This window comes from Cervus canadensis, chromosome 21, assembly GCF_019320065.1.
Source record: "Cervus canadensis isolate Bull #8, Minnesota chromosome 21, ASM1932006v1, whole genome shotgun sequence".
In the NCBI taxonomy this organism is placed as follows: Eukaryota; Metazoa; Chordata; class Mammalia; order Artiodactyla; family Cervidae; genus Cervus; species Cervus canadensis.
Window position 1 is genome coordinate 42825069 of NC_057406.1, and position 72089 is coordinate 42897157.

A 72089-nucleotide genomic window follows, 5' to 3' on the forward strand; every position below is an offset into this window, starting at 1 on the left:
TAGGAAAAGGAGTATGTCAAGGCTGTATATTGTCACCCTGCTTATTTAACTTCTATGCAGAGTACATCATGAGAAACACTGGGCTGGAGGAAGCACAAGCTGGAATCAAGATTGCCAGGAGAAATATCAATAACCTGAGATATGCAGATAACACCACCCTTATGGCAGAAAGTGAAGAAGAACTGAAGGGCCTCTTGATGAAGGTGAAAGAGGATACTGAAAAAGTTGGCTTAAAGCTCAACATTCAGAAAACTAAGATCATGGCATCTGGTCCCATCACTTCATGGCAAATAGATGGGGAAACAGTGGAAACAGTGGCTGATTTTATTTTTCTGGGCTCCAAAATCACTGCAGATGGTGACTGCAACCGAGAAATTAAAAGACGCTTACTCCTTGGAAGGAAAGTTATGACCAACCTAGACAGCATGTTAAAAAACAGACATTGTCAACAAAGGTCTGTCTTGTGAAGGCTATGGTTTTTCCAGTGGCCATGTATGGACGTGAGAGTTGGACTATAAAGAAAACTGAGCGCCAAATGATTGATGCTTTTGAACTGTGGTGTTGGAGAAGACTCTTGAGAGTCCCTTGGACTGCAAGGAGATCCAACCAGTCCATCCTAAAGGAGATCAGTTCTGGGTGTTCATTGGAAGAACTGATGTTGAAGCTGAAACTCCAGTACTTTGGCCACCTGATGTGAAGAGCTGACTCATTTGAAAAGACCCTGATGTTGGGAATGATTGAGAGGGCAGGAGGAGAAGGGGACGACAGAGGATAAGATGGTTGGATGGCATCACTGACTCAATGGACATGGGTTTGGGTGGACTCTGGAAGTTGGTGATGGACAGGGAGGCCTGGCATGCTGTGGTTCATGGGGTCACAAAGAATCGGACGCAACTGAGCGACTGAACTGAACTGAATGCAGCAACTCTCTGTGGTCTGTAATATTGTAATTCACACTTTGAAGATGAGGAGTAAATATTGTTTAGTTGCTAAGTTGTATCCGACTCTTTGTGACCTCATGAACTGTAGTCTGCCAGGCTCCTCTGTCCATGGAATTTCCCAGGCAACAATATTGGAGTGGGTTACCATTTCTTTCTCCAAGGGATCTTCCCATCCCAGGGATTGAACCTGTGTTTCTTGCATTGGCAGGTGGACTCTTTACCGGTGAACCTTGAACAAAGCCCCTCATAAGTATTAGGGAACCTAAAATATCCATCTAGATTACCATCCAACAAGGTTATGGTAAAGTGGTAATATGAAGACAAATAATTTGATGCCAGAGATTTAGTTCTTAAACATTTAAGAATACTGCCGTTGAAACTTCCTTCCACTTTACCTGTGTATAGATTTTCATTATTGGGCAGATGGGAGGACATGGGAAACTGACTTCTCCATGCTCTCATTTCCCATGTTTTTTTGAGTAGAGAATCAATCTTTTACATGAGCCACCTCTGCCTATTTGACCAAAGTAAATGTCAGTTAACTAATTGTATCTGAATTAGGACCAGTAGTAGGCAGACAATTCCGCTTTAAAAACTATGATTAATCAAACTGTAGCTATCCAAATGTTTCCTATCTGTATTCTGTCTCCAGGGCTCCTGATTTTTCCCTTTATTTATATAGAACAGGATCCTCCCAGTAAACACCAGCTAGTTTTGTGCAAGAATGGTTTTCACTTAGTTGTTGGAAAATATTTCCCACAAAGAGCCTTGAGGTGGGTTTCCCCTGAGTCTAATGAAACATGGCTTTGCCCTCCACAGTGAGGGAATGGGCTGTGTCCAGTTGCACAGTTTTCAGATGCACCTGATTTTCAGATAGCATTATGGGGAAGTGGGATGGCGTTTGTTATCTGCTAGCTGTTGCCATTCTAGGTTATACAGTCACTCAGGGACTGATCATAGGAGACTTCATGTGCAAGGTCAAATCTCCTACCTCCGACTGTCTTTCCATCTTATCTACCTGATTCTATCTCTTAATTTTGATTCTGGCTTCAGGTGCCCTCATATGATACCTTGCCCTGGACTATTCTCTGGTCCCTGAAAATTTCCTTATTTTTTCTCTGTCAGTAGCAACTTTTTCCATATCTCAATTTCATCTGGGAAATAAATTAATAAACTCCTGTGCAATAGCATAGAAATGTCCTAACAATGTATTCATTGACCAATAGCTTAATATGTTTACATACATGGGGCAAATGTGTTATAAAATATAAAGCCAATTAAAGAAGGCTGTATTCTCAGCTTGGGGATATAGATTGTGTAGTGGAGAGCAGTGAGGGAGACATTGTCATCAGATTGAGAGAAACGGGCTTTCTTGGAACTTCTCCTATTGATGGTATCCTCTATAAATCATCTGTTTCTGTTCTTAACCCTTCTCCCTTTCATGAACATTATTCAAAGATCTTGTGCAAGATCATGTCACATGTCATAGGACAAGGCAAAACTCAGACCTATCTGTTGATTCTTCTTTTGGAATATTGTCAACATTATTTAGTACCTAAATTTGAATCTATTTGTTTCAAGTGGTGAATATCTGTCAAAATCAACAAACTTACAGAACAAATTTTATTATACTTCACAGTTGTAAAGTTTAATTATTCAAAAACAAATATGTCAACAGAGGAGAGCAATGATACAGAATGAAGGAAACAGGATGTTGTGAAATAAGGTGAAGGAAACTTCATTTAAAATGGAGTCAGAAGGCCAGAAGTAAGAACCTTCACACAATACAACTTGACATCAATCACAGACCCTGACAGGAAGAATTCTCTTTGCCCAGCAACAAGCCCAGCCAATGGGAACTACTGCACTTCACTCATTTATTTATTACTTATTTACTTATTGAACTCCTTTCCTTACCAAGAACAGACTTGTGGTTGCTGAAGGGCAGTGGGTAAGGGAAGAAAGGAATGGGAGTTTGGGATTAGCAGAGGCAAACTATTACATATAGGGTAGATAAACAATGGACCTATGGATAAACAGATAAACAAATGGACCAACTCTACAGCACAGAGAACTATATTCAAAATCATTTGACAAATCATAATGGAAAAGAATATGTAAATAAATATATACATGTGTAATGGAATCACTTTGCTGTACAGAAGAAATTAACACAACATTGTAAATCAACTATACTTCAATAAAACTAAAAAAAAAATAAACTCTCACTTTCCTTCCAAGGAATTTCATTTGAAACAACCCCTCTCAACTTCCACTGTTTTCTCTACAAAGTAATGTTTCTCTTATTTGCTTGTTAAACTTACCTATAATTTTTGCTATAGCAGCTTGTCCCAAACTGCAGTCTTCTGCTATTCTCAAATAAACTCATTGTGCTGATGAAAATATCAGGTTGATTATACTCACCTCTTTGATGGTCCTTCATGGCTCTGAGTGCACTTTAATCACAAAAGTCCTTCGTGTGACCCAAAGCTAGACAAGAATGGATGACTGAAGGCACATAAGTGTAGGCTTCACCAGATTATTTGTGTGCACCTCACATTAGTATTTCACAAAAATTCTGTGAGAATGTTCACCTCAGTAACAAATGCCTATTAATTTCCAGTCACCTCTCCTTTTCAGAAATTTTAAAGAAACACATTTCAGTTCTATGGTTCCACTCTATCAGTAAGAAAAAAAAAAAAAAATGTTCATGTATTCTGAAAAGGCCCTGATGCTGGGAAAGGTTGAAGGCAGGAGGAGAAGGGGACGTCAGAGGATGGGATGGTTGGATGGCATCACTGACTCAATGGACATGAGTTTGTGTGAACTCTGGGAGTTGGTGATGGACAGGGAGGCCTGGAGTGCTGCAGTCCATGGGGTTTCAAAGAGTTGGACACGACCGAGTGACTGAACTGAACCAAAGTGAATTCTGGTTAATTGAGAAGATGGAAAGACTGTGGAAACCGATTGCAATTTTCTCCAGTTTGAGAAATTGAGATTTTGGCCTTTTCAAACAGGTAGACAAGTTTCCTTCTAAAATTTACATTTATAAGAACAGAATTAGTTATATCTGTTGAGTCTACCACAGATGTGGGGGGAACAACAGACTAAACAAACTCAAGGTTCCGTTGGGAGCCGAGGTTCAAAAGTCACTAATCTATAGTGTATTGAACTTGAAGAAATTATTTGAAATAGAAGATTTCATCATACATCAGTGGGAGGTGTGTCTTTGGAGAAAGGAAGATGCAACAACAGGTCATCTGCAAAACAAAAAGAATCAGATGAAAAGTCAAAAGACTTGATTTTCTCCACATGGCCTAGAGATAGTTCAGATGAATTTAGGAGAGAAGCTGCTCAGAATTCCCCAAGGGAAGTCAGACTGATTTATTTATGGCTTCCCTGGTGGCTCAGATGGTAAAGAATCCACCTGTCAATGCAGGAGACACAGGAGACTCTGTGTTCAGTCCCTGAGTTGAGAAGATCTCTTGGAGAAAGAAATGCAACCCACTCTAGTATTCTTGCCCATGAATGGAGGAGCCTGGTGGGCTGTAGTCCCTGGGGTTGCAAAGAGTCAGATATGACTGAGCGACTAACACTTTCATAGTTGATTTACAATGTTGTGTTAGTTTCTGTTGCTGTTAGTACAACAAAGTGGTTCAGTTATATACATACATACATCCACTCTTTTTTAGATTATTTTCCCATATAGGCTATCATAGAATTTTGAGTAGAGCTCCGTGTGTTACACAGCAGGTCCGTATTAGTATCTGTTTTATATGTGGTAAGGTGTACATGTCAATCTCAATCTCCCAATTTAGCCCTCCTCCCTTTTCACCCTGGTAGCCATAAGTTTGTTTTCTACTTCTGCGATATAGAATATAAACTAGTGGCTACCAGTAAAGGGAGGGAAAGGGAAAAAAATGTTATTATTGGATTATATGAAAGCATATGTGTGGAATTTTTGAAAATTGTAAAGCACTATAGAATTTAAATAATCTTTCATTCAATAAAAAAGAAAAAAGGATGAATTTTATGGTGTGTGAATTATATATCAGTAAAGCAACTATTTTTTATTTATTAAAATTCTTTTCATTGAGGTATAGTTGATTTACAATTTTATGTTAGAAGCAATTATTTTTCAAAAAATGGATAGATCTTCTAGACTGAGGAAGTTGCATTGCAGAAACTCTGTTGCCTGATCTCATGTGACTGAACAGAAGGCCTGAAATATTAGAAGAGGACAGTGAGAAAGAATTTTTACACCAGATGACTAAAGTCCTAGAGTGCTATCTTAAGAAGATTTGACTAAAATCTGTCCTCAAGGAGGCACTGAGGAATTTTTTTGAGGAATGTGAAAAGCTCAAATTCATTTCTGGAAGATTATTCTGGAAAAAGTATGAATGTGGATTTAATAAGTAGGAATCTTGAAAGAAGGCAGGAAGACCAATTTTGAGAAATACTCAAAAAGCACAATGCTGATTCTCCATGTTAATTACCTTTTGTGTCAAGAGCAGTATAATTCCAGTCATCCAGACTGAAACTATATAGGAAAGTTATACTTTGTTTTCATCTAGCATTAATGCCAGAAAATATCATTAATTATTTCTAATTTTTATATTTGCCTGAAACATTTTGCCCAGGTGGAAAGATTAACCCAAAGAGTTTTAAAAGACAGACTCATATATTTGTTGATCCAGTTTTCTTAAAGAAATGCTCTCTGCTTACTTTTTCAATTTTCTAGTCTTTTCTGAGTCTAAGGTGAGTTCTATCCCCTAATTGGTCCTGCCAGAATAGAAAGTAGTATTGAGTTTCCATCATATATACAGACTGTAGATCCAGACATGCATGCTCAATTGCTCAGTCGTGTCTGACTCTTGCAACCCCATGGACTGTAGCCTTCCAGGCTCCTCTGTCTATGGGATTTCCCAGGCAAGAATACTGGAGTGGGTTGCCATTTCCTGCTCCAGGGGAGCTTCCCATCCCAGGGATCAAAGCCGAATCTCTTGCGTCACCTGCATTGGCAAGTGTGTTCTTTACCATTGCGCCATCATTAACTTTTTAGAGGTTTTTAAACATCCAAAGTAACATACTTTTTCTCTCTTTAGAACAGCCACATTGGGATCAATTGTGCTGAGAAACAATACATTCCTTGGGGATCCTGGTTCTGAGGGACTAATAAAGATCTTTTGTTGCCATCTCCAAGAACAAAGTTAAGTAGATGTTTAAGAGAAGTCATCCCAGAGAGATTGGTAAGAAAGTTGCAATGAGAGCATCAAGCATAGGTCATCAGGAGACTAAAGAGAAGAATGAGAGACAGAACAATGAAGTTGGGAGGCATCCTTGCATTGAGTGGCCGGCAAAACACATCTTTATGTCTTCTTTTTAATCCATCACTTAAGTAACCATGGATTTTTCTCAGCATGGAGAAATGGTTGCTGTTTAACTTGGGGATTTATATTTATTTTTCAATAGATTTTATTTTTTTAAGAACTTTTTTTTAAATAACATTTTAGATTTACAGAAAAATAGAGAAGGTAGTGGGCTTCCCAGGTGGTTCTAGTGGTATAGAACCTGTCTGCCAATGCAGGAGATGTAAGAAACACGGATTCAGTCCCTGGGTTGGGAAGATCCCCTGGAGAAGGATGTGGCAACCAACTCCAGTATTCTTTCCTGGAGAATCCAATGGAGAGAGGAGTTTGGAAGGCTACAGTCTGTAGGGTTGAAAAGAGTCAGACATGACTGAGCTCCCACAGAGTAGATAGTAAGGGTGATTCCTGTGTACCATATACACAATTTATCCTTTTAAAATCTTACATTAGGATGATGCATTTGTTACCATTAATTAACTGTTGAAAAAGTGAAAGTGAAAATCTCTCAGTCCTGTCCAACTCTTTGTGATCCCCCATACTGTCCATGGAATTCTCCAGGCCAGAATACTGAAGTGGGCAGCCTTTCTTTTTTTCATGTGATCTTCCCAAGCCAGGGATTGAACCCAGGTCTCCTGCATTGCAGGCAGATTCTTTATCAGCTGAGCTACAAGGGAAGCCCAAGAATACTCGAGTGGGTAGCCTATCTCTTCTCCAGGGGATCTTCCCAACTCAAGGATCAAACTCAGGTTTCCTGCATTGCAGGTGGATTTTTTACCAGCTGAACCACAAGGGAAGCAGTTTAGTACTATAATGAATAAAGTTACTATAATAAAACTGATAGTCACTCAGTTGTGTCCAGCTCTTTGCGACCCCATGAACTGCAGCCTGTCAGGCTCCTCTGTTCTTGGAATTCTTCAGGCAAGAATGCTGGAGTGGGTAACCATTCCCTTCTCCAGGGGATCTTCCCAACCGAGGGATCAAATCCGGGTCTCCTACTTTGCAGGCAGATTCTTTACCACCTGAACTATCAGGGAAGCCCAGTGAACTAGTACTGATACATTATTATCAAATAAAGTCCACAGTTTATTCAGATTTCCTTAGCTTACACCTGGCATCTTTTTCTTTTTTTTTTCTATTCCACGACCTCACCTAGGGCACTACGTTACATTTAGTCATCAGATCTCCTTAGGCTCCTCTCGCCTGTGACAGTTTCTCAGACTTTCTTATATTTGAAGACTTTGGCAGCTTTGAGGATTACTGATTAGATATTTTATTAATATAAGATGCCCCACTATTGGAAGTCGTCTGACAATATTGGGAAGAAGACCACAGAGGTAAAGTGGAATTTTTTTTTTTCTCTCATGCTGTCAAGGATACATAATATCAACATGATGTATGATGTTGATCTGGATCATCTGACTGATGTAGTGTTTGTCAGTTTCTCCTCTATAAGAGGAGTATCTATATAAATTATTTGGCATCCTTCTGCACAATATTTCTCCCTCCTTTGTTAATTTGTTCCATCATTTATTTGTATCAGTATGGACTCTTGGTGTTTTAGAAATTTTCAGCGGAAAAAAAAAGAAAGGTCTTGGAGAATAGAGTCTGATTTTCCCTGAATATTGTTGAAGTATAGAAGGAGCTTGCACTCATGCTATGGCCATTATCATGTAAAGAACAATTAAAAATATGATCAAAATAAAAAGTACATTTGAGCAATGAGGTGATGGTTAATAAACATAGATAATATTGTGAATGCACAAAATTTTATTTTCACAAGTGCAGAACTACAAAGACTGTTGTTACCATTTAATAGAAAGAATTTTAATCATTTGATCCAAGGTCCTTGTGTAACTATTACCTGTTTTACCACTTCTATCTTCTCTATCATTTTTTTCACACTATGCCTGGATTTTATCTTCAGTAGTTTAGGCTAAGCAACAAAACACTACTTAGAGTATCTTTTCCAAATCACGAACTTTTTGATGTTTTGATCAACCGTCCTAATTTCTAACTTTCTCCTTAAGTCAAGGGATAATAAAAGTTTGGATACTGGAGAACTTAATTAACTAAGACTTATCTTATTCCTAAATTCGGGGCTTGTTCTTCTTGGGTCTGAGTCTAAGCACCATTGATGGTAATGTCAGTAGAAGTCTCCAACATTTAGAAGTTTTTTTCTTTCTCTTCTGTAATCATATATTTCAGGATAGAGTACAGCCAAATTATTTTCAGAAAGGCCAGCAGAAATATTTTTGTATATAAATTGATTTAAAAGAAAAAATATAATTATCTTCATTGATTTTGAATTTGCTCTATTAATACCACCTACTCATTCCTGAAAAATAAACATTTTAAAATGAGAAAGAGAGCTCTACTCTTTTAAAGATCATTTTTAAAGCTTTGGTAAAAAATCTTTAATGACTAATGACTTGTACTATTGAACACTAGACACTGAAGTCTTCCCAATGAGTGAGAAATGCTCTCTGGGCATTTATATTCTGTATCATGAGATGGCCATATGATCAGAAATATAATTTTATTTATTTAAACTTCTCTTTTATGACATGGGTTATCTTGGGGAATCTGGTCTCTGGAACATGCATTAATTGAAGAAACTATACTAAATGAAATAAACTTGAAAGAAAGAAGAAAAAGCTTTATTTTGGCTTTTGTATTATAAGAGAAAAATCTTCCTGGGATTGGATTGTCTTGATGAATCTACAGAATATAAAGAAACCATTTATTTGACAAATTCACAATTGTTACTTCTGGGTTATTAAGATTTAAATTTAATTTACCTTGGTCTCAAAAACACTAATAGTCTCTTACTTCCTTGTGAGAAATGCAACTCGTTTTACTGTGTCTTTAAAGGCCTCTTCACGTGTTTGTTCTTAAGTGTGTAGATGAATGGATTCAGCAAGGGGGCGACGGAAGTTGTGAGCACAGACACCACTTTGTCAATGGCCACTCCTTCCTTTGCTGAAGGCTTGATGTAGATGAAGAAGCAGCTGCCATAGGTGATGGAAACCATAATCATGTGGGAAGAACAGGTGGACAAAGCCTTTTTCCTTTGTTGGGCAGAAGGGAATCTTAGAATGGTCTTGACAATGTATGTATAGGAGAGGACCACACATAGTAAGGTAAAAAGGAGTGTCAGCACAGCAAAACGCAAAGCAATTCTCTCTATTAACACTGTGTCTGAGCAAGTTATCTGTAAAATAGATGTATCACAGCCAAAATGATCATTCACATTTGAGTCACAGATTTCCAGCTGGAGGCCCATGCCAAGAGGCGGGAGGATGATCAACAGGCCAGCCAACCAACAGCAGAGAACGAGAGCAGTGCAGACTCTGTTGTTCATGAGAGTGGTGTGGTGCAGGGGTTTACAGATGGCCATGTAGCAGTTATAAGACATGGCTGCAAGGGGAAAAAATTCAGTTGCTGCAAAGAGTACAATAAAAAATAATTGGGTGGCCCAAGCATTGTAGGAAACAATATTATTTCCAGTTGCCATAGAATACAGGAATCTGGGAATACACATCATGGTGAATGAGACTTCTAAGAAAGAGAAATTTCAGAGGAAATAATACATGGACATTTTAAGATGGGAATCCAAAAGTGTGAGGGTGATAATGATGAGGTTCCCAGCCACACTCAACATGTAAGTGAGAAACAAAAAAGCAAAAAGCAGAACTTGTAGTTTTGGGTCATTTGTCAGTCCCAGTGCCGGGGTCCAGCCTCGGCAGGATCCAGGGGTACCCTCAGGATGAATGGCGTCAGTGAGAGAGAGAGAGAGAGAGAGAGAGAGAGAGAGAGAGAGAGACCAGACTGGGGATGTGCAGCAGAGTCTGGCCAATCTTTATTTATTTATTTTTTTTACCGTAGCTTTTATATTCTAAGTTAGTACATTTTTAAGGGGAAGATTGTTTAATATTACAGCGGCTCATCCTTCGCAAAACCAGGGTGTTTTCTGCATACTTCTTTGTGAGAGTCTTGTACATTATCTTCTGGCCTTGGGGCCTATTAACATTTTATGACCTAGGTGGATGCAAAGCTGTTTTCCGTAATCTATTCTTTAATGAACACAAAGGTCAGTCCTTTTGCAGAAGTTATCAGTTGAATTTATCTGAAAGGTTTACCACACAAAGACTGCAGCTCCAGGGAGGCAGCCCCTGTTTAGCATTCCTGGTTAAAATTAACAATTCTAAACTCTTATTTTTCTGAATCTTTAACTATAACCACTTTTAGAATAATATTTTATGTTCTCTAATAGGGCTTCCTCACCCCCAAAGGGCTCTGTGCCTATTAGGGCCTTTATGTGATCAGGTTCTTTATGCTGTTTACGATTAAGGTGTTGTGAGCAGTCACGTGCATTAGTACACATTTGCTAAGCAGGCTAGAATGCTGGCAAAGGGGTCTAAATTGAAACACTCCTTTCATCCTGGATAATCTTATAGGATACCACCATCCGGGGGACATATTAATTAAGTTCTAAGTTGATTCTGTTTGGAAAGAGAGATCGGGGAAGGCCTTCTAGCCGTGTCACAGAAATTAGGGAGTAGTCTAATATAGCAAGCATCAGAAAGACAGAGATCATCTTTAAGGTGAGCGCCGGGGCAGCTTTTCGAAATCCCTGAAGTGCTGATCGGCCTTGCTTGTCAGGTCTTCTCCTCACGACCTTGTCATGGGTGGGGGATCTCGTGTGCTGGCTCCTGGCATCTCCCCCTTTTTTATTTTTTAAGACAGCCAGATGGATCTCAGTCGCGCGCTTCTGAGTGTTCTGCCGGAGAGTTCTGACAATACAAAGAAGGATTATAATGAGAAGTAGGACTAGGGCTGCCACAGTAGCATAACTGAGGATAGTTGATAGGATATTTTTTCCAGTAATAAAGTTAGAAAAGGTATGAAAAAAATCATTAGCAGCCCCTGCAGCAATAAAGTCCAGACAGGAATGTTCTAAGGTCTATCTGACCGTGAAGCTTTCCAAGATCTAAACTAATGCTGGAGCTATTCCATACACATGAAATATGATTTTTAATCTTTTCCCAATTATAATCTGTATCATTTACTTTTAGAGGTGTTACACAAATCCACCGATAGTCGGCGTGACAGGATAATGCTAACTTTACTTTTAAGGCCTGTAATTCATTTCCAATATGCATGACCGCTTCTTCTAGGGTGTCTACTTTTAATTCTAATTTCCTATCTATAATCTCTTGCATAGCTAGAGCTAAAGAAACATTTTTTGACATATCATTGACATATTGAGCAGTATGTACCTGTTGGGTCAATGAAATCGCTGCCACAGTGACGGAGGTAATTGCGGTTATTAAAACTGAAATCCCTAAGATAAGTAGTCCTAGAAACCGTCGGGATTGCATTAAATCTTGCAGTTGTTGCAGAACAGCTAGACCGTAATTGTCATACCAATAGGTACTCACTGTGATGGGCACCATAAGGTAAGGTGGGCGTCGCAGCACCACAAAGGAACAAATATTATATTGAGAGGTTAGGCAGGACGAGAGCATGCATTGTTCACAGTAGACTAGATTTGGTACACCTGAATAGTTCTTCTGTATGTGAAGCTTTTTAGAGTTATTAGTGAACAAACAAACGTAAGGGGAGGGGAGGGTAGACAAGCCAGCACAGAGTAGGTGGAGTCATTCTCTGGCCGAGATAGAGTAACAAGGGAGGTGGCAGCAAGGGCTCTCCAAATTTCTGGTTGTCAAAAGGTTTTGCCCTTGGTTGTATAAGGCAACATGGGGGGAACAAATTGATCATGATGCCATCTGCTAGCTGCCAACGGCCAAGGGATGGAATCATTTTTCCAAATGCTAAACCTATTGACATAGTCAGGAACAGATCCTGGATCCTGACTTGGATTTGGATTGCTCCAGTCTTGTACCGAATAGTTTCCGCCTTTACCGGGTATCCAAGGCGGTTGTCTATAGTTTTCCATATGATGTCTGAAGGAGCAACATCAATACAATTTGGTGGAGTGTTGAGGAACAAGGATTTATAGGGGTCAAGGACCCCGGGCATATGGGCCTGTAATAGCCAAACCAGCCAATCTCCTGTTTTATCTGAAAATAATGACGTTGGAGAATCTGTCAAAATTGCTTCCTTGGAGGCTCCGACACACCCCTCCTTAAAGGGAGTGATAAGATTTCTTGGGAAGTTAAAGCAAAGGGGAAGGTCATCTGTTAATCCCCTAAAAGTACAGTTAAAATTAATGGGATAGTGATCTTTATTATAAGAAGTATAGGATCCTCCCAAGAGATGAGGCTGGTTTGTGTTGACCTGTATAGGGTCATTGTTCCAAGTAACTACTTGGAAAGTTGTGGGATCAGGGAAATATGCCCAATTTTTTTTTTTTTTTTTGATGCCCAATGTTTTTTCTGATGTAGAAGAGGTAGCATTTATCTGGCAAGAAAGTAAAACAAGCATAGCTATACAAACCCTTTCAGGAGAGACTGAAGATCCCTCAGAGAAGCTATTCCCTGTGCTTGACGGCACAGTGACTGAATTTGCCCCCATGTGGGTATGGAGGCTTGTTGAGTTGCCTGCGCAGGATGTCTTGGTTGCAGCTCATGAGGCATCTGATCTTCATCCAAAGATAGATTACTGAGATAAACTTTAGAAACAAACTTAGAGTTTTTTTTTTTTTTAAATAGCTTAATTAAATCTGTTAGCAATATAACATAACAAGGAACTATCTCAGAAGTGAGTCTTAGTAAACACTAAACCTTAATTAACAAAACTAAAAACTTAGTTTAACAATTTACAAAACTTAACATTCAGTGATTTTTTTTTTTTGTTTTTTTGTTGTTTTTTTTTTTTTTTTTTTTTTTTTATGGATACATTAGCCTTGTAGCCAGGGAAGGCTTTAACCCATCAAATAAAAATGAGGTTTGTCAGGGAGCTGGGAAAAGTCAAGTGGACGTCTTGGAATTTCCATAGCCCTGACTCTTTGATTTTCAGCTATTGTTCACCCATTTTTAATTTTTTGATTTAGGAGTAGACTGTTGCCATGTTTTAAAGACATTAGGATAGCACAAGTCTAACAGTGAGGGGTTATTTTTTGTAAGCAGAATGAGCTTTCACATGTATCATAATCTTAAATAACATTTATTTACTTTGCTAAAGTAACAAAAGATTTTAAAAACAAATATAAATCACTTAAAGGCAAAGAAATTCATAATCTGTTATAGAAAGATTCATTCTAAGAAAACTTTGTTCTCTTAACATAGAGAGTAGACTAAATTTCAGTCTGTTACCAATTTACCAGATAGCAGACAAACAGAATTTTTCAGTTAATCTTAGAAAAGTCTTTTTTATAAATCTTGAAGAACTAGCAGTATTTTTGTAAAGGCATGAGTGAAACCATACAAGGCATGCTTAAAATATAATTAAATTGTAATTGACAAAGTAGCCTGGTCATTGCTGTGACTTGTAACACTTTAACATGATAACTAAAATGATAACTGACAACATTTTACCAGGACATATCAGATTTTCATGAATTTTACGTAATTTCTAGGATATCTATATAAGTAACATCAACCGTACAATATAACCTGAGAAGATTTATCACTCCTCCAACAATAATTCCCATGCAATTTAACAAGTCAAATGAACTCAGGTAGTTTAATAGCTCTTTGGGATGTCTCAGGGGCCCTCTGAAGCATCCCAAAGTCAGCTAGAAGTCAAGCTATTTAGGCAGTTTTTTCAATAAATATCAAAAGGGTTTATAGTACTCTGTCAGGTAGAATCATATAGATCACTGTGAAATAATATATTTACTTAGCCAAAGTAAAAAAGAAGATTTTAAAGATAAATGTAGAACAGATCACTTCAGAGGTAAAGAAACTTAAAATCCATTATCAAAGGCAGTTCAATGTCTCAAGAAAACTTGTATTTATGCACAAAACTCTTCCCTTGGAGTGCACTTACCATCCAACCTTCTTAACACTTTTCTGTACCCATTACTTTGTTTTCCCATCCTGAAATAGCCACCTGTACGTCAGACTTACTTCCTTTTTTTTTTAAATAAAATGTAACTTCATTTTTCATACCTTCTTTACTGAACACACACATCCTACTTTCTTTAAGCAACCAAGAATTTACTTTTATATTAGCATTCTATAGATTGGTGAACATAAATACCAGTGATAATTTCTAAAAAAATTATTGAACATCTCAGGATGGCATCAAACATTATTTATTTGTAGTCCCAAATCTCTTTAATTTTTCTGTAAAGGGAAATCAGTGTTTAGTAGTAAATGTTTCAAAATCTTATTTTATTTGGAAATGACCTAATTATTCAATAGACTTCCAATACTTAAAGGTAGTTTAGCACAACCCTTAGAAATTTAGGTTACCAAAATGTAGAGAAACTGTTTTAGACAGACATTTTTAATCTTAATAAAGTTCAAAAGCTCATATCTCATTTACTTTTTTTTTTTTGTAGTTTCTTTACTTGAGGTACTTTCCTTGTTGACAAACTTGTAACAGATATTACAATATAACAATATTTAACTTATAATAAACCTAGGCATAATGAAAATATTTTACTTGATGTTAATTACTCTAAGACATGTCTGTATTAGATAGGTCAACAAACAAACATTAATATCAGGTATTTAATACTGAATATTTTCCAGTTTACCTGAACCCGAAATTTATTGTTTAATTTAGAATTATTTGATTTGTAAGCGCTTACCTTTTTTTTAAGCCAATTAAATAGAGCTCATTTACGAATTAACCTAAAAAATATCACCCAGAGACAAAGACATACCAAGACATATTTAGATAGACACAGTGCAAGATCTAGCTTCATTTTTTAAGTTTGGTCATGAATTAGATATTACAATATAAAATTTACTAGTTTATAAAAAAGTTGAATAAATAAAAATTTTAAAGGCTTTTCCCCTTTTCCCCTCAGTCTGAGGATTTAGAGATGGTCTAGATAAGTGTTCCTGAGAGACCTGGTCTCAAGGCACAGGGAAAGAAAATCAAGTTCTAACAAAAAGCAAAATGGCCATCAAAAATCACAACACAACACACACACACACAAAATCACAACACAGAACAGAGTTAAAACACACACATTTAAACCTGGCAGTCCTCATCAGACACTCCCTTAAATACAAGAATACAGTCTCTCGGAAAACCTTCTATAGAGACACAGAACTTCAAATGTCTTCAAAGATTTCAAAAGGAGGAAAGGAAGCCAGGTTGAAAGAAGACGGAGGAGGAGGCGGGAAAAGGGGGCAAAAGGGGTGGCCTTACAGACATCTCCTGCCACCTGCAGACACCCAGGCGTTACGGGACTTATCCCTGGGCTTCCAGAGAAGGGAGGACTGGAACTCGGCCTTACCGGAACAGAACAAGAATTCGAGTTCTCTGCCAGGAGGAGGTGATCAGTCTCCAATCCTCAGCTCAAGCTGAGGCCCTTCAACCAAATTCCTGCGTCCAGGACCAGGGGATTAGAAAAATGGGAAGGATAGGAAGGGCTAAGGAGAGGAAAGAGAGAGGGAAGGGGAGAGAGGTCAATAAAGTCTCTTGTTCCTTACTGGTCAGGGCACTCTGGCCAGTTGTCTGCATCAGAAGGAGACCAGGGACAAAAGGGTCCCAGTTGTGGCCGCTGGGTCTGGTCCATTGGCAGGCAAGCTGGCGTCTGAGTACCCCGAGTGGTCAGGATGTCAGTCTCAGCGAAGAAGAGTTCCCACCAGTTGCAGGAAGGGGGACCCCTTCCAGGGCCAGTAACTGGGCTCTTATAAATGAATTGTTGGAGGAGACACATGTGCTGACAAAGCAAGAGATCTCATTGGAAAGAGCACCGGGGTGGAGGGCAGGAGGGGAAGGGAACCCAGGAGAACTGCTCTCTTCTGGAAAACAAGGACATTGCTCTTGGACAAACATAAAAAAGGACTGAACACTGGTCTTTTTAACTTTAATTCCTCTGCGGTTAAGGAGTTGCATTATGATTCCAATAAAAAACTGTCTTTCTTTTGACTCACTGTTACCCATTTTTGTTACTAATTAGAAGAAGAAAAAAAGGAAGAGGCTTAATTTTAGAGAGGAAAGAATCTGAAACGTACCCACATTTCTTACCCTACCTTTCTTATGTAGGGGGGCCTGTAGTGCCCTAGTGGGGTTCTAAAACCTGAAGCCTACCCACTTTCCTTACCCTACCTATCTTATGCAGGGGGGCCCATGGTGCCCTAGTGGGGTCCTAGCGTCCTGAAGACTGAACAGTGGAGGGGGGGAATTTCCTTCGGGTTCCCTGTTCCTGGCGCCACTTGCCGGGGTCCAGCCTCGGCAGGATCCAGGGGTACCCTCAGGATGAACAGCGTCGGCGGGAGAAAGAGAGAGAGAGGGAGAGAGACCAGACTGGGGGTGTGCAGCAGAGTCTGGCAAATCTTTATTTTTTTACCGTAGATTTTATATTCTAAGTTAGTACATTTTTAAGGGGAAGATAGTTTGATATTACATCTGCTCATCCTTCACGAAACCAGGGTGTTTCCTGCATACTTCTTTGTGAGAGTCTTGTACATTATCTTCTGGCCTTGGGGCCTATTGACATTTTATGACCTAGGTGAATGCAAAGCTGTTTTCCATAATCTATTCTTTGTTGTTGAACACAAAGGTCAGTCCTTTTGAGGAAGTTATCAGTTGAATTTATCTAAAAGGTTTACCACACAAAGACTCTGCAGCTCCAGTGAGGCAGCCCCTGTTTAGCATTCCTGGTTAAAATTAACAATTCTAAACTCTTATTTTTCTAAATCTTTAGCTATAACCACTTTTAGAATAATATTTTTATGTTCTCTAATAGGGCTTCCTCACCCCCAAAGGGCTCTGTGCCCATTAGGGCCTTTATGTGATCAGGTTCTTTATGCTGTTTATGATTAAGGTGTCGTGAGCAGTCATGTGCATCAGTACGCATTTGCCAAGCAGGCTAGAATGCCAGCAAAGGGGTCTAAATTGAAACACTCCTCTCATCCTGGATAATCTTATAGGATACCACCGTCCGGGGGACATATTGATTAAAGTTCTAAGTTGATTCTGTTTGGAAAGAGATCAGGGAAGGCCTGCTACCCGTGTCACAGAAATTAGGGAGTAGTCTAATACAGCAAGCATCAGAAAGATAGAGATCATCTTTAAGGTGAGCGCCGGGGCAGCTTTTCGAAATCCCTGAAGTTCTGATTGGCCCTGCTTGTCAGGTCTCCTCCTCAGGACCTTGTCATGGGTGGGGTCTCATGTGCCGGCTCCGGGAGGATGAACGTTGTTACTGCTGTATGATTTCTCACCACTGCCTCCTGTCAAGTCAAGAGTGAATCCACCTGAAGAAACAAATGTCGTAAGAACCTAGTGTTAGGATCTGAACGAAATATCCCAGCAAGCCAGTCACATGCACCTTTTTTCTTTTACTTAATAATCAGTTTGTTAGCAGTGACTTTGATAGCCTACTGAGACATTTATAAGAAATACCTATTATGAATCTTACACCTCTAATTCTGCAAATAGAAGGTATATTTGGGACATCCCTGGTGGTCCAGTGGTTAAGACTCTGTGCATGCAGGGGCCCTGGGTTTGATCCTTGGTTAGGGATGCCAGCATCCCACATGCCACAATGAAGAGCCCACATGCTGCCACTAAGACCAGGGCGGCCAGATAAATTAATAAACAAACAAATAAACTTAGAAAAAGAAAGTATATTTAAAAAGATATCAAGTTAAAAAGCCATAAATGTGACATGCAACTTCTTAACAATATTGCCTTGTGGCCTAGATTTTATTTGCCCTCATGCTGGAGGAAGTGATGTCATTTTTTAAGTTTTTTGCCCATCGTCTTCTTTCTTTGCTTCTCCAACCTATATCAAAATGCTCCATTTTCAAAACCAAGAAAAACCTATTAGTACTTTTTTGGTGTGTGTTTTAAATCAAAACATGTCTATAGGGCAATTTTGTGTTCACAGCAAAATTGAGGGGAAGCTACAGAGATGTCCCATATACCTCTTGCCTCCACATATTCACAGATGCCCCCCCCCTCCATTATCAACAACCCCCACCAGATCTGTACATTTGTTATAACTGATGAGCTTGACACGTCACAATCACTCAGAGTCTGTTAGCTTACTTTATGGTTCATTCTTGGTGTTCAATGTCCATGGGCTTGGACAAATATTTAATTGGTATTTTATGTGGATATCTTATTTGTTATGCCAAATTTTAACAGCAGCATATTCATTTAAAAGTGCTAGTTCTTATTGTATCATTCTTTTGAAAGAACAACTCAAAGAACATAGATCTGAGTTGGTGGGTAAGTAGTCTTAACTATATGAGAAATGCTCCATAAGATTTGTTGGCATTTAGGATTTGGGATTGTTAATTCAATTTTTTTTTTTTTTTCAGTTTTATTAAGGTATACTTGGAGAAGGAAATGGCAACGCACTCCAGTATTCTTACTTGGAAAATCCCAAGGACAGAGCAGCCTGGCAGGCTACAGTCCGTAGGGTCACAAGAGTTGGACACGACTTAGTGCTTTCTTTCTTTCTTTCTTTTATGTATAATAAACTGCAATCATTAAAAGATTCGCAGTTCAGTGAGTTTGGAAAAAATGTATATATGTGAAACCACCACCACAACCAAGATACCTCAAGATGCAATGCAAGATACATTGCATTTCCATCATCAAAAATCTCCCTCATTTCCCTTTGCAGTTCAATCCATTCCTTTCCTCTGGGCCCCCCAGATAATCATTAATTTGCTTTTTGTCAGTATAAATTAGTTTTCAAGAATTTTGTATGAATGGAACCATATTTTAAATCTGGTTTTCACTCAGGATGTTTTTGAGAATCATCTATATGGTTGGCATATATGTTCCCTTTCAATCTGCTCAGTCATGGCAGACTTTTGGGTTATTTGCAGTTTGGAACTATAATGAACAAAGTTATGATAATAAAAGTGATAGTCACTCAGTCGTGTCCAGCTCTTTGTGACCCCATGAACTGCAACCCACCAGGCTCCTCTGTCCATGGAATTCTTCAGGCAAGAATGCTAGAGAGGGTAACCATTCCCTTCTCCAGGTTATCTTCCCAACCCAGGGATCAAACCCGGGTCTCCTATTTTGCAGGCAGATTCTTTACCAACCAAGCTATCAGGAAAGCCCAATAAATTAGCACTGATACATTATTATTAAATAAAGTCCACAGTATTATTAAATAAAGTCCACATTTTATTCAGATAATCTACACTTACTCATACAATGAAATACTTAATAAGCATCTATTGCTTAAAGAGCATAATTTCAGAGACTAGCAATCCAATCATTAACTGGAGGAGTTTTCAGGCTACCAGTGGTGTTATGGCCATGCTTTCCGGGAAATAAACTCACTCAGAAGGACAATACAGATAGTGGAGTGCAGTTTATTACACCGGCGGGCCCAAGGCAGAGTCTCCTCTTAGCCAAGGACCCCGACCAGCATTTGTGAAAATCTTTTATACCCAATGTGTACGTGTCCAAACCGACCACCCCAAATCCCTTGAAGCTAACAAAGGAAGGGTAAATACAATCACAATAACCCAATCATTCACGTGTTATGTGTTCAAATAGTTAATAATCAGTAAGCCCGAGGTTACATTCCAACCAGTTAATAACCGATCAGCCTGTGGTTACACTCCGATAGATAGTGTCTGGAGGCAGGGGTGATTACAGTATGTTTTCTCTTAGGCGATGAGTAACCTGGATATGATCTTCAAGGTTCCCCTGTCTGGAGGGGGTCTTATCCTTCCATTGTCGTTCCCACAGGCACGAAGCAGAGAGTTCAGAGTCCATTGGAGAGGCGGCCGAGCACGATCAGCACGGACAGGCCTGAGATGGAGTCCAGGCCCTATGAATTCCTTCTTCAGTGGGAGGTAACCTTTCACTGTAATGCATACTCAGTGACGTGGTAACACAGACAAAAGTGAAAACGCACTTTAGATTTGGGATGATAATTGCTCCAAGTTTGTTTGTTAGCACTCAGTTATACTATGTAACTATTCATATTTTTCTATGCTCATTCAGTTTCTTTAGGTTATTTTCTTTCTACTAAAATTGTCAGCATTATCACTTACCTAAGGTGAGTTATTGAGGTGCACTGCTCCGGGTTCACAGACATGCTTTTGAAACAGAAATTCCTCCCTTAGCTCATGGGGAAAATGGTCTACTGGAGAGATAATATGTTGTTAATCTGAAGGAACATGAAGTTAGAATTTTCCTGCCGTCATCTACAACATACTAGAAATGAGTGTTGATTACCTTTTGCATAATTATAGCGAACTAAAATCCCACATTTAAAAACTGACTGAACTCACATTTGCTTATAGTTAAGGAATATAGGAAAAAAGACTCGACAAATTAAACACTGACAATTTTCTGACAATCTTTATCAGCAGCAGGCTTTGAGGAAACCACAATCTGAGGAGCATTGAGTTGGTGAGGAGCTTTTGTTCACTTCTCTTCCTAATCTCACATTTCACTTGCCTCAACTCCCAGTCTCACTCTCCATCCAGACCTGCATGGATGGGTGAACGCATGCAAGCGCACGCGTACACACACACACACACACACACACACATCCTCTCACAGGCAAGTCTGACAATCAGCAGAACTCTCCCAGATTGTCACAGCTCCTGATGCAAAGGTCCCTGCCTCAGTCTCCTTTTCCCTTGCCAACTCTAAAATGACATCTGTTCCTAAACTTCCCAGTTCTATTAGGTCAAAGGGAAAACAGATAGTGCAGAGAAAAGGAAGACTTCTCTTGAGTCTTGTTAGAGCATATAAGATCTTCCTGGGCAGGAAGGCAATCTTCTCCACAAATTCTGTAATAGGAACATTTCTTTTATATGTTCAGTATGCTACCAGTGCACAGGGAACATTTGCGTGAACAAAAAATAGTCCTTGGTGACCTAGTTTCCAAAGTACTAATGAATTGGTGGAAGCTTAATCCACAGTGCAAAAACACACATGACAACAGAGACAGTGTCCTCAGAGACACTGAGGGTGGTCTGATGTCATCTGAATTCTGTTTTGATTTTTTTGCTGAATCTTAAGATTATTCCTAGAATTTGAAAATCAATTTGACATTATATATATATATATATATATATAAATCTTTGGCATAGATCTTAGATAAAGTAAAATGAAAAAAATACTCTTACCCTCTTTCTACTGATGAGGAAATTAAGGAGAAGAGAAATGAATAATCAGAATGCCCTATAGTGGTGGTGCAAGTTTAGAACAAAAGTTTATCTGAGTACAAAGATCCTGCTTCTTCCTCCATGCTACACTAGTTGCTTGTTCTGATATTGAAGACTCACTAGCTTTTAAATGTCAAACTTGATATTCTAGGGCTACTTGACCTATGTTTTCATTTTTTCCTTCTACTTATGATTTTTCCAGTAGGCAATGAAATGATGTTTGGTATTTGAAGCAATGGAAAGTTTTTCATTCCAACTATTGGACAAAAAAATTGCCTCTTTCCAGGATATGTTTTTTGTTTTGCTTTGGCTTATTACTGTCCAGATACTGGGAAATATTGAGGGAAGTAGGAGAATGGGGCAACAGAGAATGAGATGGTTGGGTGGTATCACTGACCCAATGGGTATGAGTTTGAGCAAACTCCCAGGAGATAGTGAAGGACAGGAAAGCCTGGTGTGCTACAGTCCGTACAGTTGCAAAGAGTTGGACATGACTGAACAATGAACAACACATTGCTGTCCAGTGACCTTGAACAAAGCTTTCTGTTTGACTATCTCTGCTGCCATTTCTGGATGTCTTCATTCTTGATGCTCATGTCAGATGATGCAGCAGAGGAGGGCACTGGTGCCTTTCCTGGGGCAGGTATTTCCTCTCCTTAGGCCACTCATTACTGCCCTATGGAGTTTTCTCACACTGAATAGACATGACACTTCATACTTCTCCCATTATTGGGAGAGAGTGATTGAAAATGTTCCTTGGCAGAGGAATGATCTGGGGAGAAAGAAGATCTCTCTCTCTCTGTATTTTATAGCACACTTTTGAAAAACATCCTGAGGGACTATGGCAGAGATGGTCTTCCTGATGAATTGTCCCAGCGATCGTTAGACACTGCCCATTTTTGTCTCTTGTTACTCTTTTGGCTTACAGTCTCTTTTTGTCTGATATGAGTATGGCTGACAGCTTTCTTTCGGCTGTCATTTGCCTGAACTATTTATTCTCCATCCCTTCACTCTGAGCCTTGTGTTTGTTTTTAAAGCTGAACTGTGTCTCTTGGAGTCAGCATGTAGTTGGGTCTTGTTTTTTAATCCATCCAGTCACTCCATGTCTTTTGATTGAATTCAATCCATTTACATTTAGGATGATCATTGATAGATGAGTACTTAGTGCAGTCATTTTGTCTTTTATTTTCTGGTTGCTCTATGTCTGTATTTATTTCTTTTCCCTTGTGTTTCTGTCTGCCATTTTGGCTTGGTAATTTTTCTATGATGTTTTCCTCTTTTTTATGTTTTGCATCTCTGCTCTAGATTTATGTTTTATTGTTACTATGGGGTTTGTATAAAGTGTCTCAGAGATAAAATAGCTCATTTCTCTATTGATAGCATCTTATCATTATTTACCTGTATGGCTTCCATCCTTTCTTCTTCCCTTTTTGTGTTCTGATGTCTTAAATTATCCCTTTTTACATAGTGAGTTTGTTACCAAATTGAAGTAGCTATAGCTATTTTTTTTTCTAATTTCCCTTATGCTATAACGAAGTGGTTAAAACTCTATTTTGATAAAGAGTTTCAATTTTCTGATTCTGTCTTTCTATTTATCACCTTACTAAAAGTTTTGTATGCTTTTGCCTTTTTGTTTCTGGTAGAAGAGCTCTTTTTATCATTTCTAATAAGGCAGGTCTGGCCTTCCCAGGTGGCACTGGAGGTACGGAACCCGTCTGCCAGTGCAGGAGACGTGAGAGTCATGGGTTCCAGCCCTGGGTCTGGAAGGCCTCCTGGAGAAGGGCATGGCGAACCACTCCAGTATTCTTTCCTGGAGAATCCCGTGGACGGGGGGCCTGGTGAGCTACAGTCCTTAGTGTTGCAGAGTCAGGCATGACTAAAATGACCTAGCAGGCATGCATAAGGCAGGTCTAGTGTTGATGAACCTCCTCAGCTTTTATTTGTCTAGGAAAGTCTTTATTTTTCCTTCGTATCTGAATGATAGTTTTGCTGGATAGAATATTCTTGGGTTGCATTGTGGATGTTTTACTGGTTGTAGATTGAAGGGGAGAGACAAAGTTATTTTTCACTCCACTATGTTGCTGACTTCACCTGCTCATTTCTTCAAAAACTTTTTCAGTCCTTTCTATTTTTAAAAGGAGACTCTAACTATACAACACATCAGGCCTCTTGAATTTATCTCACAGTTTCCTGATGCTCTGTTAATTTTGTTTAAGGATCTATTTATTTGCATGTTTTATGTAGAAAACTTTTATTGCTGCTTCTTCCACTTAACAAAACTTTTCTTCTGTAATATTTAATTCATATTAAAACTATTCAATGCTTATTTTTACTTATATTAAGTAATTTTAATATTTTTACTTAAAATATTCTCTTTCTCTAGTCGTCAACTTACTGGATATAGTTATATTGCTATTTTAGCTATATTCTATTTTAATTATATTATCTGTGCCATTTTGGGTGTCTATTTTTATTCATTGTTCTCATTATATGCTGTATTTCTATGCATGTCTGGGAATTTTTATTATGTCAGACATTATGGATTTTACCTTCTGGAAGGCTGGATGTATCTGTATCTTTATGAAGATTCTTTGAGTTTATTCTGGTAATATTTAAATCATTTAGAAACAGTTTTATCCTTTCAAGTTATGGCCTTTCGAATGTTTGGACAGGACTCTATTTGGCCCAAGTGTGCAAATTAAATTTGCATTAATTTTTTTAAACATCATCATTGTAGAAAAGGGGGACAAAAAGAAGCAAATGTAGAAAAATATGGGAAACCTATTGAAAATGTGTTCATTTTCCCAGTAGCCCTCAACTCCCTACACTGGATGAAGTTGAAATTCTAGAACTTCTTTATGTTGTTGAGGATGCATCCAAAGACTTAGGGGAATTGGAATACAGAAGTAGATTTATTATGTAAGACTTGCTTGCCTACTGTCTAAGAATAGTCCTGGAAGTTATAGGGTACATTCCATTCAGCAGTCTTTGTGAAATACATTGTTGATGAGGAGACTTGGCTTCCTGAAGTGCTCTGTAGTGAATATTATTTGAAGGCAAGGGATGACAATGGGAAATATTGCTCCCTGAATTAGATGGAATGATGGGAACCTGTAGTGTAGGCATCAGGTGGCATCACTTAAACCCAACAGATAAAGTAAGTGTCATTATCATAGTGGCCAGAAGAGTGGAAATGTTTGATCTGAAGAGATCTTTGGTGTTGATTAGATGACCATACTGTCTGTAGGACTAAAATAGGTGATCACCCACAATAGGGAAAGAATAGACTCCTCAGTAAATGATGGGATTAACTGTATATCCACATACAAAAGAGTGAAACTAGACCCTTATCTTACACCATAAAACAAATCAAATCAAAATTAATTTAAGACTTATATATTAAGACCTGAATGTGTAAAACTATTAGGATAAGGTATAGGAGGAAAGCTTCTTGATACTGGCAATGATTTTTTTTTAATATGACACCAAAAGCTCAAGCAACAAAATCAAAATTAAATGAGATGCTCAATCAAACTAAAAAGCTTCTGTACTGAAAAGGAAAGACTAAACAATGTGAAAACACAACCTGTGAAATGGGAGAAAATGTTTGCAAGCCATATATCTGAAAAGGGGTTATTATCCTAATATGCAAGGATCTTGTACAACTTAATAGTAAAGATATGTCAACAACTTAAGCAAAAAATGGGCAGAGAACTTGAAAATACATTTTTCCTAAGAAGATATAAAATAGCCAGCAGGTACATAAAAAGTGCTTAATATCACTAATCATCAGGGAAATACAAATCAAAACTTCAGTGAAATATCACCTCACACCTGTTGGAATGGCTATAATAACAATAACAACAAGACAATAATAAAAAGATAAGTGTTGGTAAGTATGTGGAAAAAGGGAACCTTGGCACTCTGGTACTATAATATATATATATATATATATAATATATATATATATATATAATATATATATATATATATAATATATATATATATATAATATATATATATATAAATAGTTTTATAATATACAATAGAAGTATATTATGATCCAGTAGTCCCTCTTCTGGTTATGTAATTGAAGGAAATGGAATTATATATTTCATTGAGATATTTGCACTCCCAAGTTTATTGTGGTGTTATTTAAAATAGCCCAAAACATGTAAACAACCTAAGTATACATAGATGGTCTATGAATGGATAAAGAAGAAGTGGTATATATAGAAAGGAATATCATTCAGTCATAAAAAGAAGGAAATTCTGCCATTTTGACAACATGGATGGACCTTGAGGGCATTACACTAAGTAAAATAAGCAAAACAGAGTAAGGAAGACAAATACTGTATGATATCACTTGTGTGTGAAATCTAAAAAGATCAAATGCATAGGAACAGAGAACAGATTGGTGGTTGACCAAGGCCAAGGGAAATGCATAAAGGGTGTCAAGGGTACAAAATTCTGGTCATAAGATAAATATGTTCTGAGGACGTAAAGTACAGTATTGTGACTCGAGTTAAAAATGCTGTGTAGTTTATGTAAAAGTTGCCAAGAAAGAAGATCTGAAAGTGTTCTAATCACAAGAATAGAAACTGTAGTTACGTGAGGTGGTAGATGTTATCTAAACTTATTGTGGTAACCATTTCTCAACATATACATATATCAAATCATAATGTTCTATAACTTAAGCTAATGCAATGCTATCTGCCGATTATATCTAAATGAAACTGGAAAAAACAAAACAAAGGGCTGTAATGCCAAAAAAAAAAAAAATTAAAACATCAAAACAGTTTAATAGCAAGTATAATGAAATAGTTCCATTTTAGTCTGTAGCAAGGTGGGTTGCATTATAAAAAACAAGATTAGAAAAATTACATCTGCCTATTCTTCTTTTATTTGTGTATTTTTTCTGGGCTGGGTCTTTGTTGCTGTGCAGGCTTTTTGCTAACAAGTGGGGCTCTTCCTCGCTGTGGTGCACAGGCTTCCCCGTGCCTTGGCTTCCTCTGTTGCAGAGCACGGGCTCGAGGGCACAGGCTTCAGTGGTTGCAGTCTGTGGGCTCAGCAGTTGTGGCTCCTGGGCTCTAGGGCACAGGCTCAGTAATTGCGGCACACAGGCTTAGCTGCTCCACGACATGTGGGTTCTTCCCAGACCAGGGATCTAACCCATCTCTCCTGCATTGGCAGGCAGATTCTTTACCACTTGAGCCACCAGGGAGGGCCAACTTATTCTTCTTGATGGTGGATCAGGAAGTAATCCTAAGATAAATAATTTTGCCCCCAAAGAGCTGTAAAACAAGAGGAATGAATAGAAAAAAATTCCATCTCATATTTTTGCTACTATGTTTCTGTGGTTCAGGTATCAGGATGGTGAGGGATTGTATAGATTCTAGAAATCTATATTCATTCCTACTTATGAAAGTAAGTCATAAGGAATGAAGGCCTGTTTGAATTAAGGCCATAACACTTTTTTCAGTCCATAGTTCTCAGAGAAATAGAAAAGACATTTCAGTGATTAATCAGACTGTACCTTTAGTTCTGCTCTGTAGATCTGAATTAGAACACATAGTAAAAGATGAAATATTTATGTATATTTATTTTTAATTTATAAAATATTTTAGTCACCTAATTTTAGAAAGAAATGCAATTTTTTATAGAGTCCCTGAAGGCTTGTTTGGCTTGCTTATTCCATAGAGTATAAATGAAAGTGTTCATCAAAGGAATAATGGACGTGTTGAGAAGGGACACCACTTTATTAATGGCCACACCTTCTTTTGCTGGTTTGATATAGATAAAGATGTAATTCCCATCAGCGATGGAAACTACAATCATATGGAAGGAACAAGTAGAGAAAGCCTTTTTTCTTTGCTGAGCCAAAGAGAGTCTTAAAATAGTCTTGATGATGTATGTGTAAGACACAATTACACAGACTAGTGTGAGTATGAGGGTCAGCACCGCCATGATTAAAACAAGTTGCTCTATAAATTGAGTGTCTGAGCACATAATCTTCAGAAGAGGAGATGCATCACAGTCAAAATGGTCAATGAGATTGGAGTTACAGAAATCTAGCTGAACTCCCAGGCTAAGTGGTGGAACCATGACAATTAACCCAATCAGCCAAGAGCAAAGGACCAGAATGGTGCAGAACTTTTCACTCATGATGGTGGTGTAATGCAGGGGCTTGCAGATGGCCACGTAGTGGTCATAGGACATGGCAGTTAGAAGAGAAAATTCTGTTGCCCCGATGACAATGACACCAGCATTATAGGTCACTCTTTTGTCTCCAGTTGTCATGCTGCACAGGAATCGAGGAACGCAGACAGTGGTAAAGATTATTTCTAAGATGGAGAAGTTCCGTAGGAAAAAGTACATGGGTGTTTTAAGGTAAGAACTCACCAGAGTGAGGAGGATAATGACTAGATTTCCAGTAATAGTGGACATGTAGGTGAGAAACAGAAACACTGAAAGTAAAACCTCTTGTCTTGGGTTGTCTGTCAATCCTAGTAGGATGAATGTTGTTATTGAAGAATGATTTTTCATCACTATCTTCAGATACTTAAGTCTATATTAATAGATTATAAGTGTTTAATCTGAGGAATAAAATATAAAAATACATTTCAACAAGCTATGTAGAATAAAGTAATGAAACAGGCAGCAGATGCACATTTTAAAGCTTTTTCTTGATCATCAATAATCATGATGTAGAAAAGTGATTGAATCATACTTCATTTCCCTGGACTCTATATTAAATTCGTCTTCAGAATGTTCATGAAAAACATTCACCTGAAATTTTACTTCCTTTCTAGTTACAGGATCAATTTTAACATCTATGTCACAGTCCTCTGAAATTTTGGCAGCCACCATGGTATCCCTAATTCTCATTATAGAGTAGGAGACTTATAATGTTGAGTAATAGAAACAGATGTATAAAAATTTTATTTTCCTAATTGTTAGTACAACATGTCAACAAGTCATTCTTTTACCTTATGGAAATAAAAAAGCCACCAGTGCCTTAGTTGTACTATTTTTCATGCTTTGCAAAATTTATCCTTTTCAAATAATTTCTTAATCTTGTTTTTACTATTTGAGTGACCTAGGAACAGTCTTGATGCTGAAACTGAAGCTCCAATACTTTGGCTACCTGATGTGAAGAACTGACTCATTGGAAAAGACCCTGATGCTGGGAAAGATTGAAGGCAGGAGGAGAAGGGGACGACAGAGGATGAGATGGTTGGATGGCACCACTGACTTCATGGGCATGTTTGAGCAATCCCCAGGAGTTGGTGATGGACAGGGAACCCTGGTGTGCTGCAGTCCATGGGATCGCAAAGAGTCAGACACGACTGAGCTACTGAACTGACTGAACTGAGGAACCGTATAAGAGAGTTACCATGAAATTTCTTAAATCCCATCCCCCTCCAGAATTTCTTCTTTGAGCCCCTTTCATAATAGATAATGTGCTGAAAGATTAGTTTGTGTCTTTCTTGTGTACCAGTTTTAACAGCATGCTTTTTTTTTTTTTCCTGAATTCCAGTTTCAACAAGAATTCCATCTGTTGTCTAATGTTCCACCCATCATAAGCCTTCACAGATCACTGACCAATGGGATGTTCTGATGGTTTTCCAGGGAAACAGAATCCTGACCTTAGGCTTTCATGATCCTTATTGGGGTTCTATAGTTTATGCAGATATTTCAGCTCCCAAAATCCTTTTGAGGCTATATCCTCCAAGATACAGAAGAGTGAGAATACATCTTAGGGAAAGAACTGCCATGATTTCTTTCTCTGATGACACACCTCATCCTTGGGTATGTTACTTATCATTTCTACTACTCTCATGGCTTCAGGACACCTCTTTGTTCTTAGCAGTCTGACCCAAGGATAAACTCAGGCTCTGTGGCTATTCCCCCAAAGAACAGGTATATCAGGCATTAATATTAACAAAGACAAAACATGACATGGAGAATAAATAAAACCTGGCTATTAAGTGTGAATGTTCTTAGAAGCGGATAAAGAATCACAGTCCATCCTTTTGAGTTTCCTTACATGATGGCCTCCTTGTGTTGTTTCATGTGAAAGAAGCCATCGTTTCACTACCTACCAGGACGCCCTTGTGCCCTTTTCATTTCTCACATTTCCTGTCTGTTCACCCACCGCGCCCAGTGAGGAGAGTGATAATGAACTTTTAAGAAATGTCAGAGCTAGAATTTGGGCCAGTTCACATCAGATCGAAAGCTTCATTGTTTCTAGGAAATTGTAATTTTAAGATTTTTAGTGTCCATTCTAATAATAACACATTAACTAAAATATCAGCTTTTCAAATATCTTGGTTGCAAACAGTATTCCTGTGACATCTGGTTTACTTTAGTAAATGAATAGAAGAAATCTCCCCATAAGACACCAATTTTTTTGTAACATGAATGTTTTTTTCGTGTGATGTTTTAAGTTATTACTCAGAAAATACCTTAAGTGATGTTTCCCTCTGAGTTTAGAGAAAGCATTATGTCTTTTCTATTGAAGAGGACTGCCACAGTGTGATAGGATTTTTAGACACCTTCACAGGAAAAGTCAGCTTACCTACTCTCATGGGGTAAAGGGTTTGCCAGAGTGTTGGAAAACTTTGAATAATGTGAGCCCATCAGATGGCTCTCTAAGGCTAAGACATGATGCTTTTCTGAGAGTCACATGTCTTCCCACTCATACTGCTAATGTTCATCTCCTCAGCTCCTTCTGCCTGCATAACCCAGGGCCTACATGCTGGTCAGCACACTGACTCCCAGTTAATACCATATTACGTATTGTGAAAACGTATAATTTAGTGTTCACAGTTCAGAGGAAATGGCAGAGTGAAATTTTTAGATAACTTCATATCATTCTTTGAATCATTACTTGAAGAGGAAAATCATTAACATAAAGAAATTACATTTAATACTGGACTTTTAGGCTATGACTGTTTCACATCTTGCTATGAAGAATTATGGAAAATTGATATTTTTCAATTTTCTCTTTAAAGATAACATTAATTTTGCCCTTCACAATAAGATACACACATACTTATCTTCTACATTCCTCTAGAGGGCTTCCCAGGTGGCATTAGTGGTAAAGAACCCACCTGCCAATGCAGGAGACATGAGACAAGGTTTCGACTCTTGGACGAGGGCATGGCAACCCACTCCAGTATTCTTGCCTGGAGAATCCCATGGACAGAATAGTCTGGTGAGCAACAGTCCATGGTGTTGCAAAGAGTTGGACATGACTGAAGCAGTTTAGCAGCAGCAGCAACATTCCTCTAGAACTCATAGAATAGTATATGAAAGAAAGAAAGATTTCCTAGAAACACATCAGAATCCATCATTATTAATGTGTCTCCATTTTTGTCTTACCCTTCTTACCTTAATTCTAATCACTTCCCAGAAAAATGCTCAAGACTTGTGTTCAGGTTCATTATCATGTTATACAGAAGAAAGTGGCAGGTCAGATTGCTTTTCAAATCCTCTCTGAACGTGAAGATACTTCTTGGACTCATGTTATTCAGAAGGACCTCACTGCATTTGCCCAGGGACTGCATTTACAAAACTTCCATGGTTCCATTTTTCAAACTTTTAGGCACATTAATGACAAACATTTCATACTTACTTTCTGGTAGTTCCCCATAACTTTGCAAGAAGTTTAATGCAAAACTTCTTTTTGAGTCTGAGAAACACTAGATGCTAGTGGCTATAATTTGAGTTAACTTTGACATCCCCTTGAGCCCCACATTTTATTCCAGGTAAGAGTGTCTGCAAGTGCAAGGCAATATGCAGTGACCTAGAGACCAGGACCTTTCCTTTTACCACCACCATGTGGAAAATGGAATTTGATGAGAGTTCTTATCTCTCATTAAAATATTATTAAAACTTCTCAGTCTGTGACTGAAAGAATGAACAAACAATGGCAAATAATTGCTAGCAACTCTCCCTGGCTGTGGAAGTGAAGATGGTCTGAGATCTCTGTGCAAAGAAATGAGTTACTGTATAAATATTCATGAATAGAAATAGCATGTGCTTTACTGGTTTTATTTGCATAAGTGCACAGGGAGCCATTAAGGGAACAAGCACAAATGTCCTTGGTGACCTTACTTAAACTACTAATGAATCTGCAGGAAAATTAACTTTAGCAAAAAGAAAAAAATTACCCAGATCTTGTGGGGCAGTGTCCACAGAGATAAGAAATGCAACCACAACAGTCATCAGTTGCAGGAAAAAAAGTCAGATGGTAATTTGACAATCTGATTCTCATAATGTTTGTTTTACATGGTCTAAATGCTGGGGATCACTTGATGCTTTTTGTTACTGGACACACTCATATAATCTACTCAAGGCAGTCCTTCCTAGATTATTAGTTTTTAAGATGTCTTATTTCAGCAGTTAGGAAAATTTATATTTGCTTATTTCATTCTACTGATCGTATAGTTCATCCACTGGTCCTATTTAAAGGTGAAGTGACGTGAAAGTCACTCAGTCATGTCTGACTCTTTGTGACCCCATGGACTATATATATATAGTCCCCAGAATTCTCTAGGCTAGAATATTGGAGTGGGTAGCCTTTCCCTTCTCCAGGGGATCTTCCCAACCCGGGGTCAAACCCAGGTCTCCCACTTTGAAGGTGGATTCTTTGCTAGCTGAGCCACAAGGAAGCACAAGAATATTGGAGTGGGTAGCCTATCCCTTCTCCAGTGGACTTCCCAACCCAGGACTCGAACTGGGGTCTCCTGCATTGCAGGCAGTTTCTTTACCAACTAAGCTATTGGGGAAGCCCAGAATAAACATTTTAAATTGATAATACTATCATCTCCCTATGGACTGTAGCCCACCAGGCTCCTCAGTCCATGGGTTTCTCCATGCAAGAATGCTGGAGTGGGTTGCCATATCCTTCTCAAGGGGATCTTCCCCATCCAAGGATTGAACCTGTGTCTCTTGCATATCCTGCATTGGTAGGCGTGTTCTTTACCACTAGTGCCATTTAGAAAGCCCCTTAAATTAATGGTCATATACTGAATAATCACACTCTAAACATGCTGGTACCTTGCTAAACCCAAAGGTGTCATTCTGCTTATCAGGAATGCAGAGTTTGGGTGTATGATGCTCAGTGTACACCATTGAGCAAAAGTCCAGAGATTGCTCCCACTCTTTCACAGCGCTCAGCAGTGCCAGCTTTTCATAAAGTTCAGGAGTTGAGAACTGAGAAGTGTGAGCTGAAGTCACATGTCATGGCCTGTGCTGGCTTGGAGGCTTCTCCCCATCCAAGATAAACAGTAAAACTCCCATCCACCCTCATAGAATCATAGCCAACACTTCCAAAGTGGAAATGTCTTCAGATCTTTTATGAATGTGGGTCAGTTATTGAGAGAGGAGGGGAGGCCCTCAAAAGCAGCAATACTGGAGCTTTTATTGAGCAGAAGGAAATAGGGACTGAGATAAGAAAGGAGAGATCTAGGGAAGCAGGGATTTATAGGCAGGCTTGGAGAAATGGAATCAGGGGCGCATTGACATGAGTCTCTGTCTCCACTTCCTTTTTTTTTTCTTAATTGATCTATTTTTCTCTACTATTGCCAGTAGAGTTTTGTTATTTTTATCAGGAGTGTTTTTATTTATTTATTTATTTTAGTCTTGGTCCTTTGTATTTCCACATAAATTTTAGAACCAAAATGTCAATTCATAGAAAAATGATTTGCTAGGATTTTGATGGTGCTTGTTTCAAATCAATGGGCTAACTTGAAAACAATTTACATTTTCGAGTATTGTCTTTCAACAATATACCTGTTCATTTAATTTCTCTTAATACTTTGTAGGTTTTTCCTTCAGGTACCTACGTGTCTGAGTGTTGGGCTGTAGGTTGTGGTGGACTGGTCACCATGAGAGATCAGGAAGGCCTATTTAAGTGCCAGTCATGACTGTCCCTTCTCTGCTCAGATGCCACTGATGTCTGGGCCACCTCTAGTCCCAAGGGAGCTGTTCCCTGGGTAGTGGCAGCCTGCACTCTCCTGGGGAGCTGCACTGTGATGTAGGGGCTGGAGAGCTGTCCTGGCTCAGGCTCCATTGGGTGACAGGGGGATGTGGAGCTTCACTGTGATGTAAGGGGGCTGGAGAGCTGTCCTGGCTCAGGCTCGGGTGGGTGACAGGGGGATGTGGAGCTGATGTAAGGGGGCTGGAGAGCTGTCCTGGCTCAGGCTCGGGTGGGTGACAGGGGGATGTGAGAAACCTGCCCACCTCTGGTGGGTTCTCTCTGCTCTGCCGTGGTAGCAAGCAAGCTCTGTGCACTTCTCCCAAGCTGAGTCCAGGTTTCCCACAGCCTTCCTATTTGTCTCATGGGCCCTCCTACTAGGCAAGGGGCTTGTCTTCCCTTGTCAGACCCCAGGGATAGGGAGCACAACATGTGGCTCAAACCACTCACTTGCCAAGGAGGATTGCCGCCCATGTAATCTCCCTTCAGTTCCCTTCCAGGGGCCCAGATCCCAACCCGATGGTCATGTATCTTCCCTTCCTACTGGGCTCCATGTGGCTCTTTCTTACAGCCTTGTTTGTCCAGGATTCTTTCCTCCTGTCTCTAGTTTTCAGTGAGGATTTCTCCACATGCATGTGTGATGTATTCATGAGAGAAGATGATTGCTGCATCCTCTTATTCTGCCACAAGATCCAATCCCCTGAAGCAAGTAACTTTTCTGAATGCAAGGAGAGAGAGTAAAGAGATAAGGAATAGTTAATAAATAATAAGAGTTGATCCATTAAAGATGGATCCATAAATTTTAGTATCCATACAATGTGTTATACAGAGAAAAGAGAATAGGCGGAAAGAAAAACTTGATGACATTATAGAGAAAAAAATGTTCCTTGTGGTCAATAAGGTTTTAATCACCAAGTGAAAGTCAAGGCTGGAAAAAATGGAAATATGAACAGTTTCCTCCACTGGAAATTCCTCCAGTGTACCACAGGAGTCACCCCCACTGACTTGGAGAGGCAAAGATGAATCCAGCCAATGGAAATTCCACCAGTAGGGCCAAGGACCCACCCATACTGTCCAGGGAGGGCTGGATAGTTCCTGATAATTAAAATCTCATCACTGAGCCCCAGGATCCCCCTTGCTGACCTGGAAGGGTGCAGACAGATTCAGCTACTGGAAATTCTGCCAGTGGGACCCAGGACCTACTCCTGTTGTTCTGGGATGGTTCTGATAGCTTCCACAACTGGGAAATCCATCAGTGGGTGTTGGAACCCAAGGGACTGCCCCAGGAAAGTGTGGATAGCTCTCCCTACTAGGAAATTCACTAGGGGGTGCTGAGACTTGCCCATTGTTCTGGGAGGGTGTGGGTATCTCCCCCTCCTCCCACTAAGAAATCTGTCAGCAGGAGCCAGGAGTTGCCCCATTATCGGGAGAGTGGGCAGAAACATCTCATTACCAGGAAATTTGTGAGTGGGTACCAGGGCCAACCCCATGTTCTGAGAGGGCACAGATAACTCTCCCCTACTATGAAATTTGCCCAAACCAGAGGCTGAAACCAGAGCTGAGCCCCAGGGGCTATGTGATTGATGAAGAATAGCTAAAATCTCTCCTTGTGGCTGCATGAACTGCCAACTTACACCTCCACAGATAGCTTTCTAAATTCAGGACCCATGAAACATCCAAAAAGACAGCAACTGCTCTTGTAGTGGAAATGGGTCTGGCTTTAGTAGTTGTTTGCACTGGGGTACGTACACATGAAATTAGGGATGGACTAGACAGAGTTTGAACTGACTCCATGTCTCCCACAGTGGGTCTAGGCACACGACTCCTGCAATGCTGGGATCTGACATCAGTGGACCTGTACTGGTGGCTGGGTGAAAACAATGCCTGAGAGTTATGAGGCCAGCTCCTGACAGATCCATAGTAAAGGCAGGACCAAGAGCAGTGCCAACAACAGTATACTTTGTGAGCCCATACAATAGGTAAAAGGGAATACAACAGAACACACTCACATGAAAATAGCTCTGAATGAGAAAATGCAATGTGTTTACTCCCATTAGGAGTGCTCCAATTCCACCTACCTCACACCACAGATCAGAATCACAGCTAAGAAAGACATCTTGGAACTTCTACTCCAAAAACTAGGGAGCAGATCTGCTTCTGACAGGGCAATGAAATCCGCAGAGCAAAGGGGAGATCCTACTCAATGTCCAGGGCAGGCTCTGATCACCAATCAAACTCCCTATCAAGGGACAAACTTCTAGACCAACCTTACCCACAAGAGGGCAGACTCCAGAAGCAAGAGAACTGAGGATCCTACAGCCTATGGAAGGGAGACCACAAAGACAGTAAGTTTGACAAAATGAGATGACAAAGATATATGTTGCAGATAAAGGAGAAAGGTAAAAACCTACAAGAACAATGAAATGAAAAGGAGATAGCAATCTATCTGAAAAAGAATTCAGAGTAATGACAGTAAAGATGATCCAGGATCTCAGAAACAGAATGGAGGCATGGATAGAAAAAACACAAGAGAAGTTTAACAAAGACCTAGAAGAACTAAAGGACAAATAAACAGAGATCAACAAGGCAATAACTGAAATGAAAGACACACTAGTAGGAATCTTTAACAGAATAAATGAAGTAGAAGAATGCATTAGTGACCTGGAAGACAGAATGGTGGACATCTCTGCTACATAACAGAGTAAAAAGTGAAAAAAAGTGAAAAGTCAAAGTTGTTCAGTTGTGTCTGACTCTTTGTAACCCCATGGACTATACAGTCCATGGAATTCTCCAGACCATAATACTGGAGTGGGTAGCCTTTTCCTTCTCCAGGAGACTGAACTCAGGTCTCCTGCATTGCAGGCAGATTCTTTACCAACTGAGCTATCAGGGAAGCCCAACAGAGTAAAGAAAAAAGAATGAAAAGAAATGAGGACAATCTCAGAGGCCTCTGGGACAACATTAGACATACCAACATTTGAATTATAGGGGCTTGAGGAGAAGAGAAAGGGCCTGAGAAAATATTTGAAGAGATCATAGTTGAAAACTTCTCTATTGTGGAAAGGAAATAGACACCCAAGTCCAGGAAGTACAGAGAGTCCCATACAGGATAAACCCAAGGAGAAACATACAGAGACACATATTAATGAAACTAACAAAGATTAAATACAAAGAAAAAATATTAAAACCAACAAGGGAAAAGAAACAAATAACATATAAGGGGATCCCTATAAGGTTGTCAGCTGATTTTTCAGCAGAAACTCTGCAAGCCAGAAAGATGTTTCAAGATACATTTAAAGAGATGAAAGAGAAGAAAAACCTACAACAAAGAATACTCTGCCTAGCAAGGCTCTCATTCAAATCTGACAGAGAAATCAAAAGCTTTACAGACAAGCAAAAGTTACAAGAATTCAGAACTACCAAAGGTATTTTACAAAAATTGCTAAAGGAACTTTCCTAAGCAAGTAACACAAGTGAAGAGAACAAAAGAGGAAGGGAAGAAAAAAGGCCTACAAAGCCAAACCCAAAATAATTAAGACGATGGCAAGAGAAAGGTACATATTGCTACTTACCTTAAATGTAAATGGATTAAATACTCCAACCAAAAAAAGACTTAGAAAGTCTGAATGGGTACAAAAGCAAGAACTGTGTATATGCTATCTACAAGAGACCCAGTGAAGACAAAGGGACACATGCAGACTGAAGTGAATGGTAAAAAAAGATATTCATTGCAAATGGAAATCAAAAGAAAGTTGGAGTAGCAATACTCATAACAGAAAAAAAAATAGACTTTAAAATAAAGCCTGTTATAAGGGACAAGAAAGAATACTACATAGTGATCAAAGGATCAGTGCCAGAAGAAAACATAAAAATTACAAATATTTATGCACCCAACATAGGAACAATTCAATGCATAAGGCAAAATGCTAACATCCATTAAAAGGGAAATCAACAGTAGCACAATAATAGTGGGGAACTTTAACACCCCACTTATACCAATAGAGAGATCATCCAGACAGAAAATTAATAAGGAAACACAAGCCTTAAATGACATATTAAACCAAATATAATTAATTGATATTTATAGAACATTCTATCCAAAGGTAGCAGAATACACTTTCTTCTCAAGTGCACATGGAATATTCTTCAGGATAGACCACATCTTGAGTCACAAATCAAACTTTGGTAAATTTAAGAAAATTGAAATCACATTGAGCATCTTTTCTGACCACAATGCTATGAGATTAGAAATAAATTATGACAAAAAATTATAGAAAACAAACACATGGAGGCTATATGGATGTGAGAATTGGACTATAAAGAAAGCTGAGAGCCAAAGAATTGATGCTTTTGAACTGTGGTGTTGGAGAAGTCTCTTGAGGGTCCCCTGGACTGCAAGGAGATCCAACCAGTCCATCCTAAAGGAGATCAGTCCTGGGTGTTCATTGGAAGGACTGATGCTGAAGCTGAAACTCCAATACTTTGACCACCTGATGCGAAGAGCTGACTCATTTGAAAAGACCCTGATGCTGGGAAAGATTGAGGGCAGGAGGAGAAGGGGACGACAGAGGAGGAGATGGTTGGGTGACATCCCCGACTCAATGGACATGAGTTTGGGTAGGCTCCAGGAGTTGGTGATGGACAGGGAGGCCTGGCTTGCTGTGGTTCATGGGGTGGCATAGAGTCAGACATGACTGAGTGACCGAACTGAACTGAACTGAAACAATATGATACTAAATAACCAACTAATCACTGAAGACATCAAAGAGGAAATTAAAAATACCTAGATAAATGACAATGAAAATACGATAGTCTAAAACCTATGTGATGCAACCAAAGCAGTTCTAAGAGGGAAGTTTATAGCAATATAATCTTGCTGCAAGTAACAAGAAAAATCTCAAATAAAAAACCTAACCTTACATCAAAAGTAACTAGAGAAAAAAAAAAAAAACAACTCAAAGATAGTAGAAGGAAAGAAATTGCTTTCCTTAAGTAATTGCTATTTATTATAAACTACACACAACTTTTATTTTATTTGTGATTACCCTCAGTACATTTTTTGGTTTTGTTTATGCTTTGCCATGTTCATTTTTATGATTTTTAATAAATTTATATATATATATATAAAATTTACCATCTCAACTACTTAAAAGGTACAATTCAGTGGTATTAAGTACATTTCTTTCATTGTGTATTTCTCTTAATACAATAACACATGTATCTAAGCCTGATATTATAAAATCTAGTATTTACTATTATTTTAAATTATAAAGTACTTTCTAGTTGTTATCTAAAATTGTCATTTATTCTAAAATTAAATTAGCAAAAGTAGAAAAGTTAGGCCTAAGTATAACAACCAATCATAATAGCTTAGGTTACAATTTTCCAGAAATTTTCTATATAAATATATTCATATTAATTGGTATATTTCAAAATGTGAAACTGTTTTTATGAGTTGCTTTCTGAAATACTTAAAAATTTAAAATAATCTTCTTTTGTTCTCAATAGTCATAAATTAAAATAATCATTTGGGGAACTATGTAATGTTTCCTTTAGAGCATTCCATTATAGTTTGAAATCAAGTCTAACAATTGAAACTTCATGATTCCTAAAAAATTTTCTTTCATTAAAAAGTGGCTACTTCATGCTGATATGATATTATATAATTTTGCAAACTTTTAAAAATGAATTTATATAGTTTCTTTCAAAGTAAACTATAAGCTGTGATGCAAAATGCAGTTTTTACATATTTTTTGTCTATTTACTATATTCCCTAGAAATGAGCATTATTGTTATTCCTTCTGCTTATATTTACAACTTACTTACATGTGTTGCAAATATTTTCTCCACTGTTTTATTCATCTTTAATTGTCTATGGATTTTTTTAAATAGAATCTCACATTAAAGTTCAGAAAAATTTATATTTTTTGGATTAATTCATTTTTTCTATCTATTCCTCACACTTTGTAGTTTTGAAATGAAATTCTCTTATATTTTTCAAATTAATTTTGTTTAATAATAAAGTTAAATATTTTCGGTTTGACTCTCATAGTTTTCTTTCAAAGTTGCTTGTTCTGTTTGACATCTTCTGAGGAGGATTTACCTGTGGTTTTGTATTATGTGTGGTTACTCTGAAAATATTTTTTGTTTATACTATCTCATTTTATTTTTTTAAATTTTGATAAAAATAAATAAAATTTACCATCTCAGTTCCTTTAAGGGTACAGTTCAGCTTCCCTGGTGAACTATAAAAAATGGTAAAGAATCCAGTGGTAAAGAATCTGCCTGCAATGTAGGAGACCTGGGTTTGATCCCTGGGTCTCCATGGAAGATCTCCTGGAGAAGGGAATGGCAACCCACTCCAGTATTCTTGCCTGGAGGATCCCATGGACAGAGGAGCCTGGTGTGCTACTGTCCATGGGGTCACAAACAGTCGGACACAACTGAGTGACATTCACTTTTCGGCAGTATTAAGAACACTTCTTTTCTGTGCTTTCCCTTAATATTCTAACATTCTTATTTAGTGTTGTGTTTATCTTGTAATACCCAGGAATAGTTGATATCTAGACCATACTTCCTAACAATGCTAGTAACTCAGCCTGATTTCTGTCTTTCTTTTTCTTGTTTTGTACTAGTTCCCAGGATACTCTTGACTAGTGTCTTATGCTGAATGGTAATACTTACTTTTTATTATCAACATTAGTTCAGATTTAAGAAGTGTTACTCATTTTGTTACACCCCACTACTGTTACCCTGCAGATATTTTCCTCTCTTGGTTAATGCATTTTTCTTTCTTGCTAGGTTATATTATTTAGGATTTCTATTGGTTACAGTAAAAGCTAAAATTTTGAGTCCTTTTATTTCTTAAATTGCATTGATTTAGTCTCATACTTAAATGGTCCTTTTCTCATATATATAATTTTCTAACATATAGGGGGAGGATGGGAAGGGTGATAGGAGGGAGTTTCAAAAGGGAGGGGATATATGTGTACCTGTGGCTGATTCATGTTGAGGTTTGACAGAAAACAGCAAAATTCTGTAAAGCAATTATCCTTCAATAACAAATAAATTAATTAAAAACAAGAAATAGTTTTCTGAGACCAACTTCATCTACTTATATGAAGAATTCCAATAATATGTTGATATATTAATACCATACAGTACATTGATAGGCTACCATTCTTAAGCACTGCTTGGAGTTTTATACTATTCTTTTCTAAATTAAGTTTTATTGGAGTGTAGTAGCTTTACAATGCTGTTGGTTTCTACTGTACATCAATATGAATCTACTTTACTTATGCATATAGTGCCTCCCATTTTTGAACTTCCTTCCCATTCAGCTCACCACAGTGTGTTAAGTAGAGGTCTCTGTGCTATGTAGTGGGTTCTCATTAGTTATCTGTTTTATACACAATATGTATATATGCTAATCCCAATCTCCCAATTCATCCCAGTGCTCTTTCCTCCCATGGTATCCATACGGTTGCTCTCTACATCTGTCTCTATTTCTGCTTTGTAAATAAGTTTAGCTGTGTGATATTTCTAGATTCCACATGTAAGTGATATTATATGATATTTATTTTTCTTTTTCTGACTTACTTCACTCTGTATGACAGTCTCTAGGTCTATACATAATTCTACTAAGGGCACTGCTTTGTTCCTTTAGATAGATGAATCATATTCCACTGTATATATGTAGCACATCTTCATTATCCATTCCTATGTTGAAGGATATTTAGATTGCTTCCATATCTGGGTTGTTGTAAATGGTGCTACAAAGAACACTCAGGTGCAATGCTCCAGTTCCAGCTCCCAGCCTCCATGTGAGCTCGTGAACATTGGTTCCAGTCTGGGGTATATAGGGTTGTGGCACCAATGTCGTGTGGTTCTCACTCTATCCAGTCTGACACAGATCTGCTGCTTCACCCTCCTCTGACAACCTCAAATGCCTCCCTTCTTTCTTAACCAAGTTCCCCAACAGTGAGGGGCCTTCCTCAGATATGGGAATCTTTCTCCTGTTTCAGCTCCCCCACCCCGGGGTGCAGGCCTAGTCCTTCTTTCCCTCCTTTTCCTTCTACCTTCTGTGTTTCATTCTACCTACTTAAGCTTGGATCCATATAATGCTTTCCAATGGCCAAGGTCTTCTGGTAATGTTCAGACAGTGTTCTGAGAGAATTGTTCCATCTGTGGATGTACTTCTGATGCATCCATGGAGGGAGATGCATTGCATGTCCCTCCACTTCTCCACCATATTGGAACACTGAGAAATATTTTTCCTTATTCTCAGATACTCCTATAAACCAATTCAAATTCCAAAGAAAAATCTAGGTAATTGCACTGTAAAATAAAGCAAGGGAACTCAAAAGGCATGTAATTATATATGTTACATGGAGCCAATCTTCTCCTGGATTTTAGAGAAAATTCAATAACTTATCTCTTGCAGACTCTGTAATTTTGACCTCTAGAATTCATTTGATTTTTGCTTCAATAAGTTGCAAACATCACTTTTTATCTTAGGGAATTTATACTACATTTTCTTTCCCGCATTTCTTTTGTTCAAAGTATAGCAATACTGTACATTAAAATAAACTTGATTAGCAGAAAGAAAAGACTACTGACTCCACTGACCTTTCTGAGATTTAGTTTGTATCAGTAGCATGGCCAGTAACAGTACCAAAGACTCAGTTGGAAATAGCAACTAGAATAGAATAGTAAATGGCAATTTGGCATTGTATGGAATTATTGCACTCAAATAAGGAATGTTTTAGATACTGAAAGTAGCTTTATTCAAGCAGGAAAATTCTGTGGAAGACATAGACTGTACTTCAGCTTTTTGAAGTAAGCTAATGCAGTAAATTCTTACATTATAATTCAACTCACAGGTATAGGTAGACAATATTTCTCAGAAATTCAAAATGTAGCAGTGTAATTAAAAGTATTTTCATTTGGGGTCATACAAAATTTGACTTCTATTTTTCTTATTCATCACATAAAGAATAATCAATATGTATTGTCTTACTGTGTGAAAACATATTTTGTAAAATAATTATAAATTGTATCTTATTTTATAATTTGTACAAGATGTTCACACATTAAAATTATGACACTTATGAAACAATATTCTCAGGAGCATAATGCTATATCTATTATAATTGAACTATTTTTAAACTAAATGATTGAGTTTGTCATTTCTTTCAAGTGGTCAGTTTTGTTCTAAAACTGTAACTACAGCTCCACACATTTTATTCGTATGCCAAGTCCTGAAAATTTATCTAATACATAGCTCATAGAAATCCATATTGAAAACATCTGTTTCTTACAATGTGATCTGTGAAAAATATCATATTTAAAATACTGCATTCCTGAAATTGATAAAGGAACAGGTTTGTAGAGCAGAAAGTCTAGCAGAAAATGAGCTTGGAAGGAGGCCCTAGATTGACTGAAATTGCTACATAATCTAAAAATATGTACAGAATAAGACAAACTAGGTCAAGATTAAAATGAAAACATTTTTTTTCCTTTATATATTTTAGAATTTTCTCATTTCTTTGAAGTAAACCAAACTTTCTGGACCATATCTTTAAAGGCCTGTTTCACTTGCTGGTTCCTTAGGGTATAAATGAAGGGATTCAGCAAAGAGGCAGCTGAGGTATTGAGCACAGTTACTCCTTTGTTTAAGATCACTCTGTCATTGGCCGATGCTTTTATGTACATGAAGATGCAGTTTCCATAAGAAATGAAAACTACAGTCATGTGGGAAGAACAGGTAGAAAAGGCCTTTGTTGGACAGAAGGGAATTTGAGAATTGTCTTGATGATATAAGCATAGGAGAGAATTACTAACGTGCGGCCATCAGTGTCACCACAGCCAAGAAAAAGGACATAAGCTCTAGAAAATGTGTATCTGAACAAGAGATCTGTAGGATGGGAGAAGAATCACAGATAAAATGATCAATGACATTGGAATCACAGAATTCCAACTTGAGCCCTAAGATCACTGGAGGAAAGATCATCAGGAATCCAGTTGCCCAACAGCTGAGTACAAGGAGGTGGCAAACTATATTGCTCATGAGAGTGGTGTAACTGAGGGGTTTATGTATGGCCACATAACGATCATAGGACATAGCAGCCAGAAGGTAAAATTCAGTGACTCCAAGAAAAAATAAAAATAACTGAGTCATACGACTCATATAGGAAATAGTTCTGTCCTTTGTGACAAGGCTCACCAAGAACCTTGGAATGCAAACAGTTGTGAATGAAATTTCTAAAAAGGAGAAATTTCGTAGAAAGAAATGCATCCATGTTTTAAGGTGGGAATCTAGCAGAGTGAGAAGGATGATGGTTAAGTTTCCTGTCACACTGAACACATAGGTAAAAAACAGAAAGAGAAAAACTATAGTCTGTCAGACCCAAAAGAATGAACTCGGCAATGATTGGTTCTTCATTTATCTCATAGGGGTTTTATCAAACATAGACAAAAAGATCTAAAAAAAAAAAAAAAAATAGGATTGGCTGTGAGAGTCAATAAGAACAAAACAACGAAGATGAGAGAGAAGCTAACATTAAATTGATGCCAACAATATGCTAAGTACAGCATTTGGGGATGTACATAAATTTTCTTGTTAATATCTGCAAAACCCTCTATGAGTAGAATATTATTATCCCCGCTTTTTAGAGAAAAAAATTGAGGCTTAGATTAAAGATTTTTTCTGAGGTATATATCTAAATCTCAGCTTTTTAATAGAAATATGTTGAATCTTTAATGAAGATAAATATTCAAGACACAGCAGATAAAATCCATCTGAATCCCTTGGGTTAGATCTAAGTATTTATATTTCTACAAAGTTTAAAGTTCATAGCCAATGAAGATGTACTGTGTTAGTAATTCAGTGGGATGTTGAACCGAAAGCCTTTTACATTCAACACCTTTGCTCCTTTCAACTTTATCATAATGAATATCCACTACAAGGTCTTAGTCTTAAATATGTGAATAAATTTAGAGTGTTTGCAAATTCACTTAAAATCTATGGAAATTATATGCGAAGAGGGCATATATATAGTTTGTTTTAAACAAAGGGCAAATGACACATATTATTTTTAAGACTGACTACAATAGACAATACTGCTTCAAGAAGGGCAACTATAAAACATAATTGAATATCAATGTCAGTTGGGTGGTAAACCAGAAATTACAGATTGGACTTAAAAATCATAGGAAATAGTCACAGTATCTTAGATCTAAAAGAGAATTTATGGAAAATTGACTAATACTTACAAAAAGCTAAAATTCTCTGCAAAATCGAGGAAGGCATCTATTTAGCAAGATTTTACCCAAGGACACAATTATGACAGTTGACAACTTTCACAAATAAAAACTTTAGAATATAAACAATAAAGAAAAGGGAGAAATAATTCTATAAATTCAAAAACATTCAAACTCTCGCAACCACATTTTCAATAAAGGTTTTCAAATCTCAACACATTTTAGAAATTAGCTACATTGCTTTTAAGACATATACCAGTTTTTCTTTATCTTCCGCATGTCTTCTTAGCCTCCTTGTAGATGAGATGTACTACTTCCATAGTAAGTTTACCATTTACATGATTCCTAACAGACAAAACTACTATAGAGTGAAGGTGTCTATTTTTTGAGATCATTTTATTAGTCTTCTTTTCTCAACTTTTTCATTGTTAAGTTTATGCAGTTAATAAAAATCCCAATGGACAGATTTAAATCATTTTATGAAGAAACACCCTTCATATATGTTATATTTCTATACAGAAAAGTGAAAAACAATTATCCAGAAAGAAAAAAATCAAACTACTCAAATATCTGCCTTTGATTTCCAGAAAATTACCTAAATTCACAATTAAAAACAAAAGATCCAAACTCAAAAGCACTTACCTTAGTTCCTGCATTGTCCTGTATCTTTGCCTAAAATGTGAAAAGGGAGAAAAAAATGGATTATCAATGTACTCAAAGTCTAGACAATATTATTTCAGCAAGAAATTAAAAGAAAAATAGCTTTTAAGTTGCAACTCAATGCCAAAAGATGGAATGTATTCTGTGTTTCTGTAAATTTTTCCCTCCCACCTCTCTCTTGTATGAAAATGTAAACTGAGGCCAACATTCTGGACTTGGGTAGTAGAAGCTACTTTATTTGATTTTAGCCCAAATAAGATAAATTCTTTAGGATTTACATGAATATGTCTAAATGATATCATATATATTATTAGTATAATACATTCTTATATTCCTTACATGTGGAGATAGAAAAAATCCAGGCACTTTTGACAAAAGTGTTGGCATATCCTCCAAGTAGGGAGTTGTTTTATAGTTAATTTCACACACTAAGTGAATGCGCTTTCTTTAATCGTTTATTTACTTACTTACATACTCAAGGGATTCACTGAGAAGGTAAAAGAAGCAAAACTATACAAAGAAAAGCTACCCTTGGGACTAATGAACGGAAGACACTAATTTTATGTAATAAAACTGACTTGTATAACATATTATCATACAATGTGAAGGGTGAATACACCTATAGAGAACTGAGGTTATTAAACATCTCTAAGACAGTAAGCAAGAACAATTGCTGGGTCAGGATCATATTCATTATTCAATGACTAGCTTTAGTATTTAAGGTTAAAAGTATAAAATTCCATTAGATTAACTACATTCACAAAATTTTTCATTCAGTCAATCCTTGTTGAGATGACCGAAAACTTACTAATTTTATCATGAATTGTGGCATGCTCCGAGCTGGTTAATTTGGGTATCAATGACCTTAGTATGTAAGACTTAAGTAGAGAAGTATTTAAGACTCCAAGAAACATGACTGAGTGAAAGGAGATATGAGGCTAAATGGTGATATAAGAATTGTATCCAAGGAAGGTAAAAAATATGTGACACTTCCAGTGGCTCAAGAAATTAAGGAAGAATGACATGCAGACATTAATGACTTTATGGTATTTCTTCCAAATGTGTTAAAATAAAAACATTAAAGGTAACGTTATTCCTACCCTTGACTTACCATGTATGAGAGGAAGAGAAACCCCAAGAAGTGAAAAAAACCCAGCATTATCCCACTCACATACTCATACCCCAGCTCTCCTCTCATCCCCCTGGTAACCACGTGTTTGTTCTTTAATTGTGTAAGCCTGTTTCTGTTTTGTTATATTTGTTTCTTTCATTTTATAGATTTCTTAAGAAAGTGATAGCATACAGTGTTTGTCTTTCTGTGGCTGACTTATTTCACTTAGCGTGATACCATCCAGGTCCATCCATCATGAGATATTACCTCACACCTGGGTCAGAATGGCTATCATAAAAAAGACCATAAATAAATATTGGGAGAATGAGGACAAAAGGGAACCCTGGTACACTGCTGCTGAGAATGTGAATTGGTGCAACCACTCTGGAAAATGGTTTTGTGGTTCCTCAAAAGACTAAAAATAGAACTTTCATATAATCCAGCAGTTCCACTCCTGGGTATTTATCTGAAGAAAATGAAAACACTAATTTGAAAAGATACTTGCATGCCAATATTTATGGAACATTATTTACACCTGCCAAGATATGAATGCAACCTAAGTGTTTATCAAAAGATGAAAAGATAAAGAAGATTTTGTTTATATATGGATATAATAGACTAGTATTCAGTCATAAAATAAAGAGAGGTTGCTTTTGAAATACTAGTATTCATATACAATTTAGAAAATGACAACAAAAGATTTTCTAATCCCTTTTCTCTGAACAAATTTTAATGTCCAAGAGGAAGGTATGGGAGTGGTAGGAGGTGGTACTGAGTTAATTTATTCTTGTTTAGGTTTTATTTTTTCCAACTTCATTGAGATATAACTGACATATACAATTGTATAAATTAAGTTGTACAATATGTTGATTTCACACTTGTATATTGCAAAATGATTACCACCATAGAATGAACTAACAACTCCAGCACATTACATAGTTACCGTTTCTTTTTTTGAGGTGAAATCATATAAGATCTACTTTCTTTGCAACTTTCTTCTATATAATATAGTATTATTAACTATAATCACCATGCTATACATTACATCCTCAGAATTTATTTGTTTTATTACTGAAAGTTTGTACTCTTTGACCAAACATCTGCTTATCTTTGCAAAAACATGTAATGGAGAAAAGACAGTCTCTCCAATAAGTGGTTCTGGGAAAACTGGATATATACACATAAAATAATGAAATTAGAACACTCCCTAATACCATACCATAATCAAAATGGACTGAAGACCTAGAAGTAAGGTCAGACACTATAAAACTCTTAGAGGAAATCAGAGGCAGGACACTCTTTGATATAAATCACAGCAAAATCTTTTATGACCCATCTCCTCAAATAGTACAAGTTACAATAAAGCAAAAATAAATAAATGGAATCTAATGAAACTTAAAATCCTTTACACAAAGATGGAAACCATAAACAAAACAAAAAGACAACACTCAAAAATGGAGAAAATATTTGCAAACAAAGCAACTGAAAAGGAATTAATCTCCAAAATATACAAGTAGTACATGCAGCCCCTTACCAGAAAACAACAACAACAAACACACAAACAAAAAAAATAACAAACATCCCAGTCAAAAAATGGCCAAAAGAACTGAATAGACATTTCCTGAATGAAGAGATACAAAAGGCCAACAAACACATGAAAATATGTTCACCATCACTTAAGTATTAGAGAAATGCAAGCAAAAGTACAGTGAAGTATCACCTCACACCAGTCAGAATGCCCACAGTAAAATATTCTACAAACAATATATACTGGAGAGAGTGTGGAGAAAACAGAATGCTCCTACACTATTGGTGGGAATGTAAATTGATACAGTCACTATGGAGAGCAATATGGAGGTTCCTCAATAAACTAAAAATGAAATTAACATATGACCCAACAATCCCACTCCTGGGCATATACTTGGAGAAAATCATAATTAAAGAAGGTATGTGCACTTGAATGTTCACTGCACACCATTTACGATAGCCAGGGCATAGAAGTAACCCAAATGTTCATCAAGAGAGGAATGGAAAAAGAAGATATGGTGTGTATATATACATATATATGTGTGTATATATATATATAAACAATGGAATATTACTCAGCCCAAAAAGGAGTGAAACAGTGTCATTTACAAAGACATAGATGGACCTAGAGACTGTCATATAAAGTGAAGTATGTCAGAAAGAGAAAAACAAATATCATTTAATATCAGTTACATGTGGAATCTAGAAAAATGGTACAGATGGACTTATTCTCAGAGCAAACTTAGGGACACAGATGTAGAACATAAATGTATAGTTACCACTGGGGGTGAGGGGTGGTGGATGAATTAAGATATTGGGATCAACATATATACATATTATGTATAATATAGATGACTAATGAGTACCTACTGTATAGCACAGGAAAACTCTATTCAATAACAGGTTCAGTTCAGTTCAGTTCAGTTCAGTTCAGTCGCTCAGTCATGTCCAACTCTTTGCGACCCCATGAATTGCAGCATGCCAGGCCTCACTGTCCATCACAAACTCCCGGACTTTACTCAAACTCATGCCCATCGAGTCAGTGACTCCATTCAGCCATCTCATCCTCTGTCGTCCCCTTCTCCTCCCGTCCCAAATCCCTCCCAGCATCAGGGTCTTTTCCAACGGGTCAACTCTTCTCATGAGGTGGCCAAAGTACTGGAGTTTCAGCTTCAACATCAGTCCTTCCAATGAACACCCAGGACTTATCTCCTTTGGGATGGACTGGTTGGATCTCCTTTCAGTCCAAGGGACTCTAAAGAGTCTTCTTCAACACCATAGTTTAAAGCATCAATTTTTCAGCACTCAGCTTTCTTCACAGTCCAACTCTCACATCCATACATGACCACTAGAAAAACCGTAACCTTGACAAGACAGACCTTTGTTGGCAAAGTAATGTCTCTGCTTTTTAATATGCTGTCTAGGTTGGTCATAACTTTCCTTCCAAGGAGTAAGCATCTTTTAATTCATGGCTGCAGTCACCATCTGCAGTGATTTTGGAGCCCAAAAAAATAAAGTCTGACACTGTTTCCACTGTCTCCCTATCTATTTCCCATGAGGTGATGGGACCAGATGCCGTGATCTTAGTTTTCTGAATGTTAAGCTTTAAGCCAACTTTTTCACTCTCCTCTTTCACTTTCATCAATAGGAGTAGGATGTTAAAAAGATTAGTAACACTTATTCTTAAAAATGAACTAATATTGATAACAAAAAGAAAGTATTAGCATTTATCATAAGACACTGTCAATAGTATCCTTCAAGTTAGTCCAAAATGAGAAAAAGAAAGTAAAAAATGAGGCTGAGTTACAGCTTCATTTGGAGCTATTCTCTGGATATCAATTATTTGTGGACGTTAAAAGAAAAACCAATATTGAATATGTGTGTTAACCTATTATGGGTAATACATAGCAATAAAATTGTACTTAATACTCCTTTAAAGAAGCTGAGATAATAAATTTTATTTTATATGCATTTAGTCAAAATTATTAAAAAAATAAAATGAGAAAGTATCAACAAAAGCAAATATATATCAAGGGGAATCACAGAATTAAAAAAAAAAAAAGTCAATTCTCTTCACAAGGTGTCAAAAAGAATGAGCAATTTTGAAAACTATGAAAATTAAAAATAAAATATTTAACTGTAAAAGTGAAGTCGCTCAGTTGTGTCTGACTCTTTGTGACCCCATAGGCTATAGCCTGCCAGGACCCTCCATCCATGGGATTTTCCAGGCAAGAGTACTGGAGTGGGTTGCCATTTTCTTATCCAAGGGATCTTCCCAACACAGGGATTGACGTCGGGTCTACCTGCCTTATAGACAGACGCTTTACCATCTGAGCCACCAGGGAAGATCACTATGTAACTGTATTACTAAACAAAAATAGATGGTAAAATATAATATCACCTCATTTAAAAGTATAAAGTATGAAAAATGTCATAATCAGAAAAATATGAATTCTTTCTGAAATATAACTTGAGATCCTATTTCAAGAAAATCCACAAACAAGTTGAAGACCAGTAAAAATCTGGGGAATATAGTCATATCCCACATATTGACAGAAGGAATGACAACAATGCTCACTTTTTTGTGGCATCTTTGTCTGGTTTCAAAGTGATGGTGGCCTCATAGAATGAGTTTGGGTGCTTACCTCCCTCTGAAATGTTCTGGAAACGTTTGAGCAGGATAGCTATTAGTTCTTCTCTAAACTTTTGGTAGAATTTACCTGTGAAGCCATCTAGTCCTGCACTTTTGTTTATTGGAAGATTTTTATTATTATTATTATTATGATCTTGATTTCCATGCTTGTGATGTGTCTGTTAAGATTTTCTATTTCTTCCAGGTTCAGTTTTGGAAGGTTATACTTTTCTAAGATTTTGTCCATTTCTCTGATGTTGTCCATTTTATTGATATATAATTGCTCATAGTCTCTTTTGTATTTCTGTGTTGTCTGTTGTGATTTCTCCATTTTCATTTCTAATTTGATTGATTTGATTCTTCATTTTTTTTTTCTTGATGAGTCTGGCTAACAGTTTATCCATTTATCTTCTCAACCAGCTTTTAGTTTTGTTGATCTTTGCTATAGTCACCCTTGTTTCTTTTTCATTTATTTCTGCTCTGATTTTTATGATTTCTTTCCTTCTACTAACTTTGGGGTTCTGTTGTTCTTTTTCTAGTTGCTTTAGGTGTAAAGTTAGGAGGTTTATTTGATATTTCCCTTGTTTTTTTTTTTTGTTTGTTTGTTTGTTTTGAGGTAAGCTTGTATTGCTATGAGTTAACAAGGACTAGGAGATGAGAGAAAGGGAAGGACTTTCAAAACTTGGTATAAACAATGGATAGGAGGCACAGCAGAGATTTGTAGTTCTGGAGGGAAATAGGTCAAAGATTAGAAGGTTATGAGCTATAAAATCTGTATGATGGAGGGATTGAAGATAATTGGTAAAGACAAGGTCTAGTTTATAGTCAGGCCAATGAGAGCTCAAATAATTAGAAGTTATACCCAACAGAATATTACTTGGCTACAAAAGAATGACACATTTGAGTCAGTTCTAATGGGGAGGATGAAATTGGAGCCTATTACACAGAGTGGAGTAAGTCAGAAAGAAACACCAATACAGTATATTAATGAGTATATACGGGATTTAGAAAGCTGGTAATGATGATCCTATGTGCAAGGCAGCAAAAGAGACACAGATATAAAGAACAGAAACTTGGACTGTCTGGGAAAAGGTGAGGATGGAATGATTTGAGAGAATAGCATTGAAACATGTATATTACCATATGAAAAACAGAAGACCAGTGCAAGTTTGATGCATGAAGCAGGGCACTCAATGTTGGTGCTCTGGGACAATCCAAAGGGATGAAGTGGGGAGGGAGAAGGGATGGTGGTTCATGATGGAGGAATACATGTGTACCTGTGGCTGATTCATGTCAATGCATGGCAAAAATGTCAGTAGGTCTGAATGCTGTAAAGAGTAATATTGCATAGGCACCTAGAATGTTAGGTCCATGAATCAAGGTGAAGTGGAAGTGGTCAAACAGGAGATGGCAAGAGTGAAATTGATGTTTTAGTAATCAATGAACTAAAATGGACTGGAATGTGTGAATTTAACTCAGATGACCATTATATCTACTACTGTGGGCAAGAATTCCTTAGAAGAAATGGAGTAGTCATCATAAGCAACAAAAGAGTCTGAAATGCAGTACTTGGATGCAATCTCAAAAATGACAGAATGATCTCTGTTCATTTTCAAGGCAATCTGTTCAATATCACAGTAATCCAAGTCTATGCCCTGACCAGTAATGCTGAAGAAGCTGAAGTTGAATGGTTCTATGAAGACCTACGAGACCTTCTAGAACTAACACCCCAAAAAAGATATCCTTTTCATTATAGGGGACTGGAATGCAAAAGTAGGAAGCCAAGAGACACCTGGAGTAACAGACAAATTTGGCCTTGGAGTACAAAATGAAGCAGGGCAAAGGCTAACAGAGCTTTGCCAAGAGAACACACTCATCAAAGCAAAAATCCTCTTCCAACAACACAAAAGAAGACTCTACATATGGATATCAAGAGATGGTCAATTATGAAATCAGATTGATTACATTCTTTGCAGTCAAAGATGGAGAAGCTCTATACAGTCAGAAAAAACAAAACTGGGAGTTGACTGTGGCTCAGATCATGAACTCCTTATTGCCAAATACAGACTTAAATTGAAGAAAGTAGGGAAAACAACTAGACCACTCAGGTATGACTTAAATCAACTCCCATACAATTATACAGTATAAAGGACAAATAGATTCAAGGGATTAGATCTGATAGAGTGCCTAAATAATTATGGATGGAGGTTCATGACATCACACAAGAGGCAGAGATGAAGACCATCCCCAAGAAATAGAAATGCAAAAAGGCAAAGTGGTTTCCTGAGGAGGCCTTACAAATACCTGAGAAAAGAAGAGAAGCAAAGGGCAAAGGCGAAAAGGAAAGATATACCCATTTAAATGCAGAGTTCCAAAGAATAGCAAGGAGAGATAAGAAAGTCTTCCTCAATGATCAATGCAAAGAAGTAGAGGAAAACAATAGAATGGGAAAGACTAGAGATCTCTTCAAGAAAATCAGAGATACCAAGGGAACATTTCATACAAAGATGGGCACAATAAAGGACAGAAACGGAATGGACCTAACATAAGCAGAAGATATTAAGAAGAGTTGGTAAGAATACACAGAAGAAATATGCAAAAAGATCTTCATGACCCAGAAAATGACAATGGTGTGATCACTCACCTAGAGCCAGACATCCTAGAATGCAAAGTCAAGTGGGCCTTAGGGAGAATCACTATGAACAAAGCTAGTGGAAGTGACCAAATTCCAGTTGAGCTCTTTGAAATCCTAAAAGATGATGCTGTGAAAGCGCTGCACTCAATATGCCAGCAAATTTGGAAAACTCAGCAGTGGCCACAAGACTGGAAAAGGTCAGTTTTCATTCCAATCCCACAGAAAGGCAATGCCTAAGAATGTTTAAGCTATCGCATAACTGCACTCATCTCACATGCTAATAAAGTAATGATCAAAATTCTCCAAGCCAGGTTTCAACAGTATGTGAACCGTGAACTTACAGATGCTCAAGCTGGATTTAGAAAAGGCAGAGGAACCAGAGATCAAATTGCCAACATCCACCGGATCATCAAAAAAGTAAGAGATTTCCAGAGAAAATATCTACTGATGTTTTCATGCTTTATTGAGTGTGTGGATCACAGCAAACTGTGGAAAATTCTTCAAGAGATGGGAATAACAGACCACCTGACCTGCCTCCTGAGAAATCTATATGCAGATCAAGAAGCAACAGTTAGAACTGGACATGGAACAACAGACTGGTTCCAAACAGGGAAAGGAGTATGTCAAGGCTGTATATTGTTACCCTTCTTACTTAACTTATATGCAGAATGCATCATGTGAAATGACTGGCTGGGTGAAGCACAAGCTGGAATCAAGATTGCCAGGAGAACTATCAATAACCTCAGATATGCTGACTACATCATCCTTATGTCAAAAAGCAAAGAACTAAAGAGCCTCTTGATGAAAGTGAAAGAGGAGTGTGAAAAAACTGGCTTAAAACTCAACGTTCAGAAAACTAAGATTATGGAATCCCATCTCATCACTTCATGGCAAGTAGCTGGGGACAAAGTGGAAACAGTGAGAGACTTTATCTTTTTGGGCTCCAAAATCACTGCAGATGGTAACTGCAGCCATGAAATTAAAAGACACCTACTCCTTGGAAGAAAAGCTCTGACCAACCTAGACAGCATATTAAAAAGCAGAGACATTACTTTGCCAACAAAGGTCCATCTAGTCAAAGCTATGGTTTTTCCAGCAGTCATGTATAGATGTGAAATTTGGACTATAAAGAAAGCTGAACACTAAAGAATTGATGCTTTTGAAATGTGGTGTTGGACAAAACTCTTGAGAGTCCCTTGGACTGCAAGGAAATCCAACCAGTCAATCTTAAAGGAAATCAGCCCTAAATATTCGCTGGAAGGACTGATGATGAAGTTGAGGCTTCAATACTTTGGCCACCTGATGCGAAGAACTGACTCACTGGAAAAAACCCTGATGCTGGGAAAGATTGAGGATGGGAGAAGAAGGGGATGACAGAGGATGAGATGGTTGGATGGCTTTACCGACTCAATGGACATGAGTTTGAGTAAGCTCTGGGAGTTGGTGATGGACAGGGAAGCCTAGTAAGACATGACTGAGCAAATGAACTGACTGAACAGAACTATAAGGAGGGCTTCCCTGGTAGCTCAGCTGGTAGAAATCAGCCTGCAATGCAGGAGTTCACGCTTCGAATTCTTGGGTTGGGAAGATCCCCTGGAGAAGGTATAGGCTACCCATTCCTTCTTCATTCTTTCTGGATTTGTTTTCTCCACTGATCTCCCATAGCATATTGGGCACCTACTGACCTGGGAAGTTCATCTTTCAGTGTTCTATCTTTTTGTCTTTTCATAGTGTTCATGAGGTTCTCAAGGCAAGAATACTGAAGTGGTTTGCCATTCCCTTCTCCAGTGGACCAGGTTTTGTCAGAACTCTCCACTATTACCCATCCGTCCTGGGTGGCCCTACACAGCATGGCTCATAGTTTCATTGAGTTTGAAAAGGCTGTGGTCCATGTGATACAATTGGTTAGTTTTCTGTGATTGTGCTTTTCATTCTCTCTGCCCTCTAATGGAGAAGGATAAGAGGCTTATGGAATCTTCCTCTTGGGAGAGACTGACTGAGAGGGAAACTGGGTCTTGTTTTGATGGACGGGCCATGTTCAACAAATCTTGAATCCAATTTTCTGTTGATGGGCAGGACTGTTTTCCCACCCTGTTGTCTGACCTGAGACCAAACTATGGTGGAGGTAATGAAGATGATGGTGATCTCCTTCAAAAGGTCCCATGCATTCACTGCTGCACTCAGTGGCCCTGACTCTGCAGCAGGCCTCTACTGATGCATGCCTCTGCCAGAGACTCCTGGACACTCACGGGCAAGTCTGGGTCAGTCTCTTTTGGGCTCACTGCTCCTTTCTCCTGGGTCCTGGCTCACACAAGGTTTTGTTTGAGCTCTCCAAGAGCCTGTTTCCCCAGTCCTGTGTAAGTTTCGGCAGCTTTATGGTGGGGTTGATGGCGACCTCCTCCAAGAGGGCTTATGCCATACCCAGGTCTGCTGCACCCAGAGCCCAGGCTCCGAGGCAGGCCACTGCTGACCCTTACCTCCATAGGAGACATTCAAACACAGTTCTGGCTCAGTCTCTGTGGGATCTATGGTTCCTGGTGTGTACAAGCTTTGTTTGAGCCCTCCGAGCATCTCTGGCGGGTATGGCGTTTGATTTTAAATGCAACTTTGCCCCTTCTATCATCTTTCTGGGGCTTCTCCTTTGCCCTTGGATGTGGGGTATCTATTTTTGGTAGGATCCTACACTCTTCTGTAGAAGGTTGTTCAGCAGCAAGTTGTAATTTTGAAGTTCTCACAGGAGATGAGCACGAGAGATGATTATTATATGGCCCTACAGTTATTAAAGTCAAAAATTACAAAAATGTAATTGGGGAAAACTGTGGAGAAATAAAAGTTAAAATACATAAAATATTGCTAGTTGGAAAAATGTGGAGAAATGAAAGTTAAAGTAAGGAAACTATTGCTATCAAGTGGCATAAATAAGATTCTAAACTATTTTTATTGATTTAAAATGGAACTCTTTGTCTAAGTAAGTGAGACTGCCTCTTCAGAGGCACCAATAGGATTTCAAGGAATAACCCAAGGAATACCACCAGGTATTAAAATTGACCAAGATATATGTCATATACAAAGTACAAAGATAAAAGCAAAATATAATTCATTATAAACATACATTATTTGTTGCATGGTATTGATAAATGATATCAGTTGTAATTTGATAAAATACTAAAATATGAAATTAAATAAAAATTACTATACTGATATATGAAATAAAGAGGAAGCAAAAATTTAAAAAGAAGTACAAGCAATAGATCTTCAATCTCATTGAGAAAAGCCTGCCTCCAGGCACTTTTCTTGTTACTAATCATCTAGCTGTGATGTATGTCAAAAAGGTACTGCCTATATTTTCCTCTAAGAGCCTCATAGTTTCTGGCCTTACAGTTAATTCTTTACTCCATTTTGAATTGACTTTTGTTTATTTTGTTAGAAAGTGTTCTTGTTTCATTTTTTTACTCGTTGTTGTCTAGTTTTCCCAGCACCACTTATTGAAGAAGCTGTCTTTTCTCCATTGTATATTCTTGCCCCTTCTGTCAAAAATATGTGCCTGAAGGTGCGTATGTTTATCTCCTTGCTTTCTCTCTTGTTCCATTGGTCTATATTTCTGTTTTTTGTGCCAACACCATAGTATTTTAATGATTGTAGCTCTGTAGTATAGACAGAAAGCTTGATTCCTCCAGCTCCATTTTTGCTTCTCAAGTTTGCTTTGGCTATTTTCAGTCTTTTGTATTTTCGTACTAATTGTGAAATTTTTGTTCTAGTTCTAGTTCTATGAAAAATGCCATTAGCAATTTTATAGAGACTTCAATGACTCTGTAGATTACTTCAGTGGTATAGTCATTTTCACAACATTGATTCTTCCAGTCCAAGGATATGGTATAGTTCTCTATCTGCTTGTGTCATTTTTTATTTTATTCATCAGTGCTTTATAGGTTTCTGTATACAGGTCCTTTGTCTCTTTATGTATATCCCTAGGTAATTTATTCATTTTGTTGCAATGGTGAGTGGAATTGTTTCCTTATCTTGACTTTATGATATTTCATTGTTAGTGTACAGAAATGCAAAGCCTTCCTCTGTGTTAATTTTATATCTTGTTGCTTTATTATATTAATTGATTAACTCTTGCAATTTCTGATGGAATCTTTAGGGTTTTCTATATTTAGTATCACACATGGACATGAACAGATTGTCAACACTGAAATCAGATTGATTACATTCTTTTCAGGCAAAGATGGAGAAGCTCTATACAGTCAGCAAAAACAAGACTGAGAGATGACTGTGGCTCAGATCATGAAATCCTTATAGCTAAATTCAGACTTAAATTGAAGAAAGTAGGGAAAACCACTAGGCCATTCGGGTATGACCTAAATCAAATCCCTTATGATTATACAGTGGAATTGAGAAATAGATTTAAGGGACTAGGTCTGATAGACAAAGTGCCTGATGAACTATGGATGGAGGTTTGTGACATTTTACAGGAGACAGGGATTAAGAACATCCCCATGGAAAAGAAATGCAAAAAAGCAAAATGACTGTCTGAGGAGGCCTTACAAATAGCTGTGAAATGAAGAGAAACCAAAAGTAAAGGAGAAAAGGAAAGATATACCCATTTGAATGCAGAGTTCCAAATAATAGCAAGGAGAGATAAGAAAGCCTTCCTCAGTGATCAATGCAAAGAAATAGAGGGAAACAATAGAATGGGAAAGACTAGAGGTCTCTTCAAGAAAATTAGAGATACCAAGGGAACATTTCATGCAAAGATGGGTTCAATAAAGGACAAAAATGGTATAGACCTAACAGAAGCAGAAGATATTAAGAAGAGGTGGCAAGAATACACAAAAGAACTCTACAAAAAAGATCTTCAAGACCCAGATAATCACGATGGTGTGATCACTCACCTAGAGCTAAACATGCTGGAATGTGAAGTCAAGTGGGCCTTAGAAAGCATCACTACAAACAAAGCTAGTGGAGGTGATGGAATTCCAGTTGAGCTATTTCAAATCCTGAAAGATGATGCTGTGAAAGAGCTGCACTCAATATGCCAGCAAATTTGGAAAACTCAGCAGTGGCCACAGGACTGGAAAAGGTCAGTTTTCATTCCAATCCCAAAGAAAGGCAATGCCAAAGAATGCTCAAACTACCGCACAATTGCACTCATCTCACACGCTAGTAAAGTAATGCTCAAAATTCTCCAAGCAAGGCTTCAGCAATATGTGAACTGTGAACTTGCAGATGTTGAAGCTGGATTTAGAAAAGGCAGAGGAACCAGAGGTCAAATTGCCAACATCCCCTGGATCATCAAAAATGCAAGACAGTTCCAGAAAAAAACATCTATTTCTGCTTTGTTGACTATGCAAAAGCCTTTGACTGTGTGGATCACAATAAACTGTGGAAAATTCTCAAAGTGATGGGAATACCAGACCACCTGACCTGCCTCTTGAGAAACCTGTATGCAGGTCAGGAAGCAACAGTTAGAACTGGACGTGGAAAAACAGACTGGTTTCAAATAGGAAAAGGAGTACGTGAAAGCTGTATATTGTCACCCTGTTTATTTAACTTATACGCAGAGTACATCATGAGAAACCCTGGGCTGGAAGAAGCACAAGCTGGAATCAAGACTGCCGGGAGAAATATCAGTACCCTCAGATATGCAGATGATACCACCCTTATGGCAGAAAGTGAAGAGGAACTAAAAAGCTTTTTGATGAAAGTGAAAGAGGAGAGTTAAAAAGTTGGTTTAAAGCTCAACATTCAGAAAACTAAGATCATGGCATCCAGTCCCATCACTTCATGGGAAATAGATGGGGAAACAGTGGAAACAGTGGCTGACTTTTTTGGGGGGGGGGCTCCAAAATCACTGCAGATGGTGATTGCAGCCATGAAATTAAAAGACGCTTGCTTCTTGGAAGGAAAGTTTTGACCAACCTAGATAGCATATTAAAAAGCAGAGATATTACTTTGCCAACAAAGTCCGTCTCGTCAAGTTTATGATTTTTTTCCCAGTGGTCATGTATGGATGTGAGATTTGGACTGAGAAGAGAACTGAGCGTGGAAGAATTAATGTTTTTGAACTATGGTGTTGGAGGAGACTTTTGAGAGTCCCTTGGGCCACAAGGAGATCCAACCAGTCCATTCTAAAGGAGATAAGTCCTGGGTGTTCATTGGAAAGACTGATGCTGAAGCTGAAACTCCAGTACTTTGGCCACCTCATGCAAAGAGTTGACTCATTGGAAAAGACCCTGATGCTGGGAGGGATTGAGGGCAGGAGGAGAAGGGGACGACAGAGGATGAGATTGCTGGATGGCATCACCAACTAGATGGACATGAGTTTGAGTAAACTCCAGGAGTTGGTGATGGACAGGGAAGCCTGGTGTGCTGTGATTCGTGGGGTCACAAAGAGTCAGACACGACTGAGCGACTGAACTGAACTGAATTGATATTTAGTATCATGTTATCTGCAAATAGTGAGAGTTTTGCTTCTTCTTTTCTAATTTTGGATTACTTTCATTTCTTTTTCTTCTCTGATTGCTGTGGTTAGGACTTCCAAAACTATGTTGAATTTAGTGGTGAGAGTGTACACCCTTGTCTTGTTCCTTATCTTAGAGGAAATGCTTTCAGTTTTTCACCATTAAGAATAAAGTTTGCTGTGGGTTTTTTGTATACAGTCTGTATTATGTTTAGGTAGATTCTTTCTGTGCCTACTTTCTGGAGAATTTTTCTCATAAATGGTTATTGAATTATGTTAAAAGCTTTTTCTGCTTCTATTGAGATGATTATATGGTTTTTATCTCTCATTTTGTTGATATGGTGTATCACATTGATTGATTTGCATATATTGAAGAATTCTTGAATCCCTGGATAAATCCCACTTGATCATGGTGTATGATCCTTTTAATGTGTTGCTGGATTCTATTTGCTAGAATTCTGTTGAGGATTTTTTGTATCTATGTTCATCAGTGATATTGGTCTGTAACACTCTTTTGTGTGTGTGGTATCTTTGCTTATCTTCTTAAAAAACCAACTTTTAGTTTTATTGATCTTTGTTATTGTCTCCTTTAAGTCCTTTTCATTTATTTCTGCTATGATCTATATGATTTCTTTCTTTCTACTAACTGGGTTTTTTTCCCTCTTTTTTTTCTAGTTGCTTTAAGTGTAATGTTAAGATGTTTACTTGATGTCCCTCTTTCTTCCTGAAGTAGGCTTATATTGCTATAAACTTCTATCTTAGAACTGCTTTTGCTGCATCCAATAGGTTTTGGATATTGTTGTTTTCAGTGTTATTTGTTTCTAGGTATTTCTTTTATTTCCTCTGATCTCTTCATTGGCTTGTTGGTTATTTAGCCTCTATGTTTTTGTGCTTTTTACAATTTTTTTTCCCCTGTAGTTGATATCTAGTCTCAAAATGCTGTGGTCAGAAAATATGCTTTATAAGATTTCAGTTTTCTTAAATTTACTGAGGCTTGATTTGTGACCCAAGATGTGGTCTATCCTGGAGAATATTCCATGTGCCCTTGACAAAAAAAAAAAAATGTATTCTGGTGTTTTGGGATAGATAGAATGTCCTGAAAATATAATTAGGTTCATCTGGTGTGAGATTCAAGGCTTGTGTTTCCTTATTAATTTCCTATCTGGATGATCTGTCCTTTGGTGTAAGTGAGATATTAAAGTCCCTTACTATTATTGTGTTACTGTCAATTTCCCCTTTTATGGTTGTCAGCATTTGCCTTATGTATGAGGTGCTCCTATGTTGGGTGCATAAATGTTTATAATTGTTATATCTTCTTGTTGAATTGATTTCTTGATCATTATGTAGTATCCTTCCTATCTCTTATAACAGTTTTAATTTTAAAGTCTATTCTTTATGATTCAGGTATTGCTAATTCATCTTTCTTTTGATTCCCATTTGCATGGAATATTTTCTTCACCCCCTCACATTCAGTCTGTTTGTGTCCTTCATCAGAAGGACTAGCTTTCAGCTAGAGAAGTTCCTTTAGCACTTGTTGTAAGGCTGGTTTGTTGGTGCTGAATTCTCTTAGTTTTTGTTTGCTTATAAAGCTTTTGATTTAGCTATCAAATCTGAATGAAATCCTTGCTGGGTAGAGTAATCTTGGTTGCACATTTTTCTCTCTCATCATTTTGAATATACCCTGCCACTCCCTTTTAGCCTGCAGAATTTCTGTTGAAAAATCAGTTGTTAGTCTTATAAGGATTCCTTTGTAAATTATTATTTTTTTTCATTAATTTTTTCCATTTATTTTTATTAGTTGGAGGCTAATTGCTTTACAATATTATAGTGGTTTTTGCCATACATTGACATGAATCAGCCTTTTTCCCTTGCTGATTATAATATTTTCCCTTGTGTTTAATTTTTGTTAGTTTGATTAATATGTGTCTTAGTGTATTTCTCTTTGGATTTATCCTGTATGAGACTCTCTGGGCTTCCTTGAAAACTAAGACCTTGAAAACTTTTTTTTTTCTTATAAATCACACTGCTTATTCCCCCTACATATTTCTACCTTCATGTTAGCCTTTTGCAGTGCTGTGGCTTTTTCCTCTTTGTTTTTCTTGTTAAGAAAAATATTCATAAGATATTTTTTTCTTTTTCACCCTTTTTTTTTGATGATTTTTTGATTTTGCTTTTGATATATTTGACTGTTTTTCTTATACTTCTTTACCAGCTGTAGCCATTCCTGAATATATATATATATATATATATATATCTTTTTCACATATATCTATTTATCTTTGCTTTTCTATTTTTCCTTTTCTCTTTTTGTTTTACCCTCTTTTCCAACCCTTCATTTTCTCTCCCTTCTCTTCTATTTTTGCTCTTTTTTATTCTCCCTGTTTTCTTTCCTTCACTCTTTGTTTTTTCACCAAGTAAGTTAAATCATTGAGCTCTCTTTGCTATGTTCCCCAGTTGACATTCTTCTCAGGCTTAGTTTTCTAGACTGAACTTTAGTTAGCTCTGCTTTTAATTGGTTGATTTCACTTTTTATTTTCCTTGTTCACCAAGTCAATCTCCTGCACTCTTTTGTTTAGAATACTTTGGTTATAACCATGTGTTGAAGTGTGCAGGTGTATGTCCCATTGTTTCTGTAAATGCCTGCTTGATCTCACACTAGAACAGAGGCACAAGCCACCCCTAACAAGAAGTCAACACAAACCACTCAACCAACCTTTCCCTCAAAGGGAAAAAAGCAAAAGGAAGAAGGAATACAATCCTAAAGGAAAAAAAAGACCTCAAGTGGAGCAAGTTATTAAAAAAAAATACAGAGAAATACAGTACAAATGAAAGAACAAGGTAGAGAGTCAGAAGACTAGACAAACAGAGAGGAAATAAACAATCTGCCTGAAAGGGACTTTAGAATAATGATAGCAAAGGTGATCTGAAGAGTTGAAAATAGAATGGAGAAAATTCAAGAAATAATTAACACAGTTAATACAATCACCAAGGACATAGAAGAAATAAAGAATAAACAAACAGAGATGAATAACACAGTTACTGAAATTAAAAATACTCTCAAGGAACCAATAGCAGAATGACTGAGGCGGAAGAACAGATAAGTGAACTGGGAGATAGAATGGTGGAAATACCTGATGAAGAGCAGAATAAAGGAAAAAGAATGAAAAGAGTTGAGGATAGCCTCAGAGAACTTTAGGACAATATTGAATGTACCAAAATTCAAGTTATTGGGTCCCAGAGGAAGAAGAAAAAAGAAAGACAGTGAGAAAATGTTTGAAGAAACTATAGATGAAAACTTCCCAAACATGGGAAAAGAAATTGCCAGTCAAATCCAAGAAGCTCAGAGAATCCCTTATAGTATAGACCCAAGGAGAAACACATCAAGACACACATTAGTCAAGCTAACAGAGATTAAGCACAAAGAAAGAATATTAAAAGCAGCAAGGGAAAAGCAATAAGTAATGTACAAGGGAAAACCCATATGATTAACAGCAGATCTTTCAGTAGAAACTCTGCAAGCCAGCAGGGAATGGCAGGGTATATTTAAAGTATTGAAAGAAAAAAGCAAAACAAACAAACAAAAAAAAACCTACAACCAAGATTACTATACCCAGCAAAGATCTCATTCAAAATTATTGGAGAAATCAAAACCTTTACAGACAAGCAAAAGTTAAGAAAATTTAGCACCACCAACCAAGCCTTACAACAAATACTAAAAAGATTTACATAGCCAGTAACACAAGAGAAAGGAAAGACCTACAGAAACAAACCCACAACAAGTAATAAAATACAAATAGGAACATATATATATCAATAATCACCTTAAACGTAAATGGATTAAATGCACCAAGAAAAAGATAAACAGACTGACGTAATGGATACAAAAACAAGACCCATATACATGCTGCCTTCAAGAGACCCACTTCAGACCTAGAGACCAGGTGAAAGTAAAAGGAAGAGAAAAGATATTCCATGCTAATAGAAACCAAAAGGAAGCTGAAGTGGCAATCCTTATTTCAGACAGAACAGACTTGAAAGAATATTATCAGAGACAAAGAATGATACTACAAAATGATCAAAGGATCAATCCAAGAAGAAGACATAGCAATTATAAATATTCATGCACCCGACATAGGATCATCTCACTACATAAGGCAAATACTATGAGGCATAATAAGGGAAATTGACAGTAACAAAATAATAGTAGGGGACTTTAACACCCCACGTACACCAATGGGCAGATCATCAAAACAGAGAATCAATAAGGAAACACAAACCTTAAATCAAACATTAGATCAAATGGACCTAATTGATATCTTCAGGACTTTCCATCCAAATGCAGAACACACGTTCCTCTCAAGTGCACATGGAACATTCTCTGGGATAGACCACATCTTGGGCCACAAACCAAGCCTCAGTAAATTTAAGAAAATTGAAATCATATCAAGTATCTGATAGCTTACGGTGCTTGGATTTGTGATCTCTGAAGAAGATTTAGCTTTGGGACTAGGGAGCAGGCTTGATCACTCAAGAACTTTTGTGTAGCAGAGTTTTATTAAAGTGAAAAACGGACAGAGAAAGCTTTTGACATAGACATCAAAAGGGGGACAGAGAGTGTCCCCCTCCCCCCGGTAGTCTTAGAAAAGGGAATTATATACTTTTTGATGTTAAAATTGATGTTAAAACCTTTGATGTTATTGATGTTAAACATTGATGTTATTGATGTTATCATTGATGTCAAAAATGCTTCAAAAAATGGGCATATACGTTAAAAAGAATTCATTTGAACCAGTTCTAATGAGATGGATGAAACTGGAGCCCATTATACAGAGTGAAGTAAGCCAGAAAGATAAAGAACATTACAGCATACTAACACAATATATGGAATTTAGAAAGATGGTAACGACAACCCTATATGCAAAACAGAAAAAGAGACACAGAAGTACAGAACAGACTTTTGAACTCTGTGGGAGAAGGTGAGGGTGGGATGTTGCGAAAGAACAGCATGTATATTATCTATGGTGAAACAGGTCACCAGCCCAGGTGGGATGCATGAGACAAGTGCTCGAACCTGGTGCACTGGGAAGACCCAGAGGAATCGGGTGGAGAGGGAGGTGGGAGGGGGGATCGGGATGGGGAATACATGTAAATCTATTGCTGATTCATGTCAATGTATGACAAAACCCACCGAAAAAATAAATAAATAAATTTAAAAATTAAAAAAAAAAAAATGGGCATATAAATAACCTATGCCAAAATAGTAAAGACCATATGTAAACCCATGGCAAACATTATTCTCAATGGTGAAAAATTGAAAGCATTCCCTCTAAGATCAGGAAAAAGACAAGGGTGTCTACTCTCACTACAATTATTCAGTGTAGTTTTGGAAGCCCTAGCTATGGCAATTAGAGAAGAAAAACAAATAAAAGGAATCCATATCAGAAAAGGAGAAGTAAAACTCTCACTGTTTGCAGATGACATGATACTATACATAGAAAACCAAAAAGAAACTATTGGAAAATTGCTAGAGCTAATCAGTGAATTCAGCAAAGCTGTGGAATACAATGTCAATACACAGAAATCACTTGTATTCCTATATACTAATAATGAAAAGTCAGAAAGAGAAATTAAGGGATCAATCCCATCCACCATTGCAACAAGAAGAATAATATATCTAGTAATAAACCTACTTAAGGAGAGAAAAAAAAAACTCTATATAGAAAATTATAAGACACTGATGAAAGAAATCAAAGACAACATGAACAGATGGAGAGATATTCCATGCTCGTGGATAGGAAGAATCAATATTGTGAAAATGACTATGCTACCAAACAATCTAGATTCAATGTGATCCCTATCAAATTACCAATGGCATTTTTCACAGAACTAGAACAACAAATTTCACAATTCATATGGAAATACAAAAGACCCTGAATAGCCAAAGCAATCTTGAGAAAGAAAGATGGAGCTGGAGGCATCAACCTTCCTGACTTCAGACTATACTACAAAGTTACAGTCATCTAAACAGTATGGTACTGGCACACAAACAGAAATATAGATCAATGGAACAAGATAGGGAGCCCAGAGAAAAACCCATGCACCTATGGGTACCTTATGTTTGACAAAGGAGGCAAGAATATACAATGGGGCAAAGATAACCTCTTCAATAAGTGGTGCTGGGAAACTGGACAGCTATGAGCAAAAGAATGAAATTAGAATACTTCCTAATGCCATATACAAAGATAAGCTCAAAATGGATTAAAGGCTTAAAAGTAAGACCAGAAACTATAAAACTCTTAAGAGGAAAACATAGGAAGAACACTTAATGACATCAACCAAAGGAAGATCTTCTATGACCCACCTCTTAGAGTAATGTAAATAAAAAGAAATAAACAAGTGGGACCTAATTAAACTTAAAAGCTTTTGCACAGCAAAGGAAACTACAAACAAGGTGAAAAGACAGCCCTCATAATGGGAGAAAATAATAGCAAAGGAAACAACTGACAAAGAATTAACTTCCAAAATACATTAGCAACTCATACAACTCAATACCAGAAAAATAAACCCAATCAAGAAGTGGGAAAAAGACCTAAACAGACATTTCTCCAAAGAAGAAGCAAACACATGATGGCTAAAAAACACATGAAAAGATGCTCAACATCACTCATTATAAGAGAAACGCAAGTCAAAACTACAATGTGATACCAACTCACACCAGTCAGAATGGACATCATCAAAAAAGCCAACAAACAATAAACGCTGGAGAGGGTGTGGAGAAAAGGGAATGTTCTTGCACTGTTGGTGGGAATGTAAATTGATACATCCACTATGGAAGATGGTATGGATATTCCTTAAAAACTTGGAATAAAACCACCACATGACCCAGCAATCCCACTCCTAGGTATATACCCTGAGGAAATCAAAGTTGAAAAAGACACATATCCCAGTGTTCACTGCAGCACTATTTACAGTAGCTAGAACATGGAAGAAACCTAGATGTCCACTGACAGATGCATGGATAAAGAAGTTGTGGTATATATATACAATGGAATATCACTCAGCCATCAAAAGGGACACATTTGAGTCAGTTCTAATGAGGTGGTTGAACCTAGAACCTAGAACACAGAGTGAAGTAAGTCAGAAAGAATTATAAATAACACATACTGACACATATATATAGAATCTAGAATGATGGCACTGATAAATTTATTTGCAGGGCAACATTCAAAAAAGACATAGAGAATAGGCCTATGGACACAGAGGGAGGGGAGGAGGGAGAGGGTGAGATGATGGAGAGAGTAACATGGAAACTTACAATACCACCTGTAAATAGATTACCAACGGGCATTCGCTGCATGACTCAGGGAACTCACACAGGGGCTCTGTGACAACCTAGAAGCGTGGGATGGGGAAGGAGATGGGAGGGAGGTTTGGGAGGGAGGGAAGATGGGTGTACCGAGGGCTGATTCTTGTTGATGTTTGACAAAAAGCAACATAACTCTGTAAAGCAACTATCTTTCAATTAAAAATTAAGGTGGCATAAAAGAAAAGAAATACATGCTGCAATTCAACTTTGAGGACAAACAAAACATAGAAAACCTAAAAAGTATAAGCAATTTCTATCAATAAAAGCATTTCAAGCAGTAAAAACATTAATATAATTATACATATACGATATAGATAGTATAATATATGATATAATTAATAGAATGTTTAATATTATTGCAGAGGACTCTGAGACTCAAATGAGGGATACCTCATTTTGAGTAAATTTTTTGGAGAAATGATGTACAATCCTTTTTGCACTGGGAAAGAATGATTGTAAATGTATTCATGCTTAGATTTCCTGAAAAAACAGATTTTATTTTTTAAAAATATATTTTGTGATTTTCAAGGACTTTTGTTTATAAGAAGACTGTACAGGTAGCTTGATTAAGTCAGTACAGAATGGAAGATCAAATCTAAATTTGGAAGAAACACACTAGTTTAGAAAATTGTTTATGAATAAGAAATAAGAAAATTATATATAAGTTGTTTATAAATAAGAAAATTGTTTATGAACCCTGACTTCAACATGCTCCTAATTCTTTTAGACCAATAGAATTATTTTGACTAAGTCATTAAAGGCTTGTTTCACTTCTTTGTTCCTCAGTGTATAAATAAATGGGTTTAACATGGGAGAAATGGAAGTCGTAAGTATTACTACTTCCTTATTAACAGTCATTTCATCTTTTGATGATGGCTTGATATAGACAAAGATGCAGCTGCCATATGTGATGGAAACCATAATAAAGTGGGAAGAACAGGTGGAAAAGGCTTTTGTCCTTTGCTGGGCAGAGGGGAATCTTAGAACTGTTATGATGAAATACATGTAGGACAAAACAACACATGTAAGAGATAAGATAAATATAAAAACACAGCCAACAATGGTCATCTCTTTGATGATCCATGGATCTGACCATGAGATCTTCAGAAGTGGATTAACATCACACAGAGAAAATGGTCAGTGACAGAGTCATAGAATTCCAGGTCCAATACCAAATGAAATGTTGGAATATTGATGAGGAAAGTGGTCATCCAACAGCAGAAGACAAGCATTTTGCAGATCCTGTGGTTCATGATGGTCATGTAATGTAGGGGTTTGCAGATGGCTACATAGTGATCATAGTACATGGTGGCCAGGAGAAAAACTTCTGTTCCTGCAAACACATATGTAAAAAATAGTTGGGATAGACAAGCATTGTAGGTAATGGTCCTGTCTCCTGTTGATATGTTGTACAAGAAGCTAGGAATGCGGGCAGAATTGAATATTTCTAAGAAGGAAAAATTTTGCAGAAAAAAGTATGTTGCAGTTTTAAGATGAAAATCCAGTAATATGAAGGTGATTATGACCAGATTTACCAGATTTCCAATCATACTCAACATGTAGGTGATGAGAAGAAATGTAAAAATAAACATCTGCATTTGTAGGTCATCTGATAATCCCAGGAGGATGAATGTGACTACGGCATGAGGTTTCTCATTTCTGGGTCCTTACTTCTGCACAATCTGCCCATAATACTGAGGAAAGTAATATCTGAGAAGATGATAAAATGTTTTATAATAGGAGTTTAGAAAAGCAAAGCAATGTATGTTACATGTACCTTCTTTTACTCAGTAATGAGTATTTTAAACTAGTTCATGGTGTTAGCTCTTTTGATATATCACTTGATAGGTTAGAAACTTGGCTTTCAAATATTTCTGATAAAAAATATGGTGAGATATATATTTTATATTGTAGCCCACTGTACATGCACACACATGCATACATACACAAATATATATATTTCCATATATTTATAAGAATTTCAATAATAACTAACTCTTAGCTGCCCTGCTTTCTAATGTTTTCTATATAGTATATAAAAATATTAATCACTATGCTGTATATGCAAAGCTAACATAATTCTGTAAATTAACTATATGCCAATTTTTAAAATAAATACAAAGTGACCATCCTAGTTTTATAGTCTGCTAAATGGTCATAACCTGTATTCTGAAAAAAAACTTCATTTTTTTAGGGATTCTTTAAATAATATTGTCCATGTAATATGCCCTTTTCAAAACTTGTAAAAATACACACTATTCTGTTAATTTATACTTTGGAATAGATTTTTTTCATAGCACTCTTGTACCCTAGGAGCATTGATATCATGAACTTTGGGATATCCCTTCTTCTAAGAACTTTTCCCATATCAATAACTGAAAATTTATATAGTTTAAATATCAATAACTGAAATTTTACATAGTTTAATTATCTGCTTGAAGGTTTCTGTTCCTGGATAAGTTGAAAACAGTTGAGGATGCTGTTCCACTGCCATGACTGAATCTATACCTACTATACAAAAGACAGTTCCTATATTGAAAATTCCTTTCCCAGGTCTTTGCCATGAAATTGTTTATGCCTTTACATGACTGTCACTGATTTCCCACTGTGGTGCATAACACAGAGAGCATTTGACTTTTATGGAATTCACTACGTGAAAAGATGTTTTATAACAGCTGAAGAATATTATTCTTGTGTGCTCAGTCACAAAGTTATATCTGACTCTGTGACTGCTTGGACTGCAGTCCACTAGGCTCCCCTGTCCATGGAATTTTCCAGGCAAGAATACTGGAGTGGGTTGCCATTTCAACTCCAGGGCATCTCCCTGACCCAGGGGTTGAACCCATGTCTCTTGGGTCTCCTGCACTGGCATGTAGATTCTTTACCACCAAGACACCTGGGAAGTCTTCTTTATCTTTCTATCTGACCTGTGCTTGTATGAAACACTCTGACACTTTTTTAGCAAATCATTGATGCTATAGTCAGCTCTATAAGTATTAAATATTTTCTCCAGTCTGACTTCTATCCTTAGCTTCTAATAATTGTCTCTAGCTCAAGACTTCCAACATACTCCTCAACTACTTCTGATATGGTGTCTGAAGATACCACTCTGCTGAAATGACACTTGGCAATTTTAGCTGTTGTTTCTGTAAGTTTCAGTGAAATGTGGCCCGTTTTGCTTGCACTTTTTGTTGTATCTGTCACTGTCAGATACACTCCCTCTTATGTTGTTCCCGACACATTGTTGTACAATATCTACACTCCTGGTTTGTGTTCTGCCCTTCTGGTTTCTCCTTCACCAGAACCTCTTCTCCTATTCATCTATGATAACACTGATTTCTCACACTTCACCCATGCATCATCTTCTCCACTTATTTTGCATTTTCTTTGGAAATTGATGAAACCATGATGTCAATTTATGTTTTAAAATTTGAAAATTATCCAAAGTTGCATATTTGATATGATCTCTTTCAAGTTTAGACATTTTCACCTGATAATTTCACACTCCCTGAAGCACACACATTCACAATGGAATACCTCCTCAACTGCATCTCTGTTCACTCCTTGCTTTACTCCTTGTTTGCTGTACTAAAACAAAAATCCAACATGGGTTGCCCTATATTAGTAATTGAGATCAAGCTGGAGTTTTCTCAGCAAAACACTATCTTAAAACTCTTTGACTCTGAAGGTGTTTTCACTTAATTTTGCTGTTTCTGGGCATTCCCTGACTCAAACACAGAAGTTCTGTTTGTTTGTTTGGCAGCTTTCAGTTTATGGAGAGTGGCTCTAGAAACACACCAGAGTGAGAATCAGGTATTGTCATCTTCATCTGACCTATATCTGGCATTTAATGACTTGTTCCTCTGTTTTCTGTTCAGGTTCTTTCAAGGAATCTCCCAACCTCTCAAACCAGAGCAAGACCTAGGTGTTCTGACACATGCTGCGCTTGCATGCTGTTCAGGAGCTCATTGAATGTAATAATCACAGAACAGAAAGGGTCTTAAATAGAGAATTCATTCTAGATAAGATTTACCCTAGACCTAGATCAACTTTTGCTGCATAATAAATGGAATCAAATTTAAAACTACTATGACATCTCTATTTTTGCCATATCCCTGATTGCAGTTCCAGGGATCCTTATTGGTTTTTACACTAGGTATAAGAAATGTTCTGGGTGACTGTTATCTCACACTAAAACCTATCCAGGCAACACATACACAACACCTGCATTAAGGCCAAAAATTCTAACTGACTTATTGCCACATTTGACAAAGAAATAACTCTCCTTTTATGCTTTCTGTTTATTCTTCTTCAATACACCTGACTGAAATACACTAATAGCAGAGATGAAGAACTAAAGTTCTGGATTTGGACCAACAGCTGCTCTGTGGTTGTTCCTCAGCCAAAACCAACTAACACACTAACATCTACTGAAATGATTTCACTCTCAAAATTCTGTTCAAGCCCATCATTAATTTTTTAAACATATTTCCTTTAGACGTTGCACTTAATTGGACATGCAATGTCCAATTAATGGACACTTGATTGCTTTAATATATTTCTTTCCTGCAGAAATGAACTATTCATGTGCCTATTTCCCATAATAAACCTCCCTGAGTTTACAGTCTCAATTACAGAGCTGAAAGACTGGCCTTGTTTTAAAACATGCTTTAGGATGAGCTGGGGGCTCTTCCAAATATGCAAGCACATATAACAATAAAATAAACAAATATTGATATAGATTAAATGATCAGAATAATTAAACAGAATAACAGACTCAAGATGCTGAAAATAATTTCAGATACAGCCCACTTGCCTCTCATTTCTTCAGTCTTCAGATGTGTAGTTGGTGCCTTACATAACTCTGGAAACTTAGAGCCTTGTCCTTGCTC

The 72089-nt window shown here is 37.4% G+C and overlaps 1 protein-coding gene and 3 pseudogenes across 1 annotated transcript; all 4 read right to left on the bottom strand.

Annotated features, from left to right (window-relative positions):
- Positions 1 to 9135: 9135 nt before the first annotated feature.
- On the bottom strand, positions 9136 to 19022 carry LOC122423164 (annotated as a pseudogene).
- A 7785-nt stretch (positions 19023 to 26807) lies between these two features.
- LOC122423165 (olfactory receptor 6C2-like) lies at positions 26808 to 28110 on the bottom strand. Its single transcript, XM_043439925.1, has 2 exons — positions 27209 to 28110; positions 26808 to 26988 (listed from the first exon to the last, which is right to left on the bottom strand). The coding sequence occupies exons 1-2, from the start codon at positions 28099 to 28101 to the stop codon at positions 26808 to 26810; spliced, it is 1074 nt and encodes a 357-aa protein (XP_043295860.1). The 5' UTR covers positions 28102 to 28110.
- Positions 28111 to 43081: 14971 nt separating this feature from the next.
- LOC122423166 lies at positions 43082 to 46295 on the bottom strand (annotated as a pseudogene).
- Positions 46296 to 67920: 21625 nt separating this feature from the next.
- The window catches only part of LOC122423167, a 5875-nt pseudogene continuing 1706 nt past the window's right edge, over positions 67921 to 72089 (bottom strand).

Excerpts from the sequence above, each read along its gene's own strand:
- LOC122423165 (XM_043439925.1), bottom strand. The coding sequence starts at position 28,101 with ATGAAAAATCATTCTTCAATAACAACATTCATCCTACTAGGATTGACA. Across the intron at positions 26,989-27,208 it reads TTCAGGGACTCTATAAAAAA|ACTTACTTTCATAAGTAGGA; the intron begins TTGCATTTCTTT and ends TCATTCCTTATG.